This window comes from Nerophis lumbriciformis, linkage group LG01, assembly GCF_033978685.3.
Source record: "Nerophis lumbriciformis linkage group LG01, RoL_Nlum_v2.1, whole genome shotgun sequence".
Taxonomy (NCBI): Eukaryota; Metazoa; Chordata; class Actinopteri; order Syngnathiformes; family Syngnathidae; genus Nerophis; species Nerophis lumbriciformis.
In genome coordinates this window covers 77063371-77135459 of record NC_084548.2, presented here as the reverse complement: position 1 = coordinate 77135459, position 72089 = coordinate 77063371, and the positions used below count along the sequence as shown (strand labels likewise).

Below are 72089 nucleotides of genomic sequence, written 5' to 3'. Positions count from 1 at the left end.
TGCCACATCATTTAATGTGGTCTTCTATGTCATCTATTGTAGTCTGCCACATCATTTAATGTGGTCTTCTATGTCATCTATTGTAGTCTGCCACATCATTTAATGTGGTCTTCTATGTCATCTATTGTAGTCTGCCACATCATTTAATGTGGTTCACCACGTCATTTAAAACAGCCCATCATGCCATTCAATCTGGTCTTCCACATCATTTAATGTGGCTTGCCATGTCATTCTATGTGGTCTTCCATGTCATTTGCTATGGTACGCCACATCATTTAACATGGCCCATCATGTCATTCAATGTGGTCTTCCACGCCATTCAATGTGATTTTCCATGTCATTTATTGTGGTTTGCCACGTTATTTGTTGTGGCTTGTCATGTTATTCAAAGTGGTCATCCATGTCATTAATGTTGCCCATCATGACATTTAATGTGGCCCATCATGTCATTTAATGTGGCCCATCATGTCATTTAATTTGGCCCATCATGTCATTTAAAGTGGCCCATCACTTACTTGACCCATTTCCTGGGAAACTTATTAAGGAGCTTTTTGTATTATTAGGTCCATCAGTGCTAAATATTATAAACTTATCACTTTCCTCTGGCACTGTTCCCCTAGCATTCAAGAAAGCGGTTATTCATCCTCTGCTCAAAAGACCTAACCTTGATCCTGACCTCATGGTAAACTACCGACCGGTGTCCCACCTTCCCTTTATCTCGAAAATCCTCGAAAAAATTGTCGCACAGCAGCTAAATGAACACTTAGTGTCTAACAATCTCTGTGAACCTTTTCAATCCGGTTTCAGGGCAAATCACTCTACGGAGACAGCCCTCGCAAAAATGACTAATGATCTACTGCTAACCATGGATGTCATCTATGTTGCTGCTTCTTCATCTTAGCGCTGCTTTCGATACCGTCCATCATAATATTTTATTAGAGCGTATCAAAACACGTATTGGTATGTCAGACTTAGTCTTGTTGTGGTTTAACTCTTATCTTACTGACAGGATGCAATGCGTCTCCCATAATAATGTGACCTCGGACTATGTTAAGGTAACGTGCGTAGTCCCCCAGGGTTCGGTTCTTGGCCCTGCACTCTTTAGTATTTACATGCTGCCGCTAGGCGACATCATACGCAAATACGGTGTTAGCTTTCATTGCTATGCTGATGACAGCCAACTCTACATGCCCCTAAAGCTGACCAACACGCCGGATTGTAGTCAACTGGAGGCGTGTCTTAATGAAATTAAACAATGGATGTCCGCTAACTTCTTGCAACTCAACGCCAAGAAAACGGAAATGCTGATTATCGGTCCTGCTAAACACCGACATTTATTTAATAATACCACCTTAACATTTGACAACCAAACAATTACACAAGGCGAATCAGTAAAGAATCTGGGTATTATCTTCCACCCAACTCTCTCCTTTGAGTCACACATTAAGAGTGTTACTAAAACAACTCTCTCCTTTGAGTCACACATTAAGAGTGTTACTAAAACAACTCTCTCCTTTGAGTCACACATTAAGAGTGTTACTAAAACAACTCTCTCCTTTGAGTCACACATTAAGAGTGTTACTAAAACAACTCTCTCCTTTGAGTCACACATTAAGAGTGTTACTAAAACGGCCTTCTTTCATCTCCGTAATATCGCTAAAATTCATTCTATTTTGTCCACTAGCGACGCTGAGATCATTATTCATGCGTTCGTTACGTCTCGTCTCGATTACTGTAACGTATTATTTTGGGGTCTCCCTATGTCTAGCATTAAAAGATTACAGTTGCTACAAAATGCGGCTGCTAGACTTTTGACAAGAACAAGAAAGTTTGATCATATTACGCCTATACTGTATATACCTTTATATACATATATATATATATATATATATATATATACCTATACTGTCTCACCTGCACTGGCTTCCTGTGCACTTAAGATGTGACTTTAAGGTTTTACTACTTACGTATAAAATACTACACGGTCTAGCTCCGTCCTATCTTGTCGATTGCATTGTACCATATGTCCCGGCAAGAAATCTGCCTTCAAAGAACTCCGGCTTATTAGTGATTCCCAGAGCCCAAAAAAAGTCTGCGGGCTATAGAGCGTTTTCTATTGGGGCTCCAGTACTATGGAATGTTCTAGCAATAACAGTTAGAGATGCTACCTCAGTAGAAGCATTTAAGTCCCATCTCAAAACTCATTTGTATACTCTAGCCTTTGAATAGCCCCCCTTTTTTAGACCAGTTGATCTGCCGTTTCTTTTCTTTTCTCCTCTGCTCCCCCCTATCCCTTGTGGAAGGGGAGACACACAGATCCGGTGGCCATGGATGGGGTGCTGGCTGTCCGGGGTCGGGACCCGGGGTGGACCGCTCGCCTGTATATCGGTTGGGAACATCTCTGCGCTGCTGACCCGTCTCCGCTCGGGATGGTGTCCTGCTGACCCCACTGTGGACTGGACTCTTACTGTTATGCTGGATCCACTATGGACTGGACTCTCACAATATTATGTTAGATCCACTATGGACTGGACTCTCACAATATTATGTTAGACCCACTCGACATCCATTGCATTCGGTCTCCCCTAGAGGGGGGGGTGGGGGGGGGGGGGGGGTTACCCACATATGCGGTCCTCTCCAAGGTTTCTCATAGTCATTCACATCGACGTCCCACTGGGGTGAGTTTTTCCTTGCCCTTATGTGGGCTATACCGAGGATGTCGTTGTGGCTTGTGCAGCCCTTTGAGACACTTGTGATTTAGGGCTATATAAATAAACATTGATTGATTGATTGATTGATTGATTTAATGTTGCCCATGGTGTCATTTAAAGTGGCCCATCATGTCTTTCAAAGTGGCCCTCTGATCACAGCCATTATGGCAGGTGACCCTCGATGAAGAGGAGTTTGACAGCCCTGCCATAAACCATAGACTACTGCCCCCTGGTGTCTTGGACTTGCAAGTGTAATTGCAAGTTGAAAAGAGCCAGAAATGTGCTTGAAGAAGAAGAAGATATAACAGCAGTTCAGTTGATAAAATCATTTTAAATGTTGCGATAAAAACACGTGATTTTTATCTTCAAAAACATTGAACATTTATTAACACACACAAATGTACAGAAAAGGGATTCCCAGATATTGACAGACTTTGGGTTGTTGAGGCCGATTTAGTGGCAAGTTTGTAGGTTGTGTGCTTGAATAATCTGCATAAATGATAACATTGCAAAAGTGTCATCTAATACTGGAAGCATTTAACGAGGCGGGAACATTGATGATGTCAAAGATTCAAGCCCACAAACAGCAGAAGCTCTTCACTACATAAATAATATTCTTCTTTCAAGGGTCTTAAGGAGTCCTTCATTTCAAAGAATCATTCCAAAAAACTGGCTCATTATTATAGTTGTTTTCTAAATCAATTCATGGTAGAATGTACACGATTACACAATCATTGAAATATTACACTATTAGTGGGAATTACTGAAACATTGGTTCAATCCCGGCCTCGGGATCTTTCTGTGTGGAGTTTGCATGTTCTCCCCGTGACTGCGTGGGTTCTACTCCGGCTTCCTCCCACCTCCAAAGACATGCACCTGGGGATAGGCCCCTCCCACCTCCAAAGACATGCACCTGGGGATAGGCCCCTCCCACCTCCAAAGACATGCACCTGGGGATAGGCCCCTCCCACCTCCAAAGACATGCACCTGGGGATAGGCCCCTCCCACCTCCAAAGACATGCACCTGGGGATAGGTTGATTGGCAACACTAAATGGTCCCTAGTGTGTGAATGTTGTCTGTCTATCTGTGTTGGCCCTGTGATGAGGTGGTGACTTGTCCAGGGTGTACCCCGCCTTAGCCTGTGGAAAAAGTTAATGTTGATTTTTTACCTCAGAAGGCTGCAAATAGAAAAGAGGCATTAAATTTTTATTTAAATTGTATTTGATATGCCATTGATATTTTTTAATGATTATTATTATTTGAAACTGTATTTTGCATGTCACTATAAAGTTATACAAGCCTTGCTTGTTCAATATTCAATGCAGAACTTGTTTGGGTCCCTAATAAAAGGTTCATTTGTTCAACCTTGGCCCGCGGCTTTGTTCACTTTTAAACTTTGGCCCACTCTGTATTTGAGTTTGACACCTGTGGTAGATTCTTAGTATGGACATAGACTTTTATAGAACAAGCTACATATTTCATTAAAGATAATTACTGTAATTTTACATGAATTTGAAAGTAATTTAAGAAAACAGAAAATGCTATGTATAATTAATTTGGTATTTTTCTGTAAAAAAAATAGAAATATACATAGTTTGTCATTACTGGCGTATTACTTAAAATAACAGGTGGATTGTTTATTTACAGATAATGTCTTCAATTCTACAGTTTTATAAACTATTTTTAAAAAATTGAAAAATTACAGTAGAAATTTAGAGTAAATTAACCTTAAAAATAGGATTTTTTTTTTTTTTTTTTACAGTGTAGCCAAAGTCACAGTACAGGTTCCGCTCGGAAAGATCAACCATTGACATGGTCTTCACCATCAGAGAACCATTGACATGGTCTTCACCATCAGAGAACCATTGACATGGTCTTCACCATCAGAGAACCATTGACATGGTCTTCACCATCAGAGAACCATTGACATGGTCTTCACCATCAGAGAACCATTGACATGGTCTTCACCATTAGAGAACCATTGACATGGTCTTCACCATCAGAGAACCATTGACATGGTCTTCACCATCAGAGAACTATTGTCATGGTCTTCACCATGGTCTTCACCATCAGAGAACCATTGACATGGTCTTCACCATCAGAGAACCATTGACATGGTCTTCACCATCAGAGAACCATTGACATGGTCTTCACCATCAGAGAACCATTGACATGGTCTTCACCATCAGAGAACCATTGACATGGTCTTCACCATCAGAGAACCATTGACATGGTCTTCACCATCAGAGAACCATTGACATGGTCTTCACCATTAGAGAACCATTGACATGGTCTTCACCATCAGAGAACCATTGACATGGTCTTCACCATCAGAGAACCATTGACATGGTCTTCACCATCAGAGAACCATTGACATGGTCTTCACCATCAGAGAACCATTGACATGGTCTTCACCATTAGAGAACCATTGACATGGTCTTCACCATCAGAGAACCATTGACATGGTCTTCACCATCAGAGAACCATTGACATGGTCTTCACCATCAGAGAACCATTGACATGGTCTTCACCATCAGAGAACCATTGACATGGTCTTCACCATCAGAGAACCATTGACATGGTCTTCACCATCAGAGAACCATTGACATGGTCTTCACCATCAGAGAACCATTGACATGGTCTTCACCATCAGAGAACCATTGACATGGTCTTCACCATCAGAGAACCATTGACATGGTCTTCACCATCAGAGAACCATTGTCATGGTCTTCACCATCAGAGAACCATTGACATGGTCTTCACCATCAGAGAACCATTGACATGGTCTTCACCATCAGAGAACCATTGACATGGTCTTCACCATTAGAGAACCATTGACATGGTCTTCACCATCAGAGAACCATTGACATGGTCTTCACCATCAGAGAACCATTGACATGGTCTTCACCATCAGAGAACCATTGACATGGTCTTCACCATCAGGTCTTCACCATCAGGTAACTGCAAGAGAAGTGCAAAGAGCAGCACAAGCCCCTCTTTCTGGCCGATACTGATCGATCGACACGTCCCTATCATAAAGAATACCTGAATATTGATACTTCCAATATCGGATTTGGCTTACTTGGATCCGTAAAAAAATGATGTGCAGTATTTGGCCTGTTGATCTGTCATTTATATCGGCCGAGTTCCTGGGAAAAAGCTGATCCCCTCTGGGTGATCGTGTTTTTCTTTTCTAACTGTGTATGTTCATACACAGTGTGGAGTCGCTCCACTAAGTCAATAATCCTCACTTCCATAAAGTACGCCATTAAACATGACAAGAATGAGCAGACAAGCAGGCGGGCTAATCGCAAAGCTAGCTTGAAACAGCAGAAGAAAGTACAAAGTTCCCAACAGGAAATGGACAAGAGTTTGACCCGCCTCTCGCCCAAAGTCAGCTGGGATTGGCTCCAGCTCCAGTTCAGTTGGAAACCTCACATTTTTTGAAACGTAGCAAAATGTCTGGTTTCAACGTGGCTGTTGTTGTGCGGATCCTTCTGTTGGCTTATCCCAAAAGAAGAACATGATTGAGTACAGTAAGTACAGTAGGCATCTAATCACAAAGTCCTTGTCCCACATTTACTGAATGTGTGACGTTGTTGGCATTTGACACAGACACTGTTACATAACGCCAGGAAAAAAGCTCAAACATGGACTTGCAGACTTTTATTAAATATTTGACTGTGAAGAATGTGGTGAAAATTCAACATCACGCTTCAACACATTACACCTTATTAAAGATAGGTGTGCACACAATACAGTTAAAACAATTATATAAATGCATTATCAGTATTAATCGCCAGCTGACAACTAGAGCCCTAGTCACTAGCTAGCAACTACAGCACTAATTGATAACTGACAATTAGTGCACTAATTGCTAGCTGGACATTATGTCATTTAATGTTGCTCCAATTGCTAGTTGACAACTAAGGCCATTAATCGCTAGCTGAGAACGGGAACGCTAATCACTAGCTGGCAACTAGCAGGTTTATTGCTAGCTGGCAACTAGAGCACCGATAGCTAACTGACCATTATCATGCTAATTGCTAGCTGGACACCAATGCTCCAATCGCTAGTCCACAACTGGGGGCGTCAATTGCTAGCTGAGAACTAGAGCGCTAATCACTAGCTGGCAACTCGCACGTTTATTGATAGTTGGCAACTCAAGCGCTTTTGTTTTTTGTTACGTGGACATGAGCGCTCCAATCGCTAGTTAGCAACTCGCGCTCCAATTGCTAGTTGGCAACTAGAGGGCCAATGGTTCACTGACAAATAGGTTTTAATCGCTAGCTGACTGCTACAGTGCTAATCGTGAGCTGACAACTAGCATGCCAATTGCTAGCTGACAACTAGTGTGCTAATCACTAGCCGGCAACTAAGGTTCAAGGTTCAACTTTATTGTCCCCGTGGGGAAACTTGTCTTGGGCACAATGCATCATTGCTTTCTTAACATGCACAAAAACAAGAGAAGAAAAACACAACAAACATTCAAACATCACAACATGGAGCTTGATGATCAAGTACCGCTGTGCATTGCACTACAGCTCATGGATAAAGTGCTGTGTGCTAAAGTGCTATGTGCTAAAGTGCTATGTGCTAAAGTGCTATGTGCTAAAACACCAATTGCTAGATAACAACTAGGGCGTTAACCTTTAGCTCTCAACTGACACAGTGCTAATCGTTACTGAAAACTATAGCGCAAATCAATATCTGGAAACTAACACTCCAATCGCTTGCTGACAACTAGGGTATTGATCGCGAGCTGAGAACTACAGTGCTAATCGCTAGCTGGCAACTATCATGCCAATCACCAGCTGGCAACCAGAGCGCTAATCTTTACTGAAAGCTGGAGCACTAATAGCTAGCTGGAAACTAACGCTCCAGAGACAACCAGGGTGTTGATCGCTAGCTGAGAAGTGGCGCGCTAATCGCAAGCTGGACAAAACGCTCTAATCGCTAGCTGGTAATTAGTGTGCTAATCACGAGCTGGCAACTAACACACCAATCGCTAGCTGACAACTACAGCGCTAATGGCTAGCTGACAACTGCCGTGCTAATAACTATGTGGCACCTAGCGCACTAATGGCTGGCTGACAACAAGAGCGCTAATTGCTAGCTGTCTTAAAAGCTTATAATAATGTTGTGATTTAAATCCAGCAGCTCTGAAGTATTTCTTTCAATGTTTCATTAGAAAATCATTTCAAAAATGTATTCAAAATGTTCAAACATCAATTCATGTTTTTTTTTTTTTTAGGAATTGAAAAGAATAACTGCGAGTAGACGTCAGCAACAAAAAAGAGGCTCTGGATCCTGATTGGAAACGGTTTTATGAGACTTATTATACTTTCATTGAAAATGTCAGAACAAAGTAAGTGAGCCACCATGGCCCCCACCTTTGGAAGAGCCTGCCAGAGAGACTCACTTTATGTTATGATTTTCTACCTTCTTTATTGATAGTATTACTACTAATGCTATGTTTTATTCATTCATTCATCTATTGTTTATATTGACATATATTTGACAAGGCATTTCAATACTTTGTGTTGCCACTTGCTTGTGTGTCAAAAGTCATGTCTAAAAAAAACTTGATTTCATTTGATTGATAAATTGTGAGAATGGCTTTCAATCGAGAATCAATTCTGAATGGAATCGTCACTGCAGAAATCAGATTGAATAGTAACTAGTACACAACAACTAGTCACAAGTCAAAACTACTACTCTTTCAATTCAAATATAATAGCAAAATAATACAAACTAATAATTCAGTTCAAACTGTCCTGCCAGAAGAAGGTGCTTCTAACTAACGAGGGGGAGCGGCTCCACACTGTGTATGGAGACAAGCTAGCCGCTTGTCAGCCGGGGGACTAAAGATAAAACCAGTCTGAGCCAGGGGAGATAGGCGTTTGAGCGGCTCCACACTGTGTATGGAGACACATCATTAGCTGCTAGCCGCTTGTCAGCCGGGGGACTAAAGATAAAACCAGTCTTAGCCAGGGGAGATAGGCGTTTGAGCGGCTCCACACTGTGTATGGAGACACATCATTAGCTGCTAGCCGCTTGTCAGCCGGGGGACTAAAGATAAAACCAGTCCCAGCCAGAGGAGATCGGCGTTTGATTCTACCAATATTGGATTTGGCTTACTTAGATCCGTAAAAAAGTGATCTATTTGGTCCAGAGGTGTGTTCATCTGTCATTTGTATCGGACGAGTTGCCGGAAAAAAGTTTCATTGTACTTTTGATAAGAAAAATCCAATTGACTTGAATGAAGACTGGATTGTGAATGAAGGTGTCTAAAGATGACATAATAATCAATCAAATATTTGTTGCATGAGCAGGTGATCTTCAAAAAAGTGATTGGTAAGTTTTTGAGGCCTCGACATCTTGGCTGTAACAACCTTCTTCCTAAAAAGGCGGACAATGCAATAATGTAATGATCCACATGAGGGCAGTGTTTGACTTCATAGAGTCTGTCCCGCAACATTCCCACAAAGAAGAAAGAAACTACTCCATCCGGGCTTGTTGGAGCCTATCTCAGCTGCATTGGGGCGGGAGGCGGGATACACCCTGGACAAGTCACCATCTCATCATATTTCATAATAAACTTTATAGTAAAAATGCCTTGTAAATGTTTGTATCAAATTGGAAACAGCAGGAATATGATTTTAAATGAGACAATTGGCATTTGATTGCATTATAAATACCAGATCCTGTACAACGCTCTTATTTTTAGTTTGCACTTCCTGTTCTGCTGCTGATGGTACTCCCATCCCCCTGATTAGTGATCACGAGACTCAACTGCCTCTGATCACTTATACGAGGGCTTTATATGTCAGCCTCACTTCTGATTGGGGACTGTATCGTTGCTAAGGCTTCCTGTGCACTTCTCTGCTGCACTATAATGTCCTGTTCTCAAGATAGATGCTTACCTTCACTATGCCTACCGCCACATCCACTTCATCTCGCCATATATATCTTCAAAACAATTCTCCATTCACAATCAATACTTTTTTAATAACATTGGGTGCCAGTTCTATGATGAACTACATTCAGTTCTATGATGAAATACATTCAGTTCTATGATGAACTACATTCAGTTCTATGATGAAATACATTCAGTTCTATGATGAACTACATTCAGTACTATGATGAACTACATTCAGTTCTGTGATGAAATACATTCAGTTCTATGATGAACTACATTCAGTTCTATGATGAACTACATTCAGTCCTATGATGAACTACATTCAGTCCTATGATGAACTACATTCAGTCCTATGATGAACTACATTCAGTTCTATGATGAACTACATTCAGTTCTATGATGAACTACATTCAGTCCTATGATGAACTACATTCAGTTGTATGATGAACTACATTCAGTCCTATGATGAACTACATTTAGTTATATGATGAACTACATTCAGGTCTATGATGAACTACATTCAGTTCTATGATGAACTACATTCAGTTCTATGATGAACTACATTCAGTTCTATAATGAACTACATTCAGTTCTATGATGAACTACATTCAGTCCTATGATGAACTACATTCAGTCCTATGATGAACTACATTCAGTTCTATGATGAACTACATTCAGTCCTATGATGAACTACATTCAGTCCTATGATGAACTACATTCAGTCCTATGATGAACTACATTCAGTCCTATGATGAACTACATTCAGTCCTATGATGAACTACATTCAGTCCTATGATGAACTACATTCCTCCATGGCATATTATTATTATAGAAGTTAATTTGAAATAGGGCCAGATAGAAAAACCTAGACATGTATGCATCATAGTGTTTGTAGGCCAAGGTCATTTCCAACACTCTGGTAAATGTTTTTATTACTTCAAAGAAAACTGCTTTTCTTTCATAAAATTCTAGCAAACATTTAATAAAGTCAAATAGAAATAAGACAAGAGGAGAAGTATCTCTTTTCTAAAGTCAGATTTACATCATCTACATCTACATCTACATCTACATCTACATCTACATCTACCAATACATCTACATCTACATCTACATCTACATCTACATCTACATCTACCACTACATCTACATCTACATCTACATCTACCAATACATCTACATCTACATCTACATCTACATCTACATCTACATCTACCAATACATCTACATCTACATCTACATCTACATCTACATCTACATCTACATCTACCAATACATCTACATCTACATCTACATCTACATCTACATCTACCACTACATCTACATCTACATCTACATCTACATCTACATGATGATTTGTCCCCCCCACATCTCCAAGGTTTCTCATTGTATCCCATTGGGTTGAGTTTTTCCTTGCCCTGATGTGGGATCTGAGCCCAGGATGTGGTTGTGGCTTGTGCAGCCCTTTGAGACACTCCTGATTTCGGGCTATAAAAGTAAACATTGATTGATTGATTGATTGATGTCATCCTCCCTCTCCTGGGTGTATATCTCTTTAAGGCTTTCTGGAGCCTGTTGGCTTCAAGTTACAGACTAGAACCTAGAACCTAACTATACTGGCCCAACTGTCTGTCCAGTTGTCACCTCCTCTATTCCTAGTCACCTAGTCTATTCCTAGTCACCTCGTCTATTCCTAGTCACCTAGTCTATTCCTAGTCACCTCGTCTATTCCTAGTCACCTAGTCTATTCCTAGTCACCTAGTCTATTCCTAGTCACCTCGTCTATTCCTAGTCACCTCGTCTATTCCTAGTCACCTCATCTATTCCTAGTCACCTAGTCTATTCCTAGTCACCTAGTCTATTCCTAGTCACCTCGTCTATTCCTAGTCACCTAGTCTATTCCTAGTCACCTCGTCTATTCCTAGTCACCTCATCTATTCCTAGTCACCTAGTCTATTCCTAGTCACCTCGTCTATTCCTAGTCACCTCGTCTATTCCTAGTCACCTAGTCTATTCCTAGTCACCTAGTCTATTCCTAGTCACCTCGTCTATTCCTAGTCACCTAGTCTATTCCTAGTCACCTCGTCTATTCCTAGTCACCTAGTCTATTCCTAGTCACCTCGTCTATTCCTAGTCACCTAGTCTATTCCTAGTCACCTCGTCTATTCCTAGTCACCTCGTCTATTCCTAGTCACCTAGTCTATTCCTAGTCACCTCGTCTATTCCTAGTCACCTAGTCTATTCCTAGTCACCTCGTCTATTCCTAGTCACCTCGTCTATTCCTAGTCACCTCGTCTATTCCTAGTCACCTAGTCTATTCCTAGTCACCTCGTCTATTCCTAGTCACCTAGTCTATTCCTAGTCACCTCGTCTATTCCTAGTCACCTAGTCTATTCCTAGTCACCTCGTCTATTCCTAGTCACCTAGTCTATTCCTAGTCACCTCGTCTATTCCTAGTCACCTCGTCTATTCCTAGTCACCTAGTCTATTCCTAGTCACCTCGTCTATTCCTAGTCACCTCGTCTATTCCTAGTCACCTAGTCTATTCCTAGTCACCTAGTCTATTCCTAGTCACCTCGTCTATTCCTAGTCACCTAGTCTATTCCTAGTCACCTCGTCTATTCCTAGTCACCTCGTCTATTCCTAGTCACCTAGTCTATTCCTAGTCACCTAGTCTATTCCTAGTCACCTCGTCTATTCCTAGTCACCTAGTCTATTCCTAGTCACCTAGTCTATTCCTAGTCACCTCGTCTATTCCTAGTCACCTAGTCTATTCCTAGTCACCTAGTCTATTCCTAGTCACCTAGTCTATTCCTAGGGGCCACCGGCTGTGCCAAAACATCTCAAGGATGCACTGGGTAGTAAATATTTTGAATCCAAAATACACACATGGAGCGCAACACACACACACATGGAGCACAACACACACACACATGGAGCGCAACACACACACACATGGAGCGCAACACACACACACATGGAGCGCACCACACACACACATGGAGCGCAACACACACACACATGGAGCGCAACACACACACACATGGAGCGCACCACACACACACATGGAGCACAACACACACACATGGAGCACAACACACACACACATGGAGCACAACACACACACACATGGAGCACAACACACACACACACATGGAGCACAACACACACACACATGGAGCACAACACACACACACATGGAGCACAACACACACACACACATGGAGCACAACACACACACACATGGAGCACAACACACACACACATGAAGCACAACACACACACAGCCAAAGTGTGAGTGTGGGCGTAGTTTGGTCAAGCCGTAAGAGGTCAGATGTTTTCCTGAGGGATCTCTCCTGAAGGAATCAATAAAGTATCTTTCTATCTATCTATCTATCTATCTATCTATCTATCTATGTATCTATCTATCTATCTATCTATGTATCTATGTATCTATCTATCTATCTATGTATGTATGTATGTATGTATCTATGGTTAGAAGACATTTGAAAGTTAGCTGTAAGAGGGCGAGATGTGCAGTCATGTTTAAAAGACATTTGAAAGTTTTTTAAGCCTTTTAAGTACGGCTGTCGGGCCATTTTGTTTTTTATTTGTAAAAAAGAAAAAAAGACATGTATATTTTGTGTTATTATTAGTCTTTTCAAATATTTTCCGACAATTGTAATGTTTTTCGTTTGATTTTCTTTTTTGGGCCAGCATGCAATGAAATGAGCCCCGGTCCACACTTTGGACACTTTGGACGTCCCCATGTTGCACTCCAACAGCTTGTTGGACACTTTGGACGTCCCCATGTTGCACTCCAACAGCTTGTTGGACACTTTGGACGTCCCCATGTTGCACTCCAACAGCTTGTTGGACACTTTGGACGTCCCCATGTTGCACTCCACCAGCTTGTTGGACACTTTGGACGTCCCCATGTTGCACTCCACCAGCTTGTTGGACACTTTGGACGTCCCCATGTTGCACTCCACCAGCTTGTTGGACACTTTGGACGTCCCCATGTTGCACTCCACCAGCTTGTTGGACACTTTGGACGTCCCCATGTTGCACTCCAACAGCTTGTTGGACACTTTGGACGTCCCCATGTTGCACTCCAACAGCTTGTTGGACACTTTGGACGTGCCCATGTTGCACTCCAACAGCTTGTTGGACACTTTGGACGTCCCCATGTTGCACTCCAACAGCCAACAAGATAAGAAGTCCATCATTTGGCCTTTCCCCAACAAGATGGCCTTCTGCAGCGTGGCACAGGGACAAGATAACTTCCTTCACCCTCTGAAGACAATCTGTGTCACAAGGTCAACACACAAACAACTTTCTCCCGGTCAAATACAAACCACTGACAAAATGATTTTCATGACAAAAATGGTTTTATTAGTAAAAAAAGCAGAAATAAATAGTGTATATTTTGCACACAGTACGATGGGAGCGTTACTGACATCCTTGACAAATAATGCAAATATTCTCGTCTAAAAGCGCTTGGAAATGTGCTTTAAAGGAAAACTGTCTTAGCGACAGACGAGGACACCTTTTTCTTTCTTCAAATAGTGAAAAACTGCTAGTAAGAGGTGGCTAACAAAGCCAGTCAAATAAATAAAACATTCTCTACATAAATATCAGACAAACAACCTTTTACATGTCAAACTACAGCCACATTTTTGTTGTAGGCACTAACACCGAGGAACTACTTTTCTGACCACTGATCCCCCAACGACGAGGTAGCTTGAGCATTGGGAAAATATAATGCTCCATCATAAATATAATCTCCATCATAAATATAATCTCCATCATAAATATAATGCTCCATCATAAATATAATCTCCATCATAAATATAATGTTCCATCATAAATATAATCTCCATCATAAATATAATCTCCATCATAAATATAATCTCCATCATAAATATAATGCTCCATCATAAATATAATCTCCATCATAAATATAATGCTCCATCATAAATATAATGTTCCATCATAAATATAATGCTCCATCATAAATATAATGCTCCATCATAAATATAATGCTCCATCATAAATATAATGTTCCATCATAAATATAATGCTCCATCATAAATATAATCTCCATCATAAATATAATCTCCATCATAAATATAATCTCCATCATAAATATAATGCTCCATCATAAATATAATCTCCATCATAAATATAATCTCCATCATAAATATAATCTCCATCATAAATATAATGCTCCATCATAAATATAATGCTCCATCATAAATATAATCTCCATCATAAATATAATCTCCATCATAAATATAATCTCCATCATAAATATAATGCTCCATCATAAATATAATGCTCCATCATAAATATAATACTCCATCATAAATATAATCTCCATCATAAATATAATGCTCCATCATAAATATAATCTCCATCATAAATATAATCTCCATCATAAATATAATGCTCCATCATAAATATAATACTCCATCATAAATATAATCTCCATCATAAATATAATGCTCCATCATAAATATAATCTCCATCATAAATATAATCTCCATCATAAATATAATGCTCCATCATAAATATAATCTCCATCATAAATATAATCTCCATCATAAATATAATGTTCCATCATAAATATAATGTTCCATCATGAATATAATGCTCCATCATAAATATAATGTGGGTGTGGCTTGTATATAAAACATTGTTGGAAGTCTTTAGAGAGCTTTATAGGCAACATATAGATGCGTTGTTACCCACCTCTTATTAGCAGTTTTTCACTATCTAGAAGGCACATAAATAATGCAGTTTTCCTTCAAATACATAGTAAAAATGTGAGGAAACTATTGACAGAATAGGAGTAGAATGGACACAGAGTATAAAATAAATAAATATCTTGGCTCATGGGATCATCAGAAGTGTCTAACCTGCAACCTGTGCAGTGGTGTGCATGCACTGCCAATGGGCCCAGGCAGTGGATTCAAACAGCAGCAAATGAAGTACAATGGAGTCCTGAAAGGGTTACCAGTCAGCAACTTCCTGCCTTTGTTTTGCTGCGGTACGCCTCTCTCTTTGGAGTGTCGGGAGGGCCCAGGTGTTCCAGGATCTTCTCTCTCTTTGGAGTGTCGGGAGGGTCCAGGTGTTCCAGGATCTTCTCTCTCTTTGGAGTGTCGGGAGGGCCCAGGTGTTCCAGGATCTTCTCTCTCTTTGGAGTGTCGGGAGGGTCCAGGTGTTCCAGGATCTTCTCTCTCTTTGGAGTGTCGGGAGGGTCCAGGTGTTCCAGGATCTTCTTCTGGAACTGACTGGCCTGCAAGCACAAGATAAGCCTTTCAAGGACACGCCGCTGACCTTCACCCACCAGTCTTACTTCTTCAAATGTCCCTTTAAAAGGGGCTACTATACACATACATATCAAAATAAATGATATATATATATAATATTAAGTAGCAAATTATTATATATATTAATATTATATATACAAATAAGTTGCTAATTATTATATGTATATATTAATACTAATATTATACATGACCTTTATATTCATATTAATATTCATGAATATTAATATATATATAATATTAAGTAGCAAATGATTATATATATTAATATTATTATTATATATGATGTATATATTAATACTAATATTTATATCATATAGTATATATATGATTATTGATATTATATACAAAAAATATGATATCGCTTGGCGACATCATACGCAAATATGGTGTGAACTTTCATTGTTATGATGATGACATTCAACTCTATAAGATGACCAACACGCCAGATTGTAGTCACCTGGAGGCGTGTCTTAATGACATGAAACAATCACCTGGAGGCGTGTCTTAATGACATGAAACAATCACCTGGAGGCGTGTCTTAATGACATTAAACAATCACCTGGAGGCGTGTCTTAATGACATTAAACAATCACCTGGAGGCGTGTCTTAATGACATTAAACAATCACCTGGAGGCGTGTCTTAATGACATGAAACAATCACCTGGAGGCGTGTCTTAATGACATTAAACAATCACCTGGAGGCGTGTCTTAATGACATTAAACAATCACCTGGAGGCGTGTCTTAATGACATGAAACAATCACCTGGAGGCGTGTCTTAATGACATTAAACAATCACCTGGAGGCGTGTCTTAATGACATTAAACAATCACCTGGAGGCGTGTCTTAATGACATTAAACAATCACCTGGAGGCGTGTCTTAATGACATGAAACAATCACCTGGAGGCGTGTCTTAATGACATTAAACAATCAGCTGGAGGCGTGTCTTAATGACATTAAACAATCACCTGGAGGCGTGTCTTAATGACATTAAACAATCACCTGGAGGCGTGTCTTAATGACATTAAACAATCACCTAGAGGCGTGTCTTAATGACATTAAACAATCAGCTGGAGGCGTGTCTTAATGACATGAAACAATCACCTGGAGGCGTGTCTTAATGACATTAAACAATCACCTGGAGGCGTGTCTTAATGACATTAAACAATCACCTGGAGGCGTGTCTTAATGACATTAAACAATCACCTGGAGGCGTGTCTTAATGACATTAAACAATCACCTGGAGGCGTGTCTTAATGACATTAAACAATCACCTGGAGGCGTGTCTTAATGACATTAAACAATCACCTAGAGGCGTGTCTTAATGACATTAAACAATCAGCTGGAGGCGTGTCTTAATGACATGAAACAATCACCTGGAGGCGTGTCTTAATGACATGAAACAATCACCTGGAGGCGTGTCTTAATGACATTAAACAATCAGCTGGAGGCGTGTCTTAATGACATTAAACAATCACCTGGAGGCGTGTCTTAATGACATTAAACAATCACCTGGAGGCGTGTCTTAATGACATTAAACAATCACCTAGAGGCGTGTCTTAATGACATTAAACAATCAGCTGGAGGCGTGTCTTAATGACATTAAACAATCACCTGGAGGCGTGTCTTAATGACATTAAACAATCACCTGGAGGCGTGTCTTAATGACATTAAACAATCACCTGGAGGCGTGTCTTAATGACATTAAACAATCACCTGGAGGCGTGTCTTAATGACATTAAACAATCACCTGGAGGCGTGTCTTAATGACATTAAACAATCACCTGGAGGCGTGTCTTAATGACATTAAACAATCACCTAGAGGCGTGTCTTAATGACATTAAACAATCAGCTGGAGGCGTGTCTTAATGACATTAAACAATCACCTGGAGGCGTGTCTTAATGACATGAAACAATCACCTGGAGGCGTGTCTTAATGACATTAAACAATCACCTGGAGGCGTGTCTTAATGACATTAAACAATCACCTGGAGGCGTGTCTTAATGACATTAAACAATCACCTGGAGGTGTGTCTTAATGACATGAAACAATCACCTGGAGGCGTGTCTTAATGACATTAAACAATCACCTGGAGGCGTGTCTTAATGACATTAAACAATCACCTGGAGGCGTGTCTTAATGACATTAAACAATCACCTGGAGGCGTGTCTTAATGACATTAAACAATCACCTGGAGGCGTGTCTTAATGACATTAAACAATCACCTGGAGGCGTGTCTTAATGACATTAAACAATCACCTGGAGGCGTGTCTTAATGACATTAAACAATCACCTGGAGGCGTGTCTTAATGACATGAAACAATCACCTGGAGGCGTGTCTTAATGACATTAAACAATCACCTGGAGGCGTGTCTTAATGACATTAAACAATCACCTGGAGGCGTGTCTTAATGACATGAAACAATCACCTGGAGGCGTGTCTTAATGACATTAAACAATCACCTGGAGGCGTGTCTTAATGAAATTAAACAATCACCTGGAGGCGTGTCTTAATGACATTAAACAATCACCTGGAGGCGTGTCTTAATGACATTAAACAATCAGCTGGAGGCGTGTCTTAATGACATTAAACAATCACCTGGAGGCGTGTCTTAATGACATTAAACAATCACCTGGAGGCGTGTCTTAATGACATTAAACAATCACCTGGAGGCGTGTCTTAATGACATTAAACAATCAGCTGGAGGCGTGTCTTAATGACATTAAACAATCACCTGGAGGCGTGTCTTAATGACATGAAACAATCACCTGGAGGCGTGTCTTAATGACATTAAACAATCACCTGGAGGCGTGTCTTAATGACATTAAACAATCACCTGGAGGCGTGTCTTAATGAAATTAAACAATGGATGTCCGCTAACTTCTTGCAACTCAACACTAAGAAAATGGAAATGCTGATTATCGGTCCTGCTAAACACCGACATTTATTTAATAATACCACCTAAACATTTGACAACCAAACAATTACACACTTATTTAATAATACCACCTTAACATTTGACAACCAAACAATTACACACTTATTTAATAATACCACCTTAACATTTGATTTTCAAATCATTGTATTCCGTTTATATTTACATCTAACACTTTACTATGTTTAGTTCTGTGTTTACTGTATTTATGAGCTCATTATAGTCATCACTACTGCACAATACATTTGTGTCGTCTGCAAATAGTATAACTTTCAGTACTTTGGATGTATTAATCATATCATTAATATACACAATAAACAGTTTTGGCTCCAACACGGACCCTTGGGGGACACCACAAGCAATGCCAAGAGTATCAGATAAATATTGACCCATTTTTACAAACTGTACCCTCCCTGTTAAATAACTTTTTAACCAGTCTCCAGCCAGCCCCCTAATTCCATACCCTAGAGGCCAATTCAAAGCCGATTGCCCAAGTCAACATCAAGTGTGGCATATACCAAGGAGACGCGCTATCACCACTGCTGTTCTGCATAGGCCTAAACCCCCTCAGTCAGATCATTACAAAGAGCGGCTACAGGTACCGATTCCGTAGTGGGGCAACAATCAGCCACCTGCTCTACATGGATGACATCAAGCTGTATGCCAGAAGCCAGCGAGAAATAGATTCACTGATCCACACCACCAGGATCTACAGCGATGACATAGGGATGTCATTTGGATTGGACAAGTATGGCCGGATGGTCTCAAAGAGAGGCAAGATGATCAGGACTCTGGGGATTGACCTACCAGAGGGAAACATAGGTGATATCCAAGACAGCTACAATTACCTTGGCATCCCACAGGCTATTGGAAACCATGAAGAGGCCACAAGGAAGTCAACCACAGCCAAATACCTCCAGAGAGTAAGGCAGGTCCTGAAAAGTCAGCTGAATGGTAAGAACAAAGTCCGCGCCATCAACATGTATGCACTACCAGTCATCAGATACCCCGCTGGTATCATAAGCTGGCCAAAGGAGGAGATAGAAGTCAAAGATATCAAGACTAGAAAGCTCCTTACCATGCACGGAGTGTTCCACCCCAAGTCCAGCACCCTGAGGCTATACACTAAGCGGAAAGAGGGAGGCCGAGGGCTAGTGAGCGTCAAGGCCAGAGTCCAGGATGAAATATAGAAAATTTGAGAATACATCGAAAAAATGGCCCCGAAGAATGAACTGCTAAGTGAATGTCTCGGGCAGCAGAACCCTGATGAGAGTGCAGAGGAGGAGGAGCAGACAACCTGGACGAACAAGCCCCTACATGGCATGTATCACCGTCAGCTAGAGGAAGTGGATGATATCAAGAAATCAGCACAGAGGCACTAATCATGGCAGCACAAGAACAGGCCATAAGCACAAGAGCCATAGAGACTTCTGACTTCCTGCTCTGTGCACGCGCCCTCCGTGCAGCGCTCCACGCAAGTGGAGCTGCGGCATACTGCCTGACGCAGCACATCTGGCTGCCCGACATCGTCCTCTACAACAATACCACGACAACTTCCAGGCTGCAGTGAAATTTACCGGAGGTTCTTCCATCGCAGCAGAACTGTTTCGAGACAACGCTCGGTCCCTGTCTGCTGTTTTAATCTGTTTACTATCCGCTGTGGGCTCCTCTCAGCCAATCACAAAGCAACAGTGCCTGAAACTGGCTCTTCTCAACACACGCTCACTCAACAATAAAAGCCTGCTTCTCAATGAATTTATAACGGACAATAATCTTGATTTCCTCTGTTTAACTGAAACCTGGCACAGACCCCTGGACTACTTCTCATTAAACCAAACCACTCCCCCCAATTTCACATACATGGAGAAGGCTCGCCCTCAGGGGCGGGGAGGTGGAGTTGCTACAGTTTACAGAAAGGACATTAAAACAACCTCCATCTCCATTCCTGACGTTCCCTCATTTGAACACACTGCCTTCAAACTCTCTGGTCCCACTCCTCTAGTCGCCGCCGTCATTTATCGTCCCCCCAAGCCAAACCCCTCCTTTCTCTCCGATTTTTCAGATTTTCTGACCCAGCTTTGTGCCATCTCCCCATCTGTTCTCCTCCTGGGTGATTTCAATTTTCACGTCAATGACACAAGTAATAAACCTGCTTCTGAATTCCTGGATCTACTACACTGTCTCAACTTCACACAATATGTCAACTTCCCCACTCACACCCGTGGTCACACCCTAGATCTCGTCTGCTCCTCTGGCCTCACAATAAATCACCTCTCCAGTCTTAACATCAACATCCCAGACCACCTGGCTATAATCATGGACATCAACATCCCCATCCCCCCTCCCAAAGACTCACGCAAAATATCCTTCCGTAATATCAAATCCATCTCCCCCTTCTGCTTCCTCAGCCTCCCTCACCACCATGATATCTGCCTCCGCTCCTCCGTTACCTGACAACCCCTCTGACCTGGTGAACTTCTACAATCACACACTCTCCTCCTGTCTTGACCAGTTAGTTCCCATCAAAACCAAAATCGTCACTTTCACACACTCAGTACCCTGGTACACCCCCGAACTCCATTTAATGAAATCTCGCAAACGCCAACTGGAAAGACTCTATAAGAAAACTGGTTTAACTGTCAATTACCAAGCCGACACTGATCACCTCCACCAATACACAGATGCCCTCAACTCCACTCGATCCACCTACTACTCCGACCTCATACACTCTGGCTCTTCCAACCCCAAAGCTCTCTTCTCCACAATAAATAAACCCCTCAAACCTACCGACAACATCTCCAACACCTTCAACACTACCAAATGCAACGTCTTTCTATCATTCTTCCAAAACAAAACAGACAGCATTTACAGCAACCTGATTACCTCTGCCACTCCCTCCTCCTCCCCACCTGCTGCCCCCTTGCAACACTCTGCCCCTGTCTCTCTTCTCTCCCAACACAGCTATCCAAACTCATGGTGGGCATGAAAACCTCCACCTGTGCTCTGGACCCCATCCCATCCACTCTGGTTAAAAACTGTCTCCCACTCATTTCCCCACTTATCATCAACATCATCAACTCCTCCTTCAGCTCTGGCTTAGTCCCCGACACCCTGAAACTGGCCGCTGTCACCCCCATCCTCAAAAAACCTGGACTCAACCCCGACACCAAGAGCTACTTCCGGCCCATCTCCAACCTTCCCTTCTTGTCCAAAATACTGGAACGTGCCGTCGCCACTCAGCTCAAAACTCCCCTCACTTCCAATGATCTGTTCGAACCATTTCAATCCGGCTTCCGCCCACGTCACAGCATTGAAACAGCCCTTCTCAAAGTCACCAATGACCTCCTCCTCTCCTCAGACTCCGGCCACCTCAGTATTCTCCTCCTCCTTGACCTCACAGCAGCTTTTGACACCATCAGCCACACCATTCTCCTCTCCCGCCTGAAATCATCCCTCAACATCACCGCCTCCGCCCTCTCCTGGTTAAGGTCATATCTCACTAACAGACAACAATACATCAGTATAAACAACTGCACCTCCTCCACTGCCCCTCTGTCACAAGGTGTCCCCCAGGGTTCGGTGCTTGTTCCACTTCTCTTCATCCTGTACATGCTCCCCCTTGGTAACATCATCCGCCGCCATCACCTCCAATTCCACTGCTACGCTGACGACGTCCAGCTATACATCTCCACAAAATCCATCTCCTCCTTAACTCTCTCCACCCTGACCGACTGCCTCACTGAAACCAAACCATGGATGCACTCCAACTTCCTCCAACTCAACTGCGACAAATCTGACATGCTCATCATCGGCCCCAAATCCCTCACCAAAACTGCTCACAACTTCCACCTCTCTGTGGACAACTCCACTCTGTCCCCATCCACTCACATCCGCAACCTCTGAGTCATTCTGGACAATAACCTCTCTTTTGAACACCATGTCAACCATATTACAAGAACTGCTTTCTTCCGTCTCCGTCCATCCCTCTCCTTCTCTGCCGCTGAAACCCTGATCCATGCCTTCATCACCTCCAGACTTGATTACTGCAACAGCATCCACTACGGCTCATCTTGCAAAATTCTCAATAGACTCCAATACATTCAAAACTCTGCCGCCGGCTTGCTCACCCACACCCGCTCCCGTGAGCACATCACCCTTTTCCTTCAGAAACTCCACTGGCTCCCCGTTCCTCACCGGATCCACTTTAAAATCCTCCTCCTCACCCACAAAGCCCTCCACAACCAGGACCCCTGCTACCTCACCAACCTGCTTCACCACCATACCCCTTCACGCAGCCTCCGCTCTTCTGATGCCAACCTCATCTCCCCACCACTCAGAACCAAGCTCCGGACCTGGGGTGATAGAACCTTCTCCATCGCTGCTCCCACCCTCTGGAACTCTCTTCCCAAACCCATTCGTGACTGTGCAGACCCTCCTACCTTCAAAAGCCTTCTCCCAAAACACACCTCTTCAGATCGGCTTTCAACCAGCGAATAGTGTTCTGTGTCTTGTAATGTCCTGTCTTGTAAATGTCCAGTATTATTATGTATTTTACAATGTACTGCTTTTATATTTATTGTATTTTATATTACTTTGAACTGTTTTATATTTTAATTTTTTATCCTGTAAAGCTATATATACCAAATAAAATGTATTATTATTATTATTATAATAGAGGCCAGGATCTACCAGAGTAGATCAGACCCAAGATGCAGACTATGCAAAGAAGCCCCTGAGACAGTCCAGCACATAGTAGCAGGCTGTAAGATGCTCGCTGGATCAGCGTACATTGAGAGGGACAACCAAAGTGGCTGGGGTAGTATACAGGAACATCTGCAACCAGTATGGAATAGAAGTACTCAAATCCCAATGGGCCATCCCACAGAAGGTGGCTGAGAACAGGGCCAAGGTTCTGTGGGACTTCAACTTCCAGACTGACAAACAGCTCCTGGCTAATCAACCAGACATAGTTTGACAATCAAAACTACCATCCACACACTCCACTCACCTCGGACAATCAAACTACCATCCACACACTCCACTCACCTTGGACAATCAAACTACCATCCACACACTCCACTCACCTTGGACAATCAAACTACCAAGTTCAAAAAGATTCCAGGAATTCCCAGAATTTGCGATTTTCCAAAGACCTATTTTCACCTCTTCCTGGAAAGTTTTTAAAGTCCACATTTTTCAACTGTTTTGTACCATTTCACCTTCAAAACATTCCTCTTAGTTTGGACAACAAACACTCCTATCCTTTTTCCCGTACAAATTCCCGGTTTTCCCAAAACTCCAGGAAATTGAAAATACCCATTCTCAATTCAAACGATTACTACGTCAACATTTTTCAACTGTTTTGAAAAATTCCAACACCAACCCATTGATATCATCTAGGACAATTGTGGTAATATCTATATTTTCAAAAATTCCCGGTTCTCTCGAAATTACCAAATTTCGAGGAAAATCCCATTCAAATGAATGGACATATTCATAGTTCTACAATGCCTTCTACAATGCCCAACATCTTTTCTGACCTTTCAACCATCCACCCACACTACTCTTCCGATATATCGAATATAAAACTTATATTTTCCATTCCCCCAAATTCCCGGTTTTCCTGAAATTTCCTGGAACATTCATGACAATGAATGGGCATTGTACAATCTACTGCATATCCCACATTTCTCATCTGATTTGAACTTTTCCAACATTCACACACTCCGCTCACCCTCGACATTCAAGCCAGCATGTTTCCTGGTTCCGAAAATTCCCTGATTATTCGGAATTACCAGGTATTTCTCCCATTAAAAATGAATGGTCAATATACAAACCTCTCCATATCCCACATTTCTCAACCGATTTAAACTGTTCCAACATCCACCCCTGGAAATTCACGCATTTCACTTCCGCTCACCCGTATGGGCGGTTCGGCAGTTTGCGCACTTAGAGCATTGACACGCAATTCCTACCGGAACTGCAAATACTAGTGTTACTATTAGTGCTATAACTCGGGCTGGGCGATACGGTTGACAACTGGATCACAATATAAGCGTTTTATTTTGGCTGATATCGATAATTATTGATACTTTTTATGGCTGTGAGGCATAGGCATAGAAAATTAGCTAAAAAAGCTCGCCTACTAACGTTAAAATGCTTACAGTTAACATGGGTTATGCACCAAAGTAAGGTGTATGCATGTGAAAATAGAAGAATAAAGTTAACATGCCAATGTTAGCATGCCAACAGTTAGCATGTGTCATGTACCAAAACATAAGACTCTGGGGTAAACGGTTGCAAAATTAGCAAAACAAAGTGAGCATGTTACAGTTAATATGCTAGCATGCTAACTTTAGCATGCCAACAGTTAGCATGTGTTGTCATGTATCAAATCATATGACTCTGGGAGAAAAGCTTTCAAAATTAGCAAAAAAAAGTGAGCAGGTTGAAGTTATTATGTTAGCATGCTAACTTTATCATCCTAACAGTTAGCATCCTAACAGTTAGCATGTGTCATGTACCAAATCCTACGTCTGTGGGGTAAACGGTTGCAAAATTAGCAAATAAAAGTGAGCATGTTAAAGTTATTATGTTAGCTTGCTAACTTTAGCATGCTAACAGTTAGCATGTGTCATGTCCCAAGTAATATGACTGTAAGGTGTGTCCTAAGTTCTTGATAAGTCCAACCTGTGGGGCGGATGGAATATTTCAGCAAAGTGCGATTGTGTCGGTGCTTCTTTTCACAAGCATGTTTGAGCGAGCTTCTCACCGCGTCCGTTTGTGGCGTGCTGCTGCTCAGCCCCGCCGTGGTCTGCTGTGGCGTGCTGCTGCTCGGCCTCGCCGTGGTCTGCTGTGGCGTGCTTCTGCTCGGCCTCGCCGTGGTCTGCTGTGGCGTGCTGCTGCTCGGCCTCGCCGTGGTCTGCTGTGGCGTCTTGGGCTTGGCGCAGTAGACCTCCAGATGATGCAGATCGCAGCCGTTGGACCGGCAACACTTGTCCACGATGCCCTTGCCTCTGGGCCGGGAGCCGTAGCCGGACCACGCACCTTTACCTGCCGCAAGACACACACAGAGACCGTTAGGACGCCGCTTCCTGAAGTCCAGCTCACCTTTTTCCACGGAGGGCCGCACACTATAAAATGAAAGCATTTTGCTATTTTTTATGATCAAAAGCAATATACCTATTTTTTTTTACCTCCAGGGGTCCCCAGGCAGTTTGCACCTGCAAGGGATTCTTAAGTTTTAAAAATATTCTAAATAAATCTTTTTTTTTTCAATGCTTGAATCTGTATATCAACTTTGGGTGGCTTGATATAAAGTTGATTTGGTTTTATGCCCTTTTTGTCAAAACTCTGCTTTAATATTTGCTGGAATATTTGATGTGACGTTGGAGCTTTAAATAGATCAATCATAATAGTAATAATAATAATACATTTTATTTGGTATTGCGCTTTTCAGGGTACTCAAAGACGCTTTACAGGATGCAAATTCAAATATAAACATAATACATAATACTGTAAATATAAAAGCAGTACATAGTAATAACACTGGACATTACAAGACACAGAACACTAATCACTGACAGGTTGAAAGCAGATCTGAAGAGGTGTGTTTTGAGAAGGCTTTTGAAGGTAGGATGGTCTGAGCAGTCACGGATGGGTTTGGGAAGAGAGTTCCAGAGGGTGGGAGCAGCGATGGAGAAGGCTCTATCACCCCAGGTCCGGAGCTTGGTTCAGCGTGGTGGGGAGATGAGGTTGGCATCAGAAGAGCGGAGGCTGCGTGAAGGGGTACGGCGGTGAAGCAGGTTGGTGAGGTAGCAGGGGTCCTGGTTGTGGAGGGTTTTTTGGGTGAGGAGGAGGATTTAAAAGTGGATCTGGTGAGGAACGAGGAGCCAGTGGAGTTTCTGAAGGACCGGGGTGATGTGCTCACGGGAGCGGGTGTGGGTGAGCAGGCGGGTGGCAGAGTTTTGAACGTGTTGGAATTTATTGAGGATTTTGGAATGGAAGATGAGCTGTAGTGGATGCTGTTGCAGTAATCAAGTCTGGAGGTGATGAAGGCATGGATCAGGGTTTCAGCGGCAGAGAAGGAGAGGGATGGACGGAGACGGGCAATATTTTTGAGGTGGAAGAAAGCAGTTCTTGTGATGTGGTTGACATGGTGTTGAAAGGAGAGGTTATTGTCCAGAATGACTCCGAGGTTGCGGATGTGAGTGGATGGGGACAGAGTGGAGTTGTCCACAGAGAGGTGGAAGTTGTGAGCAGTTTTGGTGAGGGATTTGGGGCCGATGATGAGCATGTCAGATTTGTCGCAGTTGAGTTGGAGGAAGTTGGAGTGCATCCATGGTTTGGTTTCAGTGAGGCAGTCGGTCAGGATGGAGAGACTTACGGAGGAGATGGATTTTGTCTAGCTGGACGTTGTCAGCGTAGCAGTGGAATTGGAGGTGATGGCGGCGGATGATGTTACCGAGGGGGAGCATGTACAGGATGAAGAGAAGTGGACCAAGCACCCAACCTCATTTAATGTGGTATACCACATCATTTAATGGGGTACGCCACATTATTTAATGTGGCCCGACACACCAATTTATGTGGTCTTCCCCATTGTTTAATGTGTTTCCCCACATCATTTTATGTGGTACGGCCGACACATCATTTTAGGTGGTACGCCACTTCATTTATGTGGCACTCCACATCATTTTATGTGGTACACTACATCATTTAAGGTGGTCCGACACCTAATTTTATGTGATACGCCACATCATTTAATGTGGTACACCACATCATTTAATGGGGTACGCCACATTATTTAAAGTGGCCCGACACACCATTTTATGTCGGCCGACACATAATTTTAGGTGCTACGCCACATCATTTAAAGTGGCCCGACTCATCATTTTATGTGGTACACCACATCATTTTATGTTTTCCGCCTCATCATTTAATGTACTCCAACACATCATTTAAGGTGGTCCGCCACATCATTTAACGTGGTCCGCCACATAATTTTATGTGATCCACCACATCATTTTACGTGGCCCATAATGTCATTTTATGTGGTCCTCCATGTCACTTAATGTGGCCCGACACGTCATGGTTTGATTTAAAGTGGTCATATTCAATCACTTTGTATTTGTTCTTTGAAACAAATGTTGAACATCATGTGATCATGCAGCAAGATGTTCCATTTGGTTTTGCTTGATATTCACTGGTACGTGTGGCCCTCCCAGAGCCACCATCATTGTGGCCCTCAATGAAAACGAGTTGGAGCAACTACACGTTTTTGTTTGTTTCATGCTCTTTTGTTAGTTTTTCAGAAGCCATTTGAAAGTGGGATACTTGATGTGAGCCTTGAACAGGTCCAGCTGTCAGGTGATTGAAGTCCAGGTGTGCTCTGTTCCCATGCTTTGTGTTGTTTTCTGCTACCTTTGCATGAAAACATACAGATATGAGAGCAAGTGTTGCTATCGCACAATGTGTTCTTGCGCCCGTGTGGACGGATCAGCACCACTTTGATACCAGGCGGCGAGAGCGGCCTTGGTGTGAACTGGAGAAAGGAAATCGGGTGAAAGGGCCTCTGGGCCACTTCTGATAAACCTTCAAATCAACATTTGATCGCTAAGTCAAGTTACACTACAAGTAAAATAGATTTTGCCTTTTCTGCTCCAATAATCATTGGTATCGAACACTTATATCGTGATACAGTTTTCAGCCATATTGCCCAGCCCGCCAGTTAATAATCCTCACCTCCATTGCGGCAAATCATTGAAAAAATTCCTTCAAGTACAATTATCACCGGAGGACAAGGCTAAACATGTTACACGCCGAGTGAGAACGAGCAGGAGCAGACAAGAAGACATGCTAATCACTAAGCTAGCTTGAAACACAGGGTAGGGCGGGCCCAACCAAGAGTATCAGTATATGATCGATACTAGAGGGATGAGATCCAGGTTTTTTGTCACGCTTGTTCATGTTTACCAAGTCCCTACACGCAAAACAAGAACATATGAAGTTGGTGCTGTGGAACATGAACAGATCACACAAAATGATGATCTACTAAACACCTGCACATCATAAATCAGTGCGGTGCAAGTCAGTGATCAGGACTTCCACTCCCTAATAAAACATGCTAACCTTCCATTCAACCATCAACACATTTTCAGCAAATATATGACGTGCATTCAAGTCAAGCATTTATTCAGCACATTCTGACAATAACATTGCACTTTTGTCCAAATATCCAGGTCTTCTCATTTGAATAATAACTCTAAAGTGTGATTCATCTGATATTGAAAAACTCCTTAGTCAGCACTAATTGAAAGGAATAGTGGATGGTAACGTTGACTTTTGTTTAGTTATTAACTTTGTTGTGATCAAACAATTGTAAGTAATGTGTTGTGTTGATATTGTTGTACTGTCAATAGCAATACACTCAAACATTTACAGGTACAGTAATCCCTCACTTATCACGGTTAATTGGTTCCAGGCCTGACCGCGGTAAATTCATTTCTGTGAACATCCAATATTTTCATAGCTGGGTCATAATAAACCTGGTTTACCACCCTTGAAATACTTTTGCTTTTTATTGTCAGAACCTTTTACACATGAAATAACAACTATAAATATTTATATGCGGAATCACCGCACTGACGTTTGCATTCAACTTTATTTCATTTTTACAAATTAGATTTTATTATTAGATTTTCATTACAATATTATATTCCTCATTTATTTGACTTGATCTATTTACATACGTATTTATTTTTTATTTATATATTGAGCTGATCACTGATTGTATAACAACAGTAAAGGAGCATGTGGAGTAAAAATAAATTGCGTGATTTTTTATTTTTATTTTATTTTCCCAAGATGCCGTCGCTGTAGTGGCTGCTGGTGGCAGGAGCTCTGTGCTCTTGTGTCATCCTTTTGTCTTCCTGCTGTTTCCCTCTTCTTTTCATGTGGGATTGTTTTGCCTTTTGGTTGGGGAGCCTTTGGGACTGTGTGACACATTCCTGACTTCTGCCGTGCTTTTCTCTCAACTTCTGGATCTGCCTCCCGGGAACCTTTTGGCCATGGAGACCAGCTGCTGGGTCTCTGCCACACCAGAGTCCGTTTGGAGAGACTGAAGGAGATGTGGATGAAGAGACAGGACTGCAGAGTATGGAGAGACTGGAGGATCTGGACCTCCTCTCCAGGGGCCCAGGCGTAGACTGATTTTTTTTCTTTTTCCTCACCCTTATATATATATATATATATATATATATATATATATGTAACGAAATTTCGTTCTTATCTGTGCTGTAAAGTTCAAATTTGAATGACGATAAAAAGGAAGTCTAAGTCTAAGTATAAGTCTAAAAGCAGCTTCCATGAAATGCTCAGTCATTGACAAACAAGGACGGTGCGAGGGTCACCACTTTGTCAACAAATGCCTGAGCAAATTGTTTAAGAACAACATTTCTCAACAAGGAATTTAGGGATTTCACCATCTACGCTCTGTAATATCATCAAAAAGTTCAGAGAATGTGGAGAAATCACTGCACGTAAGCCACGATATTACACACCTTGGATCCCTCAGGCGCTACTGCATCAAAAAGCCACATCAGTGTGTAAAGGATATCACCACATGGGCTCAGGAACACTTCAGAAAACCACTGTCAGTAACTACAGTTGGTCGCTACATCTGTAAGTGCAAGTTAAAACTCTAATATGCAAAGCAAAATCCATTTATCAACAACACCCAGAAACGCTCATCTAAGTTAAAGTTAAAGTTAAAGTACCAATAATTGTCACACACACACTAGGTGTGGTGAAATGTGTCCTCTGCATTTGACCCATCCCCTTGTTCACCCCCTGGGAGGTGAGGGGAGCAGTGAGCAGCAGTGGTGCCGCGCCCAGGAATCATTTTTGGTGATTTAACCCCCAATTCCAACCCTTGATGCTGAGCAGGGAGGTAATGGCTCCCATTTCTATAGTCTTTGGTATGACTCGGCCAGGGTTTGAACTCACAACCTACCCATCTCAGGGCGGACACTCTAACCACTAGGCCACTGAGTAGGTAGACCTAAGATCTGTGGTCTGACCAGTCCATATTTCAAATAGTTTTTGCAAACTCTGGATATATATATATGTATATATATATATATATATATATATATATATATATATATATATATATATATATATATATATATATATATATATATATATACATATAAAACATGCAGAATGTGCTTTTAGATCAAATGAAATTGGCGTAGAGTGGAGCAGGAATGTGATACATGTGATCGGTATCGGCCCATCTGAAATATGGATGACCGTATCAGCTTGGAGCACCTCAGTTATGACGTCAAAGGTCTCACGCAGACACACAAATAAAAGTACGATGCAGTAAATCTGTTTTTGATCCAACTTGCTCAAATCTAATCAATGAATGATGGCCATGTCCGTATCTTTGTTTATCAGTAGCAGCAAAAAAGCTGATATTTGGCATCACTATCTTATTCACCAAAACAATGATGTAATATTTGGCATCACTATCTTATTCACCAAAACAATGATGTAATATTTGGCATCATTATCTTATTCACCAAAACAATGATGTAATATTTGGCATCACTATTTTATTCACCAAAACAATGATGTAATATTTGGCATCACTATCTTATTCACCAAAACAATGATGTAATATTTGGCATCACTATCTTATTCACCAAAACAATGATGTACCGTATTTTCCGCACTATAAGGCGCACCTAAAAACCACAATTTTTCTCAAAAGCTGACAGTGCGCCTAATAACCCGGTGCGCTTTATTACGATTCATTTTCATAAAGTTTCGGTCTCGCAACTTCGGTAAACAGCCGCCATCTTTTTTCCCGGTAGAACAGGAAGCGCTTCTTCTTCTACGCAAGCAACCGCCAAGGAAAGCACCCGCCCCCATAGAACAGGAAGCGCTTCACCCGCCCCCATAGAACAGGAAGCGCTTCACCCGCCCCCGGAAGAAGAAGAAAAAACGCGCGGATATCACCGTACGTTTCATTTCCTGTTTACATCTGTAAAGACCACAAAATGGCTCCTAATAAGCGATCCGGTTCATAAAAAGACGCAATCTCTCCATCCGCACACGGATTACTACCGTATTTCACAGCAACTGATATTCCTGTGAACCGCACTGTGGAACGGGAGCACGTACGGTGAATATTCGCACCACAGGGAATGAGAAGTCATCCTTCACTGTGGTTCTAGCTTGCCATGCTAACTTCCACTCATGGTGATATTCAAAAGGAAGACCTTGCCAAAAGAGACCTTTCCAGCCGGCGTCATCATAAAAGCTAACTCGAAGGGATGGATGGATGAAGAAAAGATGAGCGAGTGGTTAAGGGAAGTTTACGCGAAGAGGCCGGGTGGCTTTTTTCACACAGCTCCGAAGGCGAACACACCTTCACTAAGACGGGCAGACAGCCTCGGACGACATACGCCAACATTTGCCAGTGGATCGTAAATGCTTGGGCAGATATTTCGGTCACAACTGTGGTCCGAGCTTTCCGGAAGGCAGGATTCACAGAACAACAGCGACACTGACTCCCGATGACTTCTACGAGACGGAACCGGCCATTTTGGATCCCGTATTCGCCCAACTTTTCAATTCGGACACCGAAGACGAAGAATTCGAAGGATTTACGAATGAAGAATAACTTCAGAAGGTGAGCGCTATGTTTATTTTGTGTGTTGTGACATTAACGTTCGAGCAACATTATGTTACTATTGCTCTACACCATTTTGAATTTTACTATGTTTGTGATTGCACATTTGCGTACATTTTGGGACAGAGTTGTTAGAACGCTGGTTTTCAATATATTATTAAAGTTTGACTGAACTATCTGACTGTTTTTTTGACATTCACTTTAGCGCAGCGTTTTTTTGACATTCACTTTAGCGCAGCGTAGGCGCGGCTTTTAGTCCGGGGCGGCTTATTGGTGGACAAAATTATGAAATATATAATTCATAGAAGGTGCGGCTAATAATCCGGTGCGCCTTATAGTGCGGAAAATACGGTAATATTTGGCATCATTATCTTATTCACCAAAACAATGATGTAATATTTGGCATCATTATCTTATTCACCAAAACAATGATGTAATATTTGGCATCACTATCTTATTCACCAAAACAATGATGTAATATTTGGCATCATTATCTTATTCACCAAAACAATGATGTAATATCCTACCAACAGCGACTGTAAAATGATATTCTTATTTCTTAAAATGGTTGTTTTCGTTCCGAATAGTACCTGAGTGGCCACGTTGGCATCCCATGAATGCGACTGACAGAGCCATCAAGTGACCCCGTGAAAAGCAAACGTACCAAAATAGATCCCGCGATCGCCGCACACAAACAGGAGGTCGTTGAGAAGGTCCGTGCCACAGCGGAGCTTGGCCGCCTCTGAGCACACAGGCCAGCCCAGAAGACTGAACACGCACAACACCTGAGGAGCACAGGAACACCTTGGTCAGCACACACCTTTTGGATACACCATACATTTAATAGAAGACTACCTTTACCTGTGTATGACCTCATCATTCAGTCCATTGACACACCTTTCTTCATGTTATTGTATGATACATTTGATATAAGACTACCTTTACATGTGTATGACCTCATCATTCAGTCCATTGACACACCTTTCTTCATGTTATTGTGTGATACATTTGATATAAGACTACCTTTACCTGTGTATGACCTCATCATTCAGTCCATTGACACACCTTTCTTCATGTTATTGTATGATACATTTAATATAAGACTACCTTTACCTGTGTATGACCTCATCATTCAGTCCATTGACACACCTTTCTTCATGTTATTGTATGATACATTTGATATAAGACTACCTTTACCTGTATATGACATCATCATTCAGTCCATTGACATACCTTTCTTCATGTTATTGTATGATACATTTGATATAAGACTACCTTTACCTGTGTATGACCTCATCATTCAGTCCATTGACACACCTTTCTTCATGTTATTGTATGATACATTTGATATAAGACTACCTTTACCTGTGTATGACCTCATCATTCAGTCCATTGACACACCTTTCTTCATGTTATTGTATGATACATTTGATATAAGACTACCTTTACCTGTGTATGACCTCATCATTCAGTCCATTGACACACCTTTCTTCATGTTATTGTGTGATACATTTGATACAAGACTACCTTTACCTGTGTATGACCTCATCATTCAGTCCATTGACACACCTTTCTTCATGTTATTGTATGATACATTTAATATAAGACTACCTTTACCTGTGTATGACCTCATCATTCAGTCCATTGACACACCTTTCTTCATGTTATTGTATGATACATTTGATATAAGACTACCTTTACCTGTATATGACATCATCATTCAGTCCATTGACACACCTTTCTTCATGTTATTGTATGATACATTTGATATAAGACTACCTTTACCTGTGTATGACCTCATCATTCAGTCCATTGACACACCTTTCTTCATGTTATTGTATGATACATTTGATATAAGACTACCTTTACCTGTGTATGACCTCATCATTCAGTCCATTGACACACCTTTCTTCATGTTATTGTATGATACATTTGATACAAGACTACCTTTACCTGTGTATGACCTCATCATTCAGTCCATTGACACACCTTTCTTCATGTTATTGTGCGATACATTTGATACAAGACTATGTTTACAGTACACACCAGGGCTCCAAAATGGTTCCACTGAGGGCCACACACTCAAAAATCAAAGCATGCTGGGGCCATTTTTCTTTTTCAGAACCAATATCATATATTTATTTTTAAACCTTTAGGGCTTCCCTCAAGTTTGGTAAAAGGGACCCAAAAGGGTCTCAGTTGTAAAAATTAGAAAAAAGAAGTCATTCATATTTGTATTTTTTCATTCAACACTTAAATCTTTACATCAACTTTTGTCGATATAAAGTAAAAAAAAAAAATGTTATGTCATTTTTGTCAAAACCCTGCTTTTTGTAGCAAAAACACAACATTTATGTTAATATATATTTTCTCTTAAAATTTTCAAAGTGGAATTTTGGATTTGAAGTAATTGGAGGTTTAATTAGGTCAATAATTCATTTAAAAATATTTGGGTTCATTATTGTTTTTTAAGCAATGACAGTTTAAAAAAAGATCCCACTTGGGGCCCCAAAAGGGTCCCCACTCAGAGTCTTTTAAACTTTCAGCCATTAATTCTCCAGATCAACTTCAGGTCTATCTGGCGATAGAAAGTTCATTTTTACATTTTATTCTATTTTTTGCCCTTTTTGTCAAAACCCATTTTTTGTGGCAAAAACACAAAATACTGTATTACATATTTTTTCCCCAAAAACATTTCATAGCGGAATTTTGGATGTGAAGTAAATGGAGCTTTAATTCGGTCCATAATTTATACTTAAAAAATGATGTTAATTTATTATCATTTTTTGACTGTTTAAAAAAAAAAGTCTTGGGGATCCAAAAGGGTCCCCCACTCATAAGTGTTTTTTTTTTTAAAACTTTCAACACTTAATTCTCAAGATCAACTTCAGATGTGAAATATTTATATAGCGCTTTTCTTTAGAGACTCAAAGTGCTTTACATAGTAAAACCCATGATCTCCATTTTGAAGTTACTTTCAAGCAGAGTGGGAGCAGGTGGGTGGAGTGTCTTGCCCAAGGACACAACGGCAGTGACTTGAAGGCAGAAGTGGGGATCGAACCTGGAACCCTCAAGTTGCTGGCACGGCCGCTCAAAATCCGTCAATCACAAGTTATTGTTATTTTTTCATGTTTTTTGCCAAAGAAATCTGCTTTTTATCCCACAAACACAAAATATGTCATATTTTACCCCAAAAATATTTCAAAGTGAAATATTTGAGCCTTGAATGGGTCAAATATTCATAACTTTCATTTTGATTCATTATTATATTTTGAGCAATGACAGTTTTAAAGAAAAATACAGTCACCATTTCTGCTTTTTCTTTTTACATTTCACCTGTTTGCTCTTTTATTCCACTTGTATAGTTTTTTTTAATAGTATTTGCCGTAAAAAAAAAAGAGCCAAAGTGTGGACGAGCCTGGTATACACACATAATAAATACTGACTGGTATACACACATAATACATACTGACTGGTAGACACACATAATACATACTGACTGGTATACACACATAATACATACTGACTGGTAGACACACATAATACATACTGACTGGTATACACACATAATACATACTGACTGGTATACACACATAATACATACTGACTGGTATACACACATAATACATACTGACTGGTAGACAAACATAATACATACTGACTGGTATACACACATAATACATACTGACTGGTATACACACATAATACATACTGACTGGTATACACACATAATACATACTGACTGGTATACACACATAATACATACTGACTGGTATACACACATAATACATACTGACTGGTATACACACATAATACATACTGACTGGTATACACACATAATACATACTGACTGGTATACACACATAATAAATACTGACTGGTAGACACACATAATACATACTGACTGGTATACACACATAATACATACTGACTGGTATACACACATAATACATACTGACTGGTATACACACATAATACATACTGACTGGTATACACACATAATACATACTGACTGGTAGACACACATAATACATACTGACTGGTATACACACATAATACATACTGACTGGTAGACACACATAATACATACTGACTGGTATACACACATAATACATACTGACTGGTATACACACATAATACATACTGACTGGTATACACACATAATAAATACTGACTGGTATACACACATAATACATACTGACTGGTAGACACACATAATACATACTGACTGGTATACACACATAATACATACTGACTGGTAGACACACATAATACATACTGACTGGTATACACACATAATACATACTGACTGGTATACACACATAATACATACTGACTGGTATACACACATAATACATACTGACTGGTAGACAAACATAATACATACTGACTGGTATACACACATAATACATACTGACTGGTATACACACATAATACATACTGACTGGTATACACACATAATACATACTGACTGGTATACACACATAATACATACTGACTGGTATACACACATAATACATACTGACTGGTATACACACATAATACATACTGACTGGTATACACACATAATACATACTGACTGGTATACACACATAATAAATACTGACTGGTAGACACACATAATACATACTGACTGGTATACACACATAATACATACTGACTGGTATACACACATAATACATACTGACTGGTATACACACATAATACATACTGACTGGTATACACACATAATAAATACTGACTGGTAGACACACATAATACATACTGACTGGTATACACACATAATACATACTGACTGGTATACACACATAATACTGTACATACTGACTGGTATACACACATAATATTGTACATATTGACTGGTATACACACATAATACTGTACATACTGACTGGTATACACACATAATACTGTACATACTGACTGGTATACACACAGTAGCATGTCAATATCAGGCTACTGTCAAGACTTTCTATGAACATTAAGATGAAAATAGAAAGATGTCTTTAAAGTCAGCCATGTTGACTTGAAAGAAGGTGAATGGGACTCTTACTTTGAAAGAAGGTGAATGGGACTCTTACCTTGAAAGAAGGTGAATGGGACTCTTACTTTGAAAGAAGGTGAATGGGACTCTTACCTTGAAAGAAGGTGAATGGGACTCTTACTTTGAAAGAAGGAGAATGGGACTCTTACCTTGAAAGAAGGTGAATGGGACTCTTACTTTGAAAGAAGGTGAATGGGACTCTTACCTTGAAAGGGCAGCATGTGGCGGGAGAAGCGTCCATGCTGACTGTGCAGCTGACTGTGCACACCTAGACTATTATAGTGTGGAGGATGACCTTCAAGTCTGACATCATTTCCTTATCAGAACATTCAGCTGCACTTCGTCTAAAATGTTCCTACTTTCTTTGTCGCACGCGATAAGACGCTGGACTCATTTGCTCCTTTTCTAAATTGAAAAGATCCCTAACCCTAACCCTAACCCTAACCCTAACCCCACGGGGAAGACCGGCCATGTCTCCCAGCTGGCCTAGGAATCCCCCAGGAGGATCTGGACAAAGTATCTGGGCAGAGGGAAGTCTTCTTCTCCTTGTCTCACCTGGGATGAGAAGAAGAAGAAGGATGGATGAAGAATTGAAGTGCAAATGAAAATGTTGCTTCACCAGCACATCATTAAGAAACTTCTCCTTGAGTTTAGCTTCACACTTCTTCTGTTTTGCTCCATATTGTCATTACTGCCACAAGTGGTAGAAAAGTGCATTACAAGTTTTTGGCAGCCTTGTAGGGGAAACAATGATTAGAAACATTATGTCACTAACCTCTTTTATACACTTCTCATCAACTCTTTTATAGTGTCAATAATATACACTTCTCATCAACTCTTTTATAGTGTCAATAATATACACTTCTCATCAACTCTTTTATAGTGTCAATAATATACACTTCTCATCAACTCTTTTATAGTGTCAATAATATACACTTCTCATCAACTCTTTTATACATTGTCAATACATGGCAAATAATATACACATATACATACATATCTCATTGGTGCTGCACCTGGTGGACTACTTCTGTACTTCATTTGTTCACAAGATGGATGTTGCTGCACCTGGTGGACTACTTCTGTACTTCATTTGTTCACAAGGTGGATGTTGCTGCACCTGGTGGACTACTTCTGTACTTCATTTGTTCACAAGGTGGATGTTGCTGCACCTGGTGGACTACTTCTGTACTTCATTTGTTCACAAGATGGATGTTGCTGCACCTGGTGGACTACTTCTGTACTTCATTTGTTCACAAGGTGGATGTTGCTGCACCTGGTGGACTACTTCTGTACTTCATTTGTTCACAAGATGGATGTTGCTGCACCTGGTGGACTACTTCTGTACTTCATTTGTTCACAAGCCAAGAGCTTGCTTGTATAATGTGCAGGATCAGTCTGACCACAAAAACTGCTCAACAAGCATTAAAGTGTCATTTCTGCACTTTAGATGATCACATCTTATTCCTAAATGGTTTAGATTAGGGTCTGATCACTACACATCTGCACTTTAGATGATCACATCTTATTCCTAAGTGGTTTAGGTTAGGGTCTGATCACTACTCATCTGCACTTTAGATGATCACATCTTATTCCTAAGTGGTTTAGGTTAGGGTCTGATCACTACTCATCTGCACTTTAGATGATCACATCTTATTCCTAAATGGTTTAGATTAGGGTCTGATCACTACACATCTGCACTTTAGATGATCACATCTTATTCCTAAGTGGTTTAGATTAGGGTCTGATCACTACACATCTGCACTTTAGATGGCGCCACCAGGTATGGCGGGTGTTGTCGCTGCTCTGTTCATTTATGTAATATTGACAAGTACAACGAATAACAAAGGCAACAGTCAAACTTTTTTGCCTAAAGATATCTGTTATTTCGACAACATCAGCAAAACAATAAATGCGCACAAGACTGAAGCCGAACAACACTTTGGGTTCAGGAAACATGCGCTGCTCGCCACATTTATCCACCCGCTTCTCTACAACCAAGCAACAAAACGAACCAGGACAGGACTCAAACAACAGCAAAATATTGTCTTTATTGTGGCAATCTCCTTATTGCTATGTGGAGATATCCACCAGTGTCCCGGTCCAAACAACATAGCGGCAACAGGGGAAAGCAACGTAAACACAGCTAACAGCAGAAGCGCTACAGCTACCAACAGGAACACCACCGGTAACCTACAGGTACAGAGATGCACATCGTACTACACACCTACTCACTGGCCTAGTGGTTAGAGTGTCCGCCCTGAGATGGGTAGGTTGTGAGTTCAAACCCCGGTCGAGTCATACCAAAGACTATAAAAATGGGAGCCATTACCTCCCTGCTTGGCACTCAGCATCAAGGCTTGGAATTGGGGGTTAAATCACCAAAATGATTCCCGGGCCTGGCACCGCTGCTGCCCACTGCTCCCCTCACCTCCCAGGGGGTGAACAAGGGGATGGGTCAAATCCAGAGGACACATTTCACCACACCTAGTGTGTGTGTGACAATCATTGCTACTTTAACACCTGAGCAAGAAATATACCCGTGCGATTCCATCCCCCCTGGGAGTGCTTGCCCGACGCCGGTGTCCAGCTCGAACCTGGCGGCCCGCCGGGCGAGATCAATTGGAACGTGGAGCGACGACCCGGGACACCACTGCGGGCGTGTCGGTTCTGAATCCCGCTTTGCCGCGGGGGCGCCCGAGTTTGGAGACGGCGTTGCGGTGACTGTTGCCGCGGGCGCCTCGCGGGGTTTGCGCCATGGCCTGGGGTGGCGGTTCAACTACAGGTGGAGCACGTGGAAGACGCTCGCAACAACAAATCGATGATATATGTGCTCATCTACCAGACCTGGGATCCAAGCCTAGGCATTTGGTCGATACCAGCACAGGCGTGAGTAAGACTGAATCAAGTAATACTAGGTCCCGTAAACAGTATAGAGCTAAAATTCCAAATCACACAGCTGCTTCCAAACAACGAGCTACAAAGATGTTTCAAACTGTAAACCATGCACAAATATTACGGGACCAAAATTTAAAGCCCAAAGGAATATTTGGGGGTCACCTTAATATTAGAAGTGTTGTCCAAAAGACTGAACAAATCCAGCAGTTACTGTCAGACTCTAATCTGGATTACCTTTGTCTATCGGAGACATGGTTAAAACACCTTTTGCTCTAATTAATGTCCCGGGGTACAAGATTTACAGAAAAGACAGATCAAGTGGGAGAGGGGGAGGAGTTATGATGTATGTAAGGAAAAACATTCAAAGTGAACAAATAACCCTCCCAGTAGATCATCTTGAGTGTGTTGGAATTAAAATCACATTGTCCTCAGAAATGTATTTCAAGGTAATTGTAGCATACCGACCGCCCACATTTTTCTCAATTCATTTTCAGACATCCTCAAACAGCACAGTATGAAAGAATTGATCGTTATGGGGGACTTTAATCTGGACTGGTTAAAGAAAGAAACTTTAGGATATTATAAACGGCTTCTACATGACACAAATGATAAGCAGCCCTACTAGAATGACACATTCCTCTTGAACCTTGCTGGATTTGGTATTTACTAATAAACCTGATCGCATAACAAAAACGTACATTTTACTAACAGGCTTATCAGACCATAACATCACATTGATAACACGGAAATTGTCAAAATGTAGGCATCACAGCCAAAAAGGTACACAAAAGTGCTTGCCATATATCCCTAAAAAAGACCAACACTTACTAGAGACTGAACTTAAAACTGTCCCATGGAGTGACATCAATTGGATAAACACCGAACATGCCTGTGATGACCTAATGACAAAAATCAAAGAGATTATCTGTAAATACACTAAAACAAAACCCAGAATGAAAAGTGCTCAAATAAAACCTTGGATTAATGAAACAATTTGGATTCTAATGAGAAATCGGGACTCAGCTCTCAAAAGAGCAATTAAAACAGGTCTAAATACGGATCGTATGATTTTTTAAAGTTTGAGGAACAAAGTTACAATGCTGCTGCGGAAGTCTAGGGCTGACTTTCACTTAGAATGAATCAAAGCTGCAAAAGGGAACATTAGACAATTATGGAAAACCATTGACAAACTCACTGGAAGAGAGCAAAGAAGAAACAACACTACAACATTAAATATCAATGGCACTACTATCACAGACAGTCTAGACATCAATAATGAAGTGAAGTGAAATAAACAAGACATCAACAACTACAGACCAATTAGCCTTCTGCCGTTATATCCAAAGCAAAGAAAAAGAAAAAGTGATCGTTGAGCAACTCACAGAACATTTGGACTATGAAGACCTCCTACATATCATGCAGTTTGGGTTTCAGGCAAGTCACTCGACCGAAACTGCATGTTGCCTTCTACTAGAAACAATCAAACAAAACCTTGACAATGGAGGTGTAGTTGGAGCAATATTCTTAGACCTCCGCAAGGCATTCGATACAGTCAGTCACCCCACGTGACTTACAAAATTAACAACTTTTAAACTGTCCACAGATACTCTGGCCTGGATGATGTCATATCTATCTGGTCAGAGCCAATGTGTCCGTATTGATAACACAACATCCAGTATCACTGCTACTGATATTGGCCTGCCACAAGGCTCTAATATCGGCCCTCTTCTTTTCTCCATTTATGTAAACCACCTGCCATCTGTATGTGAGGATGTAAATATGCAGATGACACGGTTATTTATACTTGGGGAAAGGAACCTGAAACGCTTGCCAGAAAACTTCCAGCAGCCATGGAGAAGATGGCAAGATGGCTACATGACTCTTGTCTTACATTAAACATAAAGAAAACGGCAACAATGTATTTTGTAAACAAATATAAAATGTCATCCTTTCCAAATATAACGGTTAATAAGGAAAGAATACAAAATGTTAGTGAATATCATTACCTGGGTGTCATTTTAGAGCCAACACTTGGCTTTAAAAAACATATCAAACAGATGTGCCAGAGTCTTAAATACAACATAAAAACGTTCAAATGTATCAGGAATTCATTAACACTGGAGGCAGCTCAAACTTATTTTAATGCAATGATTATGTCTCCTTTTTATGATTGTATAACATGTTAGTCGTAGGCAAGCAAAATGACACTGAGGCCATTGGAAACTTTGCACAAACAATCGCTCAAAATCCTTGAGCGAAAACCACAACACCACCATCACTGTTTAGTTCTCCAAAAATATAGATTGTTCAAGTTAGCTAACATTGAAAGATTAGCCTCAATACGAATGGCCCATCGAATCCTAAATAACACTGCACCAGCGCCACTTAAGCACTTTGTCCAGTTGACATCTGCTGTGACAACTAGAAACACACAAGCCTCCACCAGGGGGCAGTGTAGCATACCCAGATGTAAAACATCTTTTGCACAATCAGCCTTTTCATATAAAGCCATAAAGGAATGGAACAAACTCACAACAAACTTGATGACTCTTCATTCACAATTGAAGTTAAAAGTGGCTTTGGAGCAATCAAAGCTGCTCACACGGTCACTAAGGTGGCCACTATGATTGACATGTCAACTTCATGTGTATTATATTTATCCATGAGAGCATTTTTGTTGTAAATTGTGAGGTGTGTGTGTTAAAATCCTGGTTGTTTTTACAAATGATGACAGATGTGAACAAGAGCATGTATTGTCTTTGTGTGATGATGTACATGAAGTGTGCTTGTATTATATATTAAGTATGTGTCCATACTATGACTTTCTTCTTAATACTTGTGTATGATTTTATTGTCATCATTTTTATTGCATGATTTTTGTATCCCTTTAATTTAGGTAGCCAGAGACTGCAGATGGAAATGAGCTATAATCTGGTACAGAACATATCTGTCTTTGAGCGTAATGTTTCTGTGCATTGTCCCTTCAAAATTAAGACTAAACTAAAAAAAAAAGATGATCACATCTTATTCCAAAGTGATTTAGGTTGGGGTCTGATCACTACACTCAACCAATATCGCCCCCTTGTGGTGGCAAATGATAACAAACCTAACTTCTTTCCACATGCTTCAATCTTCCTGCCATTTAATGGTGGCTTGGACTGTAGCCTTTCAACACTTGAATGTGATTAGTTCCTTAAGAAAAATCATTGGCTGCATGAAAGAGGGTTCACTTAGTGGCACACAGGCTGCTGAGCTTCTCTTTTAATATGGCCTTCATTCGAGCAATCTTTTCCTGTTGCTCCAGCTCTTTATAGTCAAAGTCTTCTTTGGGAGTTGAGCAAAAGTCTGAATGCGGAGACTCGCTGGTGAGCCACTTATAGCTGTCGGGTGGTTCATAGGTGATGACAGAATGAGCCTGTTCCAAATGGTTTTGGTTGTCACTGAAATGTTCCACTTGGTCCTGGGCTGCAGCGTGCTGCTCATCCAGCTGCAAAACAAAACACACGCACGTCACTTCATGGGAAGTAAGCAGTCAAAACTCTAAACGTCATTTCTTCCAAAGGGTTAGACCAAAAACTAATCGTACGGGAGCCCAAAATATTTGTGCAATGAGAAATAAAGTCAAACATTTGAATAAAGAACAATTGTAGTGCAGCTCAAAATATTAATGACAAAACAGTGGACAGCAAATAAGAGCGGGCATCGAATCTGGTACATTTTTGGTGCCGACCCAAACCAGCTGGTCTTACTAAATGTACACACACAAAAAAGAAAACATCTATGAGAAGTCTTGGATGTCACCATGCTTGCTACTTTTGATTTGTCACTGCTCTAATATGCCTAATCAATAATCAGCAAAGTCAATTGAAAAAAGTATGGCTTATCTCATTTCTGCTTTGACAGAGTCACGGAATTGGCCAATAAAAGGAAAAGGGCTGTTAAATGCACAATATCAGGGAAAGTGACATTGTTTTGATATATTTATTTTTTGTTTTTATTCAGTCATTGGTGGAACTAAGGATAATATTTGAATATTGTTTTTAATATTGTTGTGCAGCACTTTGGAAACATTTTGTTGTTTAAATGTGCTATATCAATAAAGTGGATTGGATTGGATAAATGTGAGTGAAATGATGTCATTGTGAGAAGAAGAAACATTTCTTTGGGAAAATGATTCATCCGTGCTGAAGCAAACAACACTTGAAACAGCCACTTAACTAGCAAGCTAATGCTAACAAGAACAATCCATACACATTTCATCTGCTTGTGAACGACATCAGCGATAAAAACATTCATGTACAAACAGTTAAAATATTAGCTTGGTGCGCCACATCCGGTCTAACTGTGCTAACAAAGTAGAGGTTGCAAAAAAGTACCTTGCACAAGCGTAATGTATTTTAAACCCTTATTGATACATTTACACAATTATTATGCTTTGACTTCAAATACTTCTCAAAATTGTCCAAAGATGTATTGTACCAAGAAATGTGAGGATTTTTTTTTGCATATAATTCACATTTTATTTGACACATTAAGCACACACTCTATTGTGGTCAATTAAGTGTAAAAGTGCAAAAACTAAATTAAAAACAATTAAAAAGGAAAAACTGAATTGTATTGTTATTTAAATGGACTGTTATTGCTATTACTATTATTTGTTGTGGTTTATTCCTTAATAATATATATCCAAGGTTTTAAAACTAATTTTAAAGTAGAGTTTTACTCATGTTTTCAAATCAATAATCATCAATCAATCTTGCCATAACGGTCTAGCCGTACTTCCGAGTAAACGAACACAAAGATATACAACACACGACTGGTTATTAGATACATTTTTTCATGATCCAAACGTCTTCATGCTTACCTTCTTCTGGTCCTCATCTGGTGATGCTGAATGAGGGAGGGGCTCCCGGGCTTCACATGTCCCCTGTCGGCCTGGTGTAGGGACCCTCATCATCAGGTAAATGTGTTGCTTGTAGATGATGATGGCATCCTCAGAGATGTGAGGTACCTTCTCCACGTGAGACAAGAGGGCGGTACGAGGGCGGCAGGTCCCCGGCATATTATTCCTCAACACGTTATACGCTTCCACACTAGACGAGGTTGAGTAGATTTTCAAGGGACTCTGGGAAAGCTGGAACTCAGCAGTGAGCAGCGAGCGGGCGTCGTGTGTCGCTGTGCTTCGCAAGACTGCTGGACAGATCCATATGCCTCGTGGGGAATCTGCAAGTACCTTCACGCAATTAGGGTCCATGGCGGTGAGGCCCAGTCCTCTCACCACTGAGGGCGGTAAACTCCAAATTGCTATGTTCTTTATTTGAGCCTCTTCAGGGATGTATATCTCTAATCCATCTAGGACGTTCATCTTTCCTGAGGACACATTAGCTTGTCATAAATCATAATGTCAAAACACTCCTGATGTTACATAGTCTGACAATATTTAAGGAAAAATAATCAATCACCATTTTAGAGTTCAACTTGAAGAACTGCATGCACTTTTGACTTTCCTTATCACATTATTTCTAGTGGAGGTCTTTGCTTTCTGACATTCCGCACTCTCATAAATGACTTTAAGTACCAGTACAGCGGAAAAACAAGTTGCCTCTATATTGAAGCTATTATCATAAATATCTGATTTATGACACCTCCAAAGTTTGCGGATAATAAAAATGGTATCAATCAAACGGAGATTCCTGTGCTATTTTGAGAGATAACGAGGAAGCCAGTCACGTGATCACATGACCTAGAGGAGGAACCACAGATCTCTTCCCCATCAACAACAATATGCTAATCAAACAGACTTTGTGACAGCCAACAATTACTTTGGGAACAATTATGATCCAGAACCTTATATTTTCGAGCCCGAACACAAAGAGGAAGAACAATAAGTTTTAGAAGCAGAATGATGGATGCAGTTTCATTGTGCATCCGCAGCATTGCTAGCTGCTAAACATACAAACTAACCAGAATAAAACTAACACTTACTGTAATATTTCCACTCTCGCTGGGATGCCGTCCGACAGCACGCTCACATAATCTCTTTTAGATGAAGATTCACTCACAATCCTCATGAAGGGTTAAACAAAATGCAACAAGCGTCGTTTTGTGTCCTTTTCGCCACATCAGGGATGGGAAAGTCGAAATGCCTGTCAAACCATGGCCACAAGTGTCTACTAGCAGGTGAGAGATGCGTCAAATTTCATCTAGAATTTACTTTTAATAAGTTTGAGACCAATCAGAAGCAGCCGTCGGCTCAGTGTGTCAACTTTAGCAGTGAGCTAATGCTAGCTCACTGCTACCAAAAGTTTGTCTGCGTTGGTGCTTATAATAACAATATCACTCATATTTGGCTCATTTTCATGTAACGACATGTCAGTGGAATATTGTTGGCAGTTTCTGGATGTTTTAGAGAATATAATGAGAGGACCCTCCATCTGTTGACTCAATTGTTAACTATTCGTCTAAGATTTAGAACGCATAAAAGAGCCAAACATATGTGTTCTTGTCTTACATAAAATTGTGAATGATAAACAGCGCATCTCTTTCCAATTGTTGCGTATTTCCAGTATGACTGACCTGACAACATGGTGAGAGTATTTCCAGTATGACTGACCTGACAACACGGTGAGAGTATTTCCAGTACAACTGACCTGACAACATGGTGAGAGTATTTCCAGTATGACTGACCTGACAACACGGTGAGAGTATTTCCAGTACAACTGACCTGACAACATGGTGAGAGTATTTCCAGTACAACTGACCTGACAACATGGTGAGAGTATTTCCAGTATGACTGACCTGACAACATGGTGAGAGTATTTCCAGTATGACTGACCTGACAACATGGTGAGAGTATTTCCAGTATGACTGACCTGACAACATGGTGAGAGTATTTCCAGTATGACTGACCTGACAACATGGTGAGAGTATTTCCAGTATGACTGACCTGACAACATGGTGAGAGTATTTCCAGTATGACTGACCTGACAACATGGTGAGAGTATTTCCAGTACGACTGACCTGACAACATGGTGAGAGTATTTCCAGTATGACTGACCTGACAACATGGTGAGAGTATTTCCAGTATGACTGACCTGACAACATGGTGAGAGTATTTCCAGTATGACTGACCTGACAACATGGTGAGAGTATTTCCAGTATGACTGACCTGACAACATGGTGAGAGTATTTCCAGTATGACTGACCTGACAACATGGTGAGAGTATTTCCAGTATGACTGACCTGACAACATGGTGAGAGTATTTCCAGTATGACTGACCTGACAACACGGTATGACTGACCTGCAACATGGTGCAGAAGTGTTACTACCGTGACGTGGAATCTACGGAAATTACAGAAGTTGTTCGGAGCGGAATATTAAAAATGGCTGACTGAATTGGTGGCATTTCGTGACATTTTAGATGGCATTTTCACATACTTTGTGGACTGTAAATACAATTTGATAAGGTTTAATGGATACAATGACACACAACAAACATATAAAGTAATCTTGTTTTTCCACTCTACTGCTACTTTAATATTTAGTTTCGACCTAAGTGGTTTATTTACGAATTAGAATGCATAAAGAAAGAAAAATATATGTCTGACATAAGGATTGTGAATGATTGACAAAATTCCCCCAAAATGCAGTTCACCTTTAAGTGTTAATTTTTTAGGTGTAAGTTTCGACTAACATTAATAATCTGTTTCTAAAACATATCTAAATATAACCCTTGTCCACCTCAGATGTTGTTGATAGAAGAATGTAATTCATGTCATAAAAACAACAACATTGCTGTTATTGTCCTACCGATAGTTCACTTTTCCTTCACATTTACTGGCAAATATTAGGCTAATAACGGATTGATTGATTTTACATGACATTACTAACACGTTACATTACATTACTAACACGTTACATTACATTACTAACACGTTACTTAGGTTTTCACTTTTTTAGTTAGTCGTATACATCGTCAATAAAAGTTACACCCCGTTCAAATGGTTGTCATTAATTAGATGATTGTTGTCTTTTTGACATGTTACTGTTGTAAACAAAGTAGTGGAATACCTTTCTAAACAACTTAGTTTGACACATTTATTCGCACTTGAAAATGTATTTAGCCAGTCGGTGAAAGATGAAATTAACGTCTGTCAAATGTTTTGTGGCAACGTCATTGGCAAAGAAATGTACATAAAAGAAAGGTAAATGAAAGAAAAAAAAGGTAAATAAAAGAAAAGAAAGGTAAATAAAAGACGACGTACCTTTATTGCTGTTGTGTGCTTCTCGGCGGCCTTCTTGCTCGCACTTCCGCTTCCGGTGATAATATTTGACTATATTTCAGTATGTAATTTTACCAAACGATTATTCACACTGTTGTGCGTCCTCATTTATATTTCTTACATTTCCAGTTCAAGTTCCCCCTTCTTAACGACCAAAGCCATTCTCACGACAAACGCCGTCAAAAATGTTATAGCAGAAACCGGAAGTGCAGATTGTCGTGAGCGCTATGGCGAAAAGTCCAAATTTGATTACAATAAGTCAACTCCTACAACTATCTTTTACGTTTATATGTTACACTTCAAATAAATACTGTATTCTTCAAGAACATATCCTACATACTTGCCAACCTTGAGACCTCCAATTTCGGCAGGTGGGGGGGGGGGTGTTAAGAGGGGAGGCGTATATTGACAGCTAGAATTCACCTAGTCAAGTATTTCATCCATCCATCCTTTTCTACCGCTTATTCCCTTTTTCATTATATATATATACATATATATATATATCTACATCCTGAAAATATGCAAACAAAACTGTGTTTAGATAATTGATACTTCAAACTTGCATAAATAAATATTAAGGAATATAACATAACTTGGCTTCTGAGAGCTTCAAAATGTAATGAATAAAATGTTAAAGTTGTTGATAAACAAGCAATTATTTTAATAATTAAATATGATCATTTAAAATTTATTATTTCAAATATGTTTATTTTAATGTATAATTCTATGGCTGAGTGTAACAAGGAGTCAGAAAAATATAATTAATTTTGATGTTTTTAGCTAAATATAGTAAAAACTTTTTTTTTTTTAAATTAATATATATATTTATTTTTAGGTAAGACAAACATAATAATACAATGTATCTCTAGTCTGGATGATTTAGTTCTTGTCACCCTGTTGTCCTCCCGTCATGAAAAAAGGCTGTCCTCACTCAGGTCGCATGGAGCTGGAGGGGGCGTGGCCTCCAGCTCCGGCTGAAAATCGGGAGATTTTCGGGAGAATATTTGTCCCGGGAGGTTTTCGGGAGAGGCGCTGAATTTCGGGAGTCTCCTGGAAAATTCGGGAGGGTTGGCAAGTATGATATCCTACCATGTCAGACCTACACTAAATAATTCAATGATGATTTATCTTGTGTGATGACTGTATTATGATGATAGTATATATCTGTATCATCAATCAATTGAAGTGGACCCCGACTTAAACAAGTGTGAAAAACTTATTGGGGTGTTACCATTTAGTGGTCAATTGTACGGAATATGTACTACACTGTACAATCTACTAATAAACGTTTCAATCAATCAATCAATGTCTTTAAAACGAGATGAGATTTATGGATCTTTGAGGAGAGCCGGATATTGAGGAGCCGTTCCTTTCAAAGAGCCGTTCAAGAGACTGGCTCGTTTAATCAAAGAAGCAATCACTGATAGCAGTTATGCGATAAAGATGTGGATCAGAATAAGGTATCACATTGGTGGGAATTATTCTGAAATATTGATTATTTTATTTTTTGTGTTTTCTCATTGTAAACATTTCAGAAATTGGTAGCATATCCCTATGCTTTGACAGTGACGGCATTTTAACTATACGGAAAAAATACATTCAAAAACTAAAAGTAAGAATAACATACTAAAACCCTTGAACTACTACAGAACAATATCCAGAAAAGTGAATTCAAATAAAATAAAAATGTTTTCAATGTTTATTTAAATAAGTAGTTGTTGACTTCAAAACCAGTACAATAAAAACTTTTTTAAAAGTACTGGAAAATGCCATTTCTGTAGACATTTACTGTAAATGCTGAAAAGCCAAAGACGAACTGAAATGCTAACAGCTAGCACACTGACCAGGTAGCAAAATAAGGTAAAAAAAGAGAAAAAAGTTTACATGCTAATTTAGTTAGCATTAGTGAAATAGATCAATATGACACTGAGGGGGAAGCACGTTTAGTGCATGTGCCTCACAACACGAAGGTCCTGGGTTCAATCCCGGGAACTTTCTGTGTGGAGTTTGCATGTTCTCCCCGTGACAGCGTGGGTTCCCTCTAGGTACTCTGGCTTTCTCCCACCTCCAAAGACATGCACCTGGGGATAGGCCCCTCCCACCTCCAAAGACATGCACCTGGGGATAGGCCCCTCCCACCTCCAAAGACATGCACCTGGGGATAGATTGATTGGCCACACTAAATGGTCCCTCGTGTGTGAATGTTGGCCCTGCAATGAGGTGGTGATTTCCACCCGATTGCAGCTGAGATAGGCTCCAGCACCCACCGTGATCCCGAATGGGACAAGGGGTAGAAAATGGATGGATGGATGGCACTGAGGTGTGCACCTGCTAAATTAGTGGGGGAAATATTTAGCATGCTAATGTTAGCATGTTAAAATGTCAACGAACATGTGCCAAGTACCAAAATATGTTTGATATGTATACCTACAAAATGTTCCTTTTTTTTTTTTTCAAAGCTAGCATACGAATGCGGGCATGCTAACAGATATAATTTATCAAGTAACAAAATATTGGACATATACCTGCACAATTACAAAAAGAGCCAACATGCTGCTCTTAGAATGCTAACTACTGTGCCGAGGGCCATTAAAAATGCTGTTTACCGTTGACTTGGACTCATTTTCTAGTCCAGTTAGAAAATGACTCCTAAACAAACGGCTCACAACTGCAAACCCACTGTCATCGTTCACTTAAGTCGTTCAAAAGACTCAATCTGTTTACGAACGTCACATCGCTATTCAAAACCCCCGTTTTTACCCCATCATGAAACAACTATTTACCGCAACAACTTTGTCAGTTACCTGTTTTTATTGTATAAAATAATGTTAATATAAAAGTGCTACAACAATTTTATTAGAGAGGTAACTGTATGTTTGACATACATGCCTGTACAGTACTGAATTGAACAAACGTGTCATTTGCTAACAGTTGGTTTGATAAGTAACATCCTATCCTGAAATAACGGGCCAAGGCAAAGAAATCAAGCCAACATGTCAGCCATAGAGACTTGAAATAACTAATACAAGGTGTGCAAAGAAATGTTAGTGTTGTCATCAGGAGGTGTCCTGGCTGCTAACATTACAGACCAGTAGCGTTAGACCTGAGGCTGCCGAGACAGTAACAGGGACATTATTCACTATTTTGACACTCGTCTAAACGTAGCGTTATGAGAACCACACTTGAGAACGATACAATCAAGGTTTTAAAAATATCCTTTTTTTTTTAAATACTTACACAATTCTATGAAACTTACAATATAGTGCAGACGAGTATTAAAGTTCATATTTCAGCAGTATAGGAAAATATACCAGCAAAAATAGGGATGGAATTGCAAAAAGGGATTTCCTTACTTGATTGTTGACAGGGATGGTCAGTGTAGGACATCTGTTGTGTAACATTTCCAAATAACACAAACTGGTGCATTGCAGTCTAAATTCAAAATGTGCTGCTTTTAGTGTTTCTGGTTGAGGTCGGGTCTTACATTCACTTGTTTGATTTGAACTTTTGCTGACGTCCACCACTTTTACACTCTTTCCTTACTTTGAGCACTCTTGGCCTGGCCGGGACGTCCACCCTCAGACCGCCGGAGACACAACATGGACACTTTGTGCGCTTCCTGGCCCTTCCCATTCTGCTTGTGTTCGTAGGAACACTGTTGAGGGCCTGGACAGCCGAGTCCTGGGAGTTGGTGGCGTGTGATTCAGCCATGTCGGGGAGATCGTCATCTATCGGCTCCACGTAACCAACCACTGAATTCGGGTCCAGATCACACAAAGCATGTGCATCCGGACTTAGAGGAACTGTAACTCCTGGCAAATGATCTTTGTATGAGAGTTTCCTTTTTTTAATGTCAGAGTCCTGCCAACAAAGTCCCTTCCATTTCAACGAGGATCTCTTCTCTTCAGACTCCTCAGATGATACGGTGTTCATCTTCTGCAGGCAAATTTTCACCTCAGACGTAATCCCAAACATTTTCCTGTAAAGGTGGTCAGTTTTGTGGTTTCTGGAAGATCTGCACACTGGTTCTGCATTTGACGAGATCTGGAAAAAAGCGAAACTTTAATTGAGCAAGTCTGACACAATATGGAAAACACAAGTCAACAGTCTCCCTAAAGTCCCTTATGTAACTTATTACAATTTGATCAATATGTTATTTGACCAATTTTAGGAATTTACTGAACAAAAAAATAAACGCAACATTTTTGTTTTTGCTTCCACTTTTCATGAGTTGAACTCAAAGATCTAGAAACTTTTACTATATACACTATACTATATCCCACATCTCTGTGAGCGTTTTGAGTATCTCATAATAGAAAAGCGCGATATAAAATCTAATCTATTATTATTAAAAGACCTATTCCTCTCAAATACTGTTCATAAATCTGTTAGCGAGCATTTCTTCTTTGCCAAGATAATCCATCCCACCTCACAGGTGTGACATCTTAGAATGCTGATTAAACAGCATGATTATTGCAAAGGTGTGCCTTAGGCTGCCCACAATAAAAGGCCCTTCTGAAATGGGCAGTTTTATCACACAGCACAATGCCACAGATGTCGCAAGTTTCGAGGGAGCGTGCAGTCGGCATGCTGACTGCAGGAGTGTCCACCAGAGCTGTTGCCAGTGAATTGAATGTTAATTTCTCTACCATAAGCCGTCTCCAAAGGCGTTTCAGAGAATTTGGCAGTACATCCATCCGGCCTCACAACCGAAGACCACGTGTAACCACACCAACCCAGGACCTCCAAATCCAGCAGGTGCACCTTCATGATCGTCTGAGACCAGCCACCCGGACAGCTGCTGGAACAATTGGTTTGCATAACCAAATCATTTCTGCACAAACTGTGAGAAGTCGTCTCAGGGAAGCTCATCTGCTACTATTTGAGAAATCTGACTAATTTAGTGCTTGGAAACATAGTCAAAGGTAATAATGTTTTTTGTGTCCTTAGTTTTGTCATTTTCGGTTTCGGCCACCAATTTTATTGTGGTGCATTTCTACCTAAAATGTTAGATCATCCCAATGGGGAGCTAGTAATAATATAACAATGGAAATTAGAGGGACAAACTTTGACCTGAACCAGGGGGAAAACCCACTTGGAAGACAGTTTCCTTACCTTGATTTCATCTGTGGATTTTCTGTTGTTGTGATCTGAAATACTGGAATCTGACAAACTCTTCATTTCTAGGGCCAGCTCCACGTTGTCCATCTGTTGCTTCGTCCTGTATTGACTACTTATGACATCAATTTTATGAGTTTCTGTGCTGACCAACATGCTCTGGTCAGGTTGTAGTCTTCTTTCAGTAGGGATTCCGTTTGTGTGTTTGCGTGTTAGTTGATTAAGGACAGAACTGGAACCATTGTTGTGTTCAGTCACACTGTCCAGGCTCTTTATGCTTGTCTGGTCGGTTTCATTCTCAAGTGTTTCAGCTACCGGGCACAGTGTTGGCACAGACTTCGGGTTTGGTGGAATATAGGACACAAATATCACATTATCTTCATCCAAAGGAACAGATGGTGTTGTCTGACACAAATCCTCTGGATTATTGTCATTGCAAAGGTCGATCACTTCATTTGGCTCCTTTGAAATAATGAGTGAACTCTGGGATGATGCTACTGGGAATTCTTTGCGACGGCAAACTTTTTCAGCCGCAGTGGTTGAAAAGGTTTCCTGGCTCCCTGTTGGAAGTGAAACGTTGCACTTTGTGGATGCAAAAAACACCGTGCCGTCATATATGACCAAGGCTTTTTGACAATCAGCTTCACTTCGGGAGTTTCTTGTCAAGCCCGATGGATGAACAGGCTTCCCATCGTTCTTGGGGCCCAGTTCCATTGCTTGGAAAGTCTTGGAACTAAGACTTTGCACTACCCCAACATTCTTATTGCCTTGTTGCATTATTTGGAAAGTCTTGGAACTAAAACTTTCCACTATCCCAACATTCTTGCTGCCCTGTTCCATTGTTGGAAAAGTCTTGGAACTAAGACTTGGCACTATCCCAACGTTCTTGCTGCCCTGTTCCGTTGTTTGAAATGTATTGAAACAAAGACTTTGCACTCTCCCAACGTTCTTGCTGCCCTGTTCCGTCGTTGGAAAGGTATTGGAACTAACTGTCAAAGAATGTGAAAGTTCAGTAGATGACTCATTGGAGTTAACTTCTTCAATCACCCACTTCATTGGGCTGTTGGACCTATTGGAAACCTTTGGAATTAATTTCAAATGTGCATTGGATACGCCCAGTGACAGTGACGTCTGAGGCGATGCAGACCAAATACTCTCAGCTTCGGAATGGTTTGAAACAGCATCGCTTTCATAGACGGATGTCTTGGACGATCCATTGGTCCTACAAGTCGGGTCTGAAGTCGATAAGGTGTTCGTTAATGGAGTGCAAATCTGTCTCCTTCTGCAAGAGGGAGGTTGAGATACTGGAACGGCTTGCACATGGCTTCTGGGGTGCGGTTCAAAAATCCTTAACGGGTGGTGATTTAACGACACGCCAAGCGCCAGCCTTTGGTCTGCTATACCAAGTTGATTGGGCAAAGAATTCACAAAGGAAGCCGGACTGCTGACTGTGTGTTGGGTGGCTAAAGAAGTCATGAGTGCCTTTCTTCTATTGGGAACAGGTGCAGGTCCAACGATTACTGGTATAAACTTGCATGTTTGAGGCTTGTTTTTTTGAGTTTGGACAATATTTCCATTAACCATTTGAACAGGGATCAGCGACATGACGTTCTTGCCATCAGCTCCTATGGCAGGCATGGCCTGGTAGAAGATACCTGTCCTGCAGAGAGAGAAAAAAAAATTAACAGACATATTTCTATGTTTAGTCTTATTGCTTTTGCTTCACTAATCTTTATAAAACATGATTAATAATTAATTGATGTCATAGTCGGTTTTCACTATATCATATTAATTTTTGAAATCCTTGTTACCTGTGCCAGTAAAATATGTAGTCGTATGTAGGTTTGTCTGTCTGTTAGCAAAAAGTCATGGGCAGATTTTCATGAAACTTTCAGGAATTGGAATGAAAAACAACCGATTAGATTTGTACTATGTTACCTTAAGTTTACTCTTCTGTGTGTGTGTGTATGCTAGCGGCCCAGCAGAGACAGAAAGTGGAGTCTTTCATTCCGCTTTAGATAGCTCAAAAGTTTATGGGCAGAGTGTTTCATTTAAATTTCAGGAAATGGGATAAGAGACACGTCCTCACATTTTTGGGCTGATCTGGATCATTTCTACTTTTTTACTTCAAGTTTACGTTACGAACCTCAACTGTGTATGCCTCCACCCTTAGAGACAAAAACAGTCAGTGGATGACAGACCAGAGGCTTCTTTCAATGCGCTACACATAGCTCAAAAAGGGACGATTTTCATCTACTTTTCAGGGAATGTAATGAGCAGCACTGTTAGTGTAAATATTTTTTTGTAAATGAAGTGGTAATCTTTAGTGTAAGTTAGCACATGCCTAAACGTATCTCAAGATGAATTTGCAGTGATAAGGTTGTATTTTTTGCCTCATTTCTGTGAGAATTACAACATTAAGGAGTGAGACTATCCAGGACTGGCTGCAGTACGCTCAAACAACCCCATCTGTGAGCAGATAATACTCTATCTTTTCTTTCTCTTTCGGATTTATCAAGTTTTATTTGGTCGGTAGAGCATTTTTCACTCATGCTTTAAGTTTGGGATGCGGAAAAAAACTATGTTTCATAATCTGATTAGTCAACTAACAGTAGGATAGTCAAAACAGTCCCTATATGACCTACTCAGTGGCCTAGTGGTTAGAGTGTCCGCCCTGAGATCGGTAGGTTGTGGGTTCAAACCCCGGCCGAGTCATACCAAAGACTATAAAAATGGGACCCATTACCTCCCTGCTTGGCACTCAGTATCAAGGGTTGGAATTAGGGGTTAAATCACCAAAAAATGATTCCCGGGCGCGGCCACCGCTGCTGCCCACTGCTCCCCTCACCTCCCAGGGGGTGCTCAAGGGTGATGGGTTAAATGCAGAGAATAATTTCGCCACACCTAGTGTGTGTGTGACAATCATTGGTACTTTAACTTTAACTTTATATGTAACATGTTTAACATGTCTGGAACAAACTGTACCAAATATAATATCAATTAATCACATCACTCGATCATGCAGGAAAAAAAATTGAGTTCAAATTCTGTACACTTTGTATCACCACTTGAAGTATATCAAAGTAGTTTAGATTGTGAAGGCACATGTGCTAAAATAGAAGATCAGAACAATTTGTATGCAGGCTGTTTTGTGAGATTATCAGCATCATCGCTTCTCATATTTTATATATAATCTGAGTTGTTAAAGGTATATGTCTTCATAAAGAATCATGTCAATATACATTTATTTTTCAACTATAACAGAGTCGAATGCAGTTGTGGTTATTTGTAGTTTGCAGTGGTGTAGAACTACAATGCATATATGGGTAATATTTTGCCTTTCTTTTGTAGCTAAATGGGGCTGTAATCAGGTTGTTAGGAATGTAACTTCACAATAATTGTAAACACAACTCCAAAATATAAGAACCAGCTCAGTAGTATAGTATAATGCATACTCGATAAACAATATCAATATATATCACGATAGACAAGTAATCGATAGCAATAAAAAATTAAACGATCAATTTTTTTTTTTCAATCTTCGGAAGAAAGTGTAAGTTGATAGACTTAGATTGGTCATTTCTAGTCCAAAACAGTTGTATTTTCCCACTACGATAGGGCGAAACCATCCTTGCCCAGGCACACCCTCCTGGTTTTTGACGTGGATGAATGAGAACCATCATAGACAAAAGCGTAAGTACCGTATTTTCCGCACTATTAGCCGCACCTAAAAACCACAAATTTACTCAAAAGCTGACAGTGCAGCTTTTAACCCGGTGCGCTTTATATATGGATAAATATTAAGATTCATTTTCATAAAGTTTCTGTCTCGCAACTTCGGTAAACAGCCGCCATCTTTTTTCCCGGTAGAACAGGAAGCGCTTCTTCTTCTACGCAAGCAACCGCCAAGGTAAGCACCCGCCCCCATAGAACAGGAAGCGCTTCTTCTTCTACTGTAAGCAACCACCCGCCCGCGTAGAAGAAGAAAAAGCGCGCGGATATTACCGTACGTTTCATTTCCTGTTTACATCTGTAAAGACCACAAAATGGCTCCTACTAAGCGACAAGGATCCGGTTCATGAAAAGACGCAATCTCTCCATCCGCACACGGATTACTATTTCACAGCAACTGATATTCCTGTGAACCGCACTGTGGATACAACGGGAGCACGTACGGTGAATATTCGCACCACAGGGAATGAGAAGTCATCCTTCACTGTGGTTCTAGCTTGCCATGCTAATGGCCAGAAACTTCCACCCATGGTGATATTCAAAAGGAAGACCTTGCCAAAAGAGACCTTTCCAGCCGGCGTCATCATAAAAGCTAACTCGAAGGGATGGATGAAGAAAAGATGAGCGAGTGGTTAAGGTAAGTTTAAGTTTACGCGAAGAGGCCGGGTGGCTTTTTTCACGCAGCTCTGTCCATGTTGATATACGTATGTTTGTGATTGCACATTTGCGTACATTTTGGGAGTGAACAGAGTTGTTAGAACGCTGGTTTTTAATATATTATTAAAGTTTGACTGACCTATCTGACTGTTTTTTTGACATTCCTTTAGCGCAGTTAGATGCGGCTTACAACACGGGGCGGCTTATAGGTGGACAAAGTTTTGAAATATGCCGTTCATTGAAGGCGCGGCTTTTAACCCAGGGCGCCTTATGGTGCGGAAAATACGGTACTTGCACTTTTTTATGGTGGGGCAACTTTAAACTTTAAAGGAGCATTACTGCCACCTACTCTATCGGAGTGTAAACCTACTCAGTGGCCTAGTGGTTAGAGTGTCCGCCCTGAGATGGGTAGGTTGTGAGTTCAAACCCCGGCCGAGTCATACCAAAGACTATAAAAATGGGACCCATGACCTCCCTGCTTGACACTCAGCATCAAGGGTTGGAATTGGGGGTTAAATCACCAAAAAATGATTCCCGGGCGCGGCCATCACTGCTGCTCACTGCTCCCCTCACCTCCCAGGGGGTGATCAAGGGTGATGGGTCAAATGCAGAGAATAATTTCGCCACACCTAGTGTGTGTGTGTGTGTGTGTGTGACAATCATTGCTACTTTAACTTTTAACCAAAGTTCCCTCCCTAAACCTGCAGACCATAGTTCTTTCAGCTATCTCTAGGTTTACATTTACACACTTTGTACTATTTTGTTACACTTTACTAAGCAGTTCCTACACATTCCTTATTTTTGGTAAGTGTTATTTGGGAATGTTGTTGACATTTCCTTTCCTTTCTGCCTCGATAGCTGAGGGGATTCTAATCAGAAAAAGTTTGCATTTGAAATAAAAAATGTTTACATTTCATATATTTTTCGATAGATCATACAAATAATCAATATTTATCGATATCGACCGATATAAATCACTAATATCGCAATACGGTTTTCCACCATATCGCCCCGCCTTACAAACACCTCTTGAGAAATATCAATCAACACACATCCATCCATCCATTTTCTACCGCTTGTCCCCTTTGGGGTCGCGGGGGGGCTGGAGCCTAGCTCAGCTGCATGTGTACACCCTGGACAAAGGAAGTCGGGGTACACCCTGGACAAGTCGCCCCCCTCATGGCAAACGATCAAAAAGAGAGCGCTGCTTTTAAGTTGTCTTCCCAGTCACACTTGTATGTCATTACAGCACAATTGGTACCTTTGAGCTGCACGATGTTCGCTACGAGATGAATACATGCTTCTTCTTCTCCAATGAGATCCTAACGAGATGAATACATGCTTCTTCTTCTTCTTCTTCTCCAACACTTGCGGGAATTGATCAACAACTTGCGAGAGACATACTAATGTCATTAAAGCAGAATTGGTACCTTTGAGCTGCATGATGTTCGCTACAAGATGAATACATGCTTCTTCTTCTCCAATGAGATCCTAACGAGATGAAAACATGAAGAATCTTCTTCTTCTTCTTCTTCTTCTTCTTCTTCTTCTTCTTCTTCTTCTTCTTCTTCTTCTTCTTCTTCTTCTTCTTCAGCACTTGCGGGAATTGATCAACAACTTGCGGGAGACATACTAATGATCCATTCTTGCTAGTTTAGTTAGTGAACCACTAAACACAACGTCCACCTTTCTTCATGCATATTTATCTGCAGCTTGTTGGATGTACACGTCCTCGTCACTTGTTGGATGTACACGTCCTTGTCACTTGTTGGATGTACACGTCCTCGTCACTTGTTGGATGTACACGTCCTCGTCACTTGTTGGATGTACACGTCCTCTTGTCATAATCCCACGTTCAAGTGAATTGAATGTAAAACATGATTGTTCTTTCAAGCAGCCATTAAAAACAACCGGAAAGAGGTAGGTTTCCCCCTTCTTCTTCGGATATTAAATAAGCTCTAGCAACCTTAAAGTAGTCATACTGCCCCCTCTGGACACTTGATATAACTATACAGTCCCTTTAACCCTCTAAGACCCACAGTGATATGTTTACAACATTTTTATTTTATTTAAAAAAGGGTTAAAAGTTTTTTCATTTTGCCTCCCCCACCACATTAACATAGTCATTGGGGTCTATTGTTCAGTCTAACAATGACTTTACATTCGAAATGTGTATTTAAGGACCCCCCACAGGCTATAGAATCTCACACAACTTAAAAATATTCGCAGTGACAACCCTTTTCTTTACTGGACCAAATTGATCAAATCAATGTAAGTAGAATGCATCTAATATTTTTACTGTGATCTTTATAATGTCTAGAACATGTACCTATGTTATTATTGTGAAATACCTCCAAAAAATAGGATTTAGATGATGTTTTATATTGGTTGTATATGTGGTCAATGTGGTAGCAAATATTCCTTGTGACTAGTTTACCTACCAGGATACTGTGTAGTCTAAATAGATATGTTTTGTCAGGAATCTACAATATATTTTAATTTACACACACTTATTCCTTTTGTCTGTGCACATTTGCACTTTAATATTGCAAACTAAAAGTAAAAAAAAACATTTAGTTAGGCAGAAGGCTAAACTAAACTATGCATATTTGAAGACATTGAGCCCCAGCTGGCCACATCTTCCAAGCCCCATGCCAAGCACCGTGACAGATATCGCTGGCAGAAAAAAGATTTCACCAGGCCCAATACAGACTTTTCTGGTCCACCTCTGACTGAAGACGTGACCACACTACGCACATCACTGGAATACTTCCGTCAGTTTGTGTCCACAGACATGATTCAGTCTCTGGCATCACAGACGAACAGTGTTGGGACTAACGCGTTACAAAGTAACACGTTACTGTAACGCCGTTAGTTTCGGCGGTAACTAGTAATCTAACGCGTTATTTTTTTTAATTCAGTAATTTAGTTACTGTTACTACATGATGCGTTACTGCGTTATTTTACGTTACTTTTGATGTAGTATCGGCTAGAAACAGAAGCGCTGCGGTGTCGTTCTTCTGAATCTTCCTCTGTCACAAGCCGGAGAGAAGAAAAGAGGCGCGGTCTATGTGTGTGTGTGTGTGTGTGTGGGTGTGGGGAGGGGATGAGGCACACAACTGATCGGCGGTTTGATATATGAAACAAAAAAAAAGTTGTTGTCACGTTCAGTCCACACACAGCGTGGTCATGGCGAGCGGAGTAACGGAGGAGCTTGAACGCCCCCGCCATTGAATCGGTGTGTTTATAAGTGCAGACTCGGTTGTGCAAAATGAGGGTTTTAAACACATGCTGAACGTGCTTGAGCCACATTACGACATCCCATCGCGCACCCACTTCAGCGATAAGATTGTGCCAGATCTTTATGAGCAGGAGAAGAAAAAAGTTGTAGATGAACTATCCCGAGCATCATCTGTTGCGCTCATGACAGACGGGTGGATGTCCAGGGGAACTATAAGCGCTCACTTCATCACAGCAGACTGGGAGATGAGAAGACACGCCCCCTCTACGAGAGTCACCTTGCGCAGGTACTGACACAAGCAGTGGAGGAATGGAAGATAAAGATATCCCAGTCACACGTGATAATGCCAAAAATCAAATAATTACAGAGAATGAGGCAGGACTGGGACCACAGATAGGTGCTTTGCACATGTAGTGAATTTGGCATCACATCTCAGTCAATAGGATGGAGCGCCTCCTTGGGAGGATCAGGAAGGAGGTTTCCTACTTCCACCCAAGCACAACAGCTGCTCATGTGCTTAAGACAAAGCAAGAAATGCTAAAGCTGCCTACTCATAAGCTCATACATGATGTCCCAACGAGGTGGAACTCCACTTATGATATGTTGGAGCAGCAGGCAGCTATATACTCTGCATTGACCCACAACACCCTGAAGACAAATGTCACCCTGTCTGATGATGATGTGAGAGTGGCAGAGGAGGTCCTCCAGGTGCTTAAACCCCTCAAAAGTGTTACATCTCTACTGAGCACTGAAACTTCACCATCTGTGTATGGACTCAGTCGGGCAGAAAGTGGAATACAGTGTTACACACCCATTTATGTGAAAATGACTTTGTGCAAAATGAAGCAGATCATTGTGTGTACACAAGAGAAAAATATGGTCAAAAGGTAATACTTATTATTTGGGTAGATGACCTTATTTTAGCTGCTTCAAGTGAAAAATCAATGCAGGATGTAAAAAGAATGTTAACTCAGAGATTCAAAATGAAGGATTTGGGAATCCTAAAACATTTCTTAGGAATAGACTTTGCACAAACAAATGGACTAGTCAAAATGTCACAAGAGAGATATGTGAAAAAGGTTTTACAAAGGTTTGATATGGAAAATTGTAAACCAAGAGAAACTCCTTGTGAACCAAAACTTGATTACGCAGAAAATGCTGAAAAGTTGAAACAACCAAGACAGTACAGAGAAGCAGTGGGAAGTTTAATTTACTTATCAACATGCACTCAACCTGACATAAGCTTTGTTGTGAGTAAACTATCTCAACACTTTAATGAACCTACTATGGAACATTGGAATACAGTGAAACATGTATTCAGATACCTAAAAGGTACATCAGAACAGGAATATGTTTGGCAAAACAGGATGGTGAGGGATGTTCTTGAAATGTTGTTTACAAATTGGTTTAACACAGTGAGCTAATAGCGAGTGGGGGTGTTAAGATTGATCTGCGCTCTTACTCTGTGTGGCTTTATTGTGTAGGTTGGCTGTTATAGCGCATGTTCCCCACATGGGGCGCTCTGGTGCTGGTGTGTTGTTATGTTCAAGAAGAAGAAGAATAAAGTTTCTCCTCGTGCAAGAGGACGTTGATCAGACTCGATGAAAGTGTCATTCATGTGCACGCATATAGAACTCCACGAAGCTCAAACAAGCATGCAAGTAATTGTTTCTTGTTGATGCTGTAAACAAAATGTCACTGTGCAAAGCCACGTTTGTTGTACTGAACACAGATTGAAAATAAACCGACTGAAATAATAATAATAACAATGAATCATTTCTAAGTCTTTGTTAGCCGTTTGTGAAGTTTTGTACTCGTGGGCTACGTTCACTCGCATCCTGTGCATCTCCTGGGGGCTAAGCCCCCCGGTCCTTAAAAGCTAGTGACGCCCCTGGTTTGTGGACAGAGGTCTCTCATGGCACTTAAGTGCTTTTGTCGTCCTCGTGGAATTGTATTTGCGTGGACACGCGGTGACTCCTGCAAGTCATCCGTGCTTTGAAGCAAGTCTTTGGGACAGAGATCTGCTGCCATCTACTGGCGAGTCTGTGAACTGTTCTGGGAGTACACGAAAATATATGGACAATAACTACCTTTTTTCTCAATATCAGAATAAAAGATTGGACTTTAGTGTCATTTTAATACAAAATACATCTACACTGCAGTACTTTGTATTGGTGTTTTGATGTATTACTTTTGTCTTCTTCACAGGTGGGAGGGGCCATACCCCATAAAAGCATAGAATTGATAAAAAGCAAACAAACATTTGTCAATCTTTTTTTATTGACTACAATGTGGGACAGCAGCAGCACTCAACCCATGGTACCACATGGTGCCACATGGTACCACACCTCTCTGCAGCATAGAGCCCGTGGTACTGGCCCTGGAAAAAAGATGACAATTAGAATGAGTGAGATGTACACAAAAATGTGCATGTGTAAGTAGAGTTATGTGTGTTAATCCTGCTGCTACCTTATTTGCGCTTCTTATTTTTTGCCTTTTTGGCCGGCGGCATCTCAACGTCCGGGTCCTGGCTGGTACCTTCACCACTTTTATCTTTCTCGCATTTTCCAAGTTGTGTTTGGTAAGATACAGAAATACAAGTTATAGTTAAGGTAAGACACAGAAACACAAGTTACAAATGAAACAGTTCATTATCAGGCCACTCAAGGAGCTGATGCTGACTTCTCATACCTTCTTTCTTGTCTTCTGGGAGCTCAACTTCACATTCTCTCTGAAGCAACTTCACTGCAAGAGATGGCTTAAACTTAACAATATTGTAACGTTAGATGGTAGAATCTACCTTCCTTACATTCTAAGTCGATAACGTCCTTTTTTAAGGCCTCTTTCTCTTTCAAGACCTCTTCTTTGTCCTGCAACAGCGTTTTATTCTTCTTCAACACCTCTTCCTTCTCCTTCACAGCTCGGTCTAAGTCCCAGTCTCTCTCCTCCAAGGCCTGTTCTTTCTCCCTCAACGTCTTTTCCTTCTCCTTCACATCTTGTTGTAAGGCTTCTATCTTCTTCAAGCCCTCTTCCTTCTCCTTCAAGGCCTTTTGATTGATTGATTGAAACTCTTATTAGTAGATTGCACACAGTGAAGTACATATTCCATACAATTGACCACTAAATGGTAACACCCCAATAAGTTTTTACACTTGTTTAAGTCGGGGTCCACGTAAATCAATTACCTCTTTCTTCTCCTTCACTGTTCGGTCTAAGGCTTCTTCCTTCTTCTTCACAGCTCGGCGTAAGTCCTCTTTTTTCACCATGAACGCCTCTTCCATGTCCTGCAAGGCCTTCTCCTTCTCCCTCACAGCTAGGCACTTGAAAATTTCCTTCTCCTTCGTAGCGAGGAGAGAGGCCGCTTCCTTCTCATACGTTAACGTATTAATGTAGGCCACCACCTTATCCCTTTTGTGTTGAGCTAGCTGATCCAAGATCTGCTGAATGTCCTGTTCAACACCAATACACACACACACACACACACACACACACACACACACACACACACACACACACACACACACACACACACACACACACACACCACACACACACACACACACACACACACACACACACACACACACACACACACACACACACAGTCATACTGTATATATGGCATGATAACTGCAGGATAGTTCCGTGTACTAGAGGAGTGACTGAATGATGAATGTGTGAAAATATTGAAATATATAACTGCCATCATATTATCACAAAACTATGTGCACATACTTGTAGCTTTGATAAAACAAGCTATTATGTACTTGTAATTTCATTAACAGCTAGACAGTGTGGGTTTATTTTGACATATTGTTTGTATATTTTCAAGACTATATTAGGAGTTACCCTGTCTACATCAAGCCGGATAACTCCTTCAAGGAATAATTATTTTGCCTAAATAAGCCCCGTGTCAGCCACACTAACCCATCTAATTCTTGAATCTCAGGCTCTTAGCTTTCTTTGGATTTATCGATGGAGTTCGGCGAGGGCAGAAAATTGCGGGTGGAAAGTAAAAATTGCACACAGAGAGGTGCTAAACTATAAAGTCAGTGCCTTTGAGTGTTAGAATAATTACGTATATATTACCATCATAACTTTATAGCAACAAAGTATTGTCAATTGTGCTGAAGTGGTATTTTTGTATTTGTGCAGAGCTCGCAATCCAAAAGATTGCCAGCCTCTTTATGTCCAGACTCGGCCTGCTGACTGCCAAGGCCAGACATCGGGTACCAGGACGCAGACAGAGCAGAGACTGGGCGATAGCACCAAGTGTCAACATAGTTGCATTTTTGTATAATCATATATTGTGTCTAACTGGAGTTGTCCAGATTACCCCCTTCCCTCAGCGACAGTGATGTAATAGGGACATTCCTAATAAATTGAGAGGAGACATGCGGGCAGGCTTTTTAGAACGTAGTTTGGATCTGTAACTAGAATACAGCCCAAAACACGTGTCTCCTCCAGCTAAATTGAACTGTCTCTCTGCATGATTTCTTGCTTCTTGTCTGATTGTTAGATGTCATCAGTGTTTGAACCTGACAATAAGAGTTGACTGTGGTTATGGCTCTAGGGAAAAAACTGTTCTTGTGTCTGTTTGTCTTAGACCTGATGACCCTGTAGCGCCTCCCTGAGGGCAGCAGGTCAAACAGGTGGCTGAACTCTCATTTGACACTTTAGCACCTCTCTGTGTGCAATTTGTACTTCTGTATATAGTATTATATTTACATTCCGAACATAAATGGTTCTCTGAAGATTCAATCGCAATCCTCACAAAAATATTTTTTTCAAAGTTTTTCACCATTTCGGGGGATGTGAAAGTCGACCGGCCTGTCGGTCCGTGGCCACATTTGTCTACTAGCAGGTGAATGAATGAATGAATTATAATCTAGAACTGACTTTTAGCAAGTTTGAGACGAAGCAGAAGCAGCCGCCGGCTTAGTACATCAACAATAGCAGCTTAAGCTAGCATTAGCTCACTGCTATCATTGTGGCGCTAAAATAGTCCCTCTGCGTTGGCACTTATAATAATAACAATATCACTCATATTTGGTTAATTTTAGGGTGACGACATGTAACTGGAGTGTTGTTGGCGTTTTCTGGATGTGTTTCAGAGGGTTATCTGGGCGCAATAGAGGACCCTCCATCTGTTGACTCAATTCTTAACTATTTATTTATGCATAATGCATAAAAAAGCCAAGTATGTGTGTTCTTGTCTTACATAAGGATTCCATACATCCATCCATTTTCTACCGCTTGAAACAGCGTACTTCCGGTATGATTGATGTGATAATATTGTCAGGGTGCAGAAGCGTTACTCCAGTGACGTAGAATCTACGGAGATATTCGGAGCGGAATATTCAAAATGGCCGACTAAATTTGTGGCATTTTGTGAGGTTTAGACGGTAATTTCACATACTTTGCCGATTGTAAATACAATTGAATATGGTCTAATGTAAGGGTGTGTAAGGTACATATACACATGTACAGCAGTTGAAAAAAATGAGTAAATTACATTAATAACACCCTGTAATTTATTTATTTATTCATCCTGTAATTTGATTTTGATATCATATTGTGAAAATGAACACCAATGGGAGCATTTTAAAACTCTGCTAAACTCAATTCCACCTATTTGACTGATGATTATTATCACATTATTTACTCAAAGTATAAATAACAACAAATTAAAATATACTTTTAACTGCAACATGTAAGTGTGCTTGTTCTATATTTGAACAATGAATACAATCTGAAGTCATCTTTATTTTTAAGTGATCATGCCACGATTTTACCAGTCTGGCCCACATGAGAAAAATGAGTAAATTACATTAATAACATCCTGTATTTTGATGTTGATATTATTATTCATTTCATACTTAAGCCACTCTCCTTATTACAATTGCACGAGTCATAGCTAGTAATGCAAATTTGAACATTCATAGGGCTCGGTACCATTCCCATTTTAACTGAAAATCTGCATCAGTACTCAATGGTATCAATTTTCAGTACTTTGGTGTGTGTTCATGTAGTAATAAACATTAATCGTTCAATACTACATATACGTTATGCTTTTATTAACACATCATTTACCACTGTGCTGATGACAGTGTTGTCCAGTTGTACACAGTTGTAGTTTGTTAGTGTTTTAATAAATCATGTACTTACATTCACGCCTTGCCCGCGCCAACTTTCCTTTGCATTCCGGGAAAACAAACTCCAAGGTCCATGTACTGACACAAAGACTTATAATTTAGATTTATTTGGTTAGGGTTAGAGGGTTAGGGTTATAATAAGGCCATGCCAAATAGGGCATGAATAAGTACTTAATAATGACTAGTTAAGAGCCAATATGTTACTAATTTGCATGTTAACAAACAACTAATTAATGTTGAATATGTTCCCCATACTAAAGTGTTACCATGTTGTTTTTACTGGTGCACAAAATGAAGCGTGCATGAACATCACTTTGTTCAAACGACAAAAGCAACACAGTGCATAAACTCACAACAAATGACACACCTGCAAATCAGTCTGACTTCTGTTGTTGCCGTATCCTTAATACGCCGATGAGGAGAAGTTTTTATCTACACGATGAGTCGGTGTGTTTTGACCTCCGCCATCGAACCCAGGTTAAGAACCACTGCTCTAGGGTCCCTAAAGGTAAGGGCTTTGTTATGGTCACTTTCTTTTAAGTGGTTATAACATTTAAATGCTCTCTTTTGGATTTTGATTATTAGTGGATATCTTCCTAATTCTGCTCTACATGCATTATTTGAGGTTTCCGTTGGGTGCGGAGAATGGATTTGCAAAATGCTGCATGTAAAGTCTCAATTTGGTGTTTGTCCCATTTTGCAAAAGCTAGGTTGGCAAGTGGGCCCCAGACCTCACAACCATACGGGGTTCTATGACGGAGTCTAATATTTTGAGCCAGATTTGAATTGGAATGTCTAGTTTGATGTTCCTTTTAATAGCATAGAAAGCCCTTCTTGCCTTATCTCTCAGGTCGTTCACAGCTTGGTTGAAGTTGGCACTGATGTTTAGGCCGAGATAGGTATAGTTTTGTGTGTGTTGTAGGGCAATTGTACCTAGGATGAATTTGTGTTTGTGGTGCTGGAGGCTGGCTCTTTTTTGGAATATCATAACTTTTGTCTTATTTAGATTGACTGTCAATGCCAGTGACGTGTGATGAGGTTGATGGCTGGTGAGGCACTGACTTCATCACAGTCACATTTACAAACATATGAACCCTAAAGAGTATTTTATTCACCATTTGATTGGCAGCAGTTAACGGGTTATGTTTAAAAGCTCATACCAGCATTCTTCCCTGCTTGGCACTCAGCATCAAGGCTTGGAATTGGGGGTTAAATCACCAAAAATGATTCCCGGGCCTGCTGCCCACTGCTCCCCTCACCTCCCAGGGGGTGAACAAGGGGATGGGTCAAATGCAGAGGACACATTTCACCACACCTAGTGTGTGTGTGACAATCATTGCTACTTTAACTTAACTTTAACTGTACACATACAAACTGTAGCACACAAAAAAGCACATTTAATTAAAAAAAGGTTATTATGGTCTTACCTTTACTTATAAGTGCGGGAACAGTGGTGTTCGTGTTGGAGGAGTTGTGAATGAATGAAATATGAAATCCGTGCTGCAGTCTGCAGGTGTACCTAATATTGTGACCCTGCAGTCGTTCACGTACGGCTCCTCCGGCGCGAGCATTGTTGTTTTTGCACTTTGTGGCTTCTTGTTAAGTTTTTTTGGGTGGATTCGGTCTTGCACGTGGAGGGTTTGGGTGTGGCTTTGGTTGGTGTGGTGCTCCCGTTGGGGGGTGCATTAACCGGCACCAGGAGGCGGGATTACTGCGAGCATCAGCCAGTGCGTCTTCGCAGCAGTTATATTAATTGCTCAGCACAAGAAATATGTTACACACATACAGTTGTTGACAAAATACACTGTACATTATATACCTCAGCTAACTAAACTATGGAAATGTATAATATAATTCATATAGCAATACAGTCTCACTGCACAGCAGGCCAGCAGTTAGCAGAGTCATTGCGCAATCCATGTTGAGGCACTGAGTGACGTGCCTCGACTGGCTGCTGTTCACCGCACCGTCTCTTCTCAGTATTTGAACGGCAAATGTGAAAATTCAGCGATTTTGAATAAAAATAATCTAAAACTGGTGACGTTAAATGGAAAATAACTTTATAGTATAATCACTGGATACATATAACAATTGAATACATTTTTTTTCTTTACATTTTTTTTCTTTCCATGATGGCAGGTGAGGCCCGGCCTCACCTGCCTCCAGTGACCGCACGTCACTGGTCAATGCCCAGGTGGTGGAGAATGTGTGTAGAAGATGAAGATGCTGCTGTAGCCCTTCTTTTCTTGGAGACAGCAGCACCAGAAGGTCTGCAAACAGTAGACATTTGACTTCTGTGTCTACTAGAGGGATGCCAGGTGATGTAGCTTCTTCCAGTGTTTTTGACAATTCATTCATGTATATGTTGAAGAGGGTTGGACTCAAACTGCACCCCTGTCTAACCCCACGGCTTTGAGTGAGGGAAGAAGTCTGTATGTGCTTCCCCAATCCTGACAGCACATTTGTTGTTGGTGTACATTGACTTTATGATGTCATATGTTCTCTCTCCAGTGCCACTTTCACAGTTGTACAGTTTGTACAGCAGACCCTCATGCCAGATTGAGTCCAATGCTTTTTAGAAGTCTAATGTGCTTTTGTTTTTTAGTTATTTTGCTTGTCAAATAGAGTGTTGAGTGAACATGTGGTCTGTTGTACGGTGATTTGGTAGGAAGCCTATTTGTGATTTGCTCAGGGCATTATTGCTTGTGAGGAAATGTACAAGTCTGTGGTTGATGATCATACAGAAGATTTTTCCGAGGTTGCTGTTGACACAGATCCCACGGTAATTATTGGGGCCAAATTTGTCTTCACGCTTGTGAAGCGCTGTTATCAGTCCTTGGTTCCAAATATTGGGGAAGATCCCAGAGCCAAGGACCATGTTAAGGAGTTTTAGTATAGCCAATTGGAATTTGGAGTCAGTGAATTTTAACATTTCATTTAAGATACCGTCTGCACCGTAGGCCTTCTTGGTCTTAAGTGATTTTATTTTGTCCTGTAGTTCGTCTGTAATAATTGGGCAGTCTAGCGGGTTCTGATAGTCTTTTATTGTTGACTCTAGGCTTTGTAGTTTATCTTGTATGTGTTTATGCTGTTGTTTTTTTGTATTGGGATAAAAAGATTGGAGAAGTGGTTTACCCATACATCTCCATTTTGGATGGGTAGATCCTCATGTTTTTGTTTGTTTAGTTTGTTCCAGTTTTCCCAGAAGTTGTTTGTTTGTATGGAATCCTCTATATCGTATACAGGAGCTGGTTTCTAACATGTTGGTCCCTTTTTTCCTGACTGTAATTTTATATTGTTTCAGGGTTTCACCGTATTGGGGACGTGTGTTTTGGTTGTCTGGGTCGCTGTGTTTTTGGTTTGATAGGTTTCTTCATTTTGGCCTAAGAGTTTTACAATCATTAACGTACCATTTGTCGTGCGTATTAATATTTTTCCTCAGTTTTCTATTGGAGGCCTTTAGGTTGGATAGGGAGCTGTAAGGTCAAATATGTTATCGAGGCTTTCTACCGCTCTGTTTAAACTTTCGCTGTTGCATTGGAAGTTTTTTTCCAGGAATTGGTCTAAGCATGATGGGACCTTTTGTTGCAGGATAGTATTTTGGAATGCTTCTACACTACTTTTGTTCCATTTGTAGCATTTTTTTTAATATTGTGTAGTTTGTTTGGCTTTTAATACTTCCTAATTTGGTGTTTATCTGTTCAGTGGCTTTGCTTTGTCTAATAGGGGTGTTGTTGGGCTGACTGTGAGAGACACTAGGCTGAGGTCAGTGATAAAGTAGTCTAATAGGGGTGTTGTTGGACTGAGTGTGAGAGACACTAGCCTGAGGTCAGTGATAAAGTAATCTAATAGGGGTGTTGTTGGGCTGACTGTGAGAGACACTAAGCTGAGGTCAGTGATAAAGTAGTCTAATAGGGGTGTTGTTGGGCTGACTGTGAGAGACACTAGGCTGAGGTCAGTGATAAAGTAGTCTAATAGGGGTGTTGTTGGGCTGACTGTGAGAGACACTAGCCTGAGGTCAGTGATAAAGTAGTCTAATAGGGGTGTTGTTGGACTGAGTGTGAGAGACACTAGCCTGAGGTCAGTGATAAAGTAGTCTAATAGGGGTGTTGTTGGGCTGACTGTGAGAGACACTAGGCTGACGTCAGTGATAAAGTAGTCTACTGTGCTATTACCTAGAGATGAGGGGTAGGAGTCCCCTCCAAGCCTACTGTTGACAATGTACAGTCCCAGCGAGCGACAGAGCTGTAAGATTTGTGACCCGTCTTTATTTCTTGTTTGGTCATAGTTGTTTCTGGGGGGGCATATTTGGGAGGGGGTGTTTTCCCCTCCTGGGGTATTACCTTTTGGTTTTTGA

General features: G+C 40.8%; 3 protein-coding genes across 6 annotated transcripts; all 3 read right to left on the bottom strand.

Moving 5' to 3' along the window:
• Positions 1-15272: 15272 nt before the first annotated feature.
• igf3 (insulin-like growth factor 3) lies at positions 15273-37896 on the bottom strand. The gene is made up of 4 exons (XM_061970052.2): positions 37854-37896; positions 33269-33389; positions 25675-25955; positions 15273-15932 (listed from the first exon to the last, which is right to left on the bottom strand). Exons 1-4 carry the CDS (start codon positions 37887-37889, stop codon positions 15654-15656), a joined length of 717 nt encoding a protein of 238 aa, XP_061826036.2. The 5' UTR covers positions 37890-37896; the 3' UTR covers positions 15273-15653.
• Positions 37897-42411: 4515 nt separating this feature from the next.
• LOC133612544 (uncharacterized) lies at positions 42412-49014 on the bottom strand. 2 transcript variants are annotated; one of them, XM_072915885.1, is made up of 3 exons: positions 48812-49013; positions 45411-45769; positions 42412-44033 (listed from the first exon to the last, which is right to left on the bottom strand). In XM_072915885.1, exons 2-3 carry the CDS (start codon positions 45606-45608, stop codon positions 43773-43775), a joined length of 459 nt encoding a protein of 152 aa, XP_072771986.1. In that variant the 5' UTR covers positions 45609-45769; positions 48812-49013; the 3' UTR covers positions 42412-43772. The 2 variants fall into 2 exon arrangements, with proteins under 2 accessions (XP_072771986.1, XP_061826023.2); XM_061970039.2 differs by having other exon boundaries at positions 42415-44033; positions 45411-45916; positions 48812-49014.
• A 1357-nt stretch (positions 49015-50371) lies between these two features.
• lrif1 (ligand dependent nuclear receptor interacting factor 1) lies at positions 50372-59846 on the bottom strand. Of its 3 annotated transcripts, XM_072914766.1 has the most exons (4): positions 59817-59832; positions 59598-59688; positions 53945-55607; positions 50374-52873 (listed from the first exon to the last, which is right to left on the bottom strand). In XM_072914766.1, the coding sequence occupies exons 2-4, from the start codon at positions 59633-59635 to the stop codon at positions 52316-52318; spliced, it is 2259 nt and encodes a 752-aa protein (XP_072770867.1). In that variant the 5' UTR covers positions 59636-59688; positions 59817-59832; the 3' UTR covers positions 50374-52315. The 3 variants fall into 3 exon arrangements, with proteins under 3 accessions (XP_072770869.1, XP_072770867.1, XP_072770862.1); XM_072914768.1 differs by lacking the exon at positions 59598-59688 and having other exon boundaries at positions 50372-52873; positions 59767-59846; XM_072914761.1 differs by lacking the exon at positions 59817-59832 and having other exon boundaries at positions 50375-52873; positions 59598-59692.
• Between the last annotated feature and the right edge of the window lie 12243 nt (positions 59847-72089).

Bases quoted from the DNA above. Each gene is read 5' to 3' on its own strand.
- igf3 (XM_061970052.2), bottom strand. From the start codon at position 37,889: ATGGACGCTTCTCCCGCCACATGCTGCCCTTTCAAG. The intron at 25,956-33,268 runs GTACGTTTGCTT...GTCTTGCGGCAG, and splicing joins CGATCGCGGGATCTATTTTG to GTAAAGGTGCGTGGTCCGGC. The intron at 15,933-25,674 runs GTGAGAAGCTCG...TTGTGCTTGCAG, and splicing joins GCACGCCACAAACGGACGCG to GCCAGTCAGTTCCAGAAGAA.
- LOC133612544 (XM_061970039.2), bottom strand. From the start codon at position 45,911: ATGAACGTCCTAGATGGATTAGAGATATACATCCCTGAAGAGGCTCAA. The intron at 44,034-45,410 runs GTAAGCATGAAG...TTTGTTTTGCAG, and splicing joins CAGATGAGGACCAGAAGAAG to CTGGATGAGCAGCACGCTGC.
- lrif1 (XM_072914768.1), bottom strand. From the start codon at position 59,804: ATGTATTCATCTTGTAGCGAACATCATGCAGCTCAAAG. The intron at 55,608-59,766 runs GTACCAATTCTG...CTCTCTCTGCAG, and splicing joins GAACATCATGCAGCTCAAAG to GACAGGTATCTTCTACCAGG. The intron at 52,874-53,944 runs GTAAGGAAACTG...GCTTTTTTCCAG, and splicing joins AATCCACAGATGAAATCAAG to ATCTCGTCAAATGCAGAACC.